Source organism: Lemur catta, chromosome 8 (genome assembly GCF_020740605.2).
Source record: "Lemur catta isolate mLemCat1 chromosome 8, mLemCat1.pri, whole genome shotgun sequence".
In the NCBI taxonomy this organism is placed as follows: Eukaryota; Metazoa; Chordata; class Mammalia; order Primates; family Lemuridae; genus Lemur; species Lemur catta.
The window spans coordinates 32,709,538-32,781,626 of record NC_059135.1 but is presented as its reverse complement, the minus strand read 5'-3'; positions in this window follow the sequence as shown (position 1 = coordinate 32,781,626).

Genomic DNA, 72,089 nt, shown 5'->3' with positions numbered 1-72,089 from the left:
AATGACTTAAGGATAAATTTGGTGCCTTGGATAGATAAATAAATCTGCCAAAATTATAAATGACTCAGTTAACTGGAGCAGGAAGGGGAAAATAATAGTGAATTAATTTAAAAAAGAAAACACACCCCTCAAGAAAATGCATGAAACCCTAACAAATACAAAAGCCACTTTGAAAAAAAAAAAGTTTAGTATTTTAAGGAAAGGAAATAGTCAATTTTTCCTAATGCTAAAAAACAACGAACCAACCATCTAAAGAGCCAAAGGAAAAAAAAAAAACACTAAAAAAAAAAATACATTAATATCTTCACCTCTAGATATATAATAGTTAACTTTGTATCTTATAAAATAATTCCCATTTTATTTATGTATCTAATATATTTTAGATTATTTATGTAATAATCAAATTTTATAGTAGTATCTTTTCATTAGAAACTTATTATGAATAAATTATCAAACTTATTTGTGCTTCTAAAAAGAATGAGTCATAGAGACTGCAATTTGATCATGAAAAAAACAGTTAACTTTACAGATTCAGACTGACAGAAAATCAGGCATGGCTGCCTAAAAATATGAAAGTTTGTCTGAAGCATGTAGCACATGGTTGGGTGCTCATAGAATAGATGTGTACTCTCAGGATGGTTGTGTCCATTGGCTGAGAGAATAAGTGATGTAGGACATACATTTTCTTGGCCTCCTTTCACACCTCCTACAGTGAGTAAAGGAGAATCTTCTAAAAAAGTAGACAAAAGTCCCTTACTTTTGTTTTACTCATAGTTTTGGCTCAGGCTGATTCATTTTTTGCAACAATTATGAGGCTTGGGGTATTCAGATTCTTCAGCATTTACTGCATGCCAGACATAGTAACCACAATAGTTTGTTCCAATTCTGCATTCTGGTTAACGAGGAGTTAGTATATATAGCATTCATGTATTATCCATTTGTAAAGAATATCTCAATAATATTTAAAGAAAGAGCATTTTCTTAATGACTCAAAAGACATTTAAGTACTTTAGAGCACAGGATAATTTTAATAGATTTTAAAACTTGTACAATATATATATATGTATGTATGTATATGTGGGAATGTATATAAAATGGAGTCAGTTAATTAGAATTTTGGGTTAACTCTAAACATTTAGATATACATAAACAAGATCTAAATTAATATGATTTTCTGACCTTTAAAGTAAGAATACTAATACTTATCCCATGAGGACTTTTGGAGATAAATTAACATAGATAAGGAGCCTAGAACAATGCCTAGTATATGGTAGGTGTTCAGAAACTATTGGTTCTTTCTCTCTCTCCCTCTTTTCTCTTTCAGGGGAGGAAGCATGTTGTAGTAGAAAGAGCATGAATTTTGTAGGGAGGGATGTAGAGGGGGGACTTAATCATGACTTGTTTGAATTGAATCTTTAACACCTGCAAGCTCTTAAACTTAGGCAAGTTCTTAACTTCCTAAAGGTTTAGTTTCCTCATCTGTAAAATAAAACAGTATTTACCTCATAGGATGTATGTGAGGATTATACAAGATAGCAGTGCCTAACACTATGCCTGAGACATAGTTGGTGATCATTTCTCTCCTCTCATAGCTTAGTCTTGAAACAAGAGTTATGAGATCAATTAAAATTAGTATTACATGCACACACAGTTGTCTGAAGCTATTCTTAACAGTCACTTAGCTATCCCATTTTCTGTTCTCAAAAATCTCTAATAAACATTACTGGACTGGTTTTGGATTTCCTGTACAGGGCTCCAGGACAACAGAATACTATGTAGTGTCAAGTTCAAACCATGATATGGCCATTCAGTGTCTTTCAGTCTTGAAGTTTTATATTATATTTCAAGTCTTTTATAGGTTACTCTTGAGGGTTTAACATGCATGCTAAAGATAAAATCTCAATTGAAAATATCAATGTACCAAATGACCCAGTGCCACACTGTAGTTGACCCTAAGGCCCTCCTTCAAAGAGGTGGGTGAAATCAGATTTAGAGCATTAAAAATTCACCACTAGTGTGGTCATTAACCTTCTAAACTGGCACCCAGTAATCGGCACCTTCTGGTATTTCTGCCCCTGTATAATCCCTTCTCTTGAATGTGTTGGCTGCAACTAGTGACTCACTTCCAATAATATAATATGGCAAAAGTGATCGATGTCACTTCTGAGTTAGGTTACAAATGTCAGTGACTTCCCTGTTGATAGCACTTTCTCTTCCTCGTTCTCCTCATTTGTTCTTCTGATGAAATAAACTGCCACATTGTAAGCCCATGCCTTGATGTAGCCTTGAGAACCATAAGGCCTAGACAAGTGTGTCTGGATTACTGTCCCAGACACACTATGAGATAATAAATGGGCTTGTTTTAAGCCATTAAATTTGTGAATATTTTGTTATGCAGCAATAGATAACTAAGATAACTAATACAGATGAGTAGAGCAGATGACTAAAATTATGGTGGAATTATATAGGTTAAAATTCAGGAGGAGAACTAATTATGTTTTGTTTTCAAATATAAATCAAGTAGACATCATTTTCCCTTCCACATAATTATTTAGCATATTATTTTAGTGTCTTTGTGCAATGTTTTTGAGCCTTCACTTTCACAACTGTTTGTTCCCAAAGGTTGTAAGTAATTTGATTAATTCCTAAACATCTCTCTAAATGGAAAATAAGAAGCCAACAAAGCCAAGTAACACACTGAAGATCGTTCAAGCTCCATGCAGTTCCTGTACCATCAGCAATAACTGCTGTACAATTGAATCCAACAGCATAAGTAGCCATCAAGACAGGCAGATATACTTTAATTAGGTAAAAGTTCATCCTTTTAATATACTTCAAAGATCTCATAAAAGACAAATAAAAGTAAAATCTAATAAAATTATTGTCAAAAACCATTTTAACTTGTCAAACAACTAAAAATTTTCAAAAACTCTTTCAAGAAATTGGTCATAATCCACTTTCCTCAGAATGAAGAGTTTTACTAATTCACACTGCAAAAAATTAAAACCAATCAGATTGCTCAATCCTGTGTATTAAAACAAAATTGCCAAGCCCTTCTCTTTGTCTGGATTAGCACTGGCAGTACTCTCTGCTCCCAATGATCCATGCAACTAGCGCCAAAAAGCTTCCTGCCTTGCAAACCACAAAGTCTGAGTAGAAGCCATCTTGCCTAGGAGAGCATCAGTCAACATCTCAGAGAGGAGATTCATCCTCTACAGGGCTCCTATCCCTGTCTTGGCCAGGCCCTAGCTCAGCCAGAGTAGCCCTCACTTAGATCAGCAGGCTTTGGAAGTGAATTTTTAAAACTTGTTTGGGCTGACACTATATTTTGTGGCATTCAAAATATATTTTAGCTATATATCTATATAAATATATTTATATAGATATCTAGATATCTATATGTACTTATATAGGTATATAGATGAGAGGGAGAGAAAAAAATTCTGAAAATTTTTCACTGTGCTATCTTTTGAGAACTATATGCTACCTAATGTTCTAGCAAGAGCAAGAATATTCCATAGCCAGAATCAAGTTGTGGGGATTCATGCTTCTCCAGCAAATATATCAACAGAGAAACTTCAAAGAAATGTATCTACTAAGACTTAGAGCTCTACTCTATATTATGCCAAAGCTTGTGTCTGAAAAATGTAAAATTACTCATTGACTTTTTTAGGTATTCTGTTGGCCAGAATACTCCACTAATTGACAGCTAAGTACTGGATTTAATATGTCCGGGATCTCATACATTCTCTGTGTTCTGTGGCCATGGGATGAATCTTTAACTTTAGCCAGATGTTTTATGAATGAGCAAGACCACAAATCTATCACTAATACTAGAAAAGCAATCCAAGCATCTGATATGCCCATAATAGTTCATAAGTATCATCGTCAAATGCAGAAAGAAAAATCTCTTCCCAGACTATTGACTGGCTTGATTTTATTTTTCATGGCACTGATTGGCTTACAGATTTAAACCATTACTTATTTGACCTTGTGTTGACAAACTTCTCACCAAAAGCCTAGTAATTCTAGCTTACATAGAAAAAAAATAATACTGTAGCTTTGTATTAATTATATAGTTATGCATTCACCATCATACAGCAAAATACAATTTCAGACTGGTAAAAATCAAATTAATTTTCACTTACCTCTATTATATTTTACAGCTATTTCTATTGTTTCATTTATTACAGTGAGAATATTAAAAACTGATATTAACTACATTCCCAGTTAGCCTATGTCAGACCTTTGTATTATACTCAGAATGTGTTGTGGAAGCAAATAAACATCTTTGGGGAATTAACATAAGGATGTTTGAAAATTATCTTCTTTTAGCGAAGAATAAAGTATCATTTTTTTAACTTTAACTCATTGAACAGAATTTTGATTACTGAAATGGAAGAATAAAAGAAACGTAATGTAAATTTTAAAACTTTTAAAAAGTAGTTTTATAATTTAACATTTACAATATTGAGAAGTATCTGATACTATCATAATCTATAATACTTACAAAAACTCACAATGATTTATTATGAAGAGAAAGCTGAGAGAAAAAGTCCTCGTTGGTGCTGAATTAAATGTTTTCACCATTTTATTCTTATATCGAGAGCCTTAACAATATGTGCACCATTCCATAAAAATTTGCACTTCTGAGGATTTATACAAAGGAACATAGTCAAAACTGGGAAGTAAGCTCCTTTACCCATATTTGTTCAATTATAAATTTATTAATCATAAAGTAAAATTATATAAATGTTCAGCAATTAATAAATGGTTAAATAAATTAAGGAATAATATGGAATTAATTTTCCCCAGCAATATTTATTTATTCCCCCTTCAGTGCCAGGTATCCTGTTTTTCTCTGGGATACAGCTGTGAACACAGCAGGTAATGTTCCTAACTCCATAAAACTTACTTTATTCAAAATGGCATTTATGAATCATTTGTACCAAAGTAAACAATGTATATAACGATGAGAAAATGTATAAATATGAAAATCATTGATATAATATGATCAAAGCTATGAACAAATTAGGTATAGGAAAAAATCAAAGAATATAAATAAAAACGTCCATTGTAATTTTCTTTGTGTGGTTGGATTTTAGTGTTTTCTTTTCATCACTCTACTTCTCTGTATTTTGCAAATGCTATATAATTAACATATATTGCTTATATATTTGGAAAATAGTATAACCTTATTTCTAAAACAAAAATAATAACTGCATTTGAGGACTAACTATTCTGTTTCTTCTACCCTTATCTCCCTAATGAAATAGCGATGAAAGCCCAAAAAGGTAGAAGAGTTTCAAGGCACAATAAGCTATAAGGGATGATCAGTTATCGGCATTGCACTCCGACCCCATCCTGCCTTCGACAAACTGAAAGGTTTTATGGCAGAACTATGCAGTTTCCACCTAGTTTGAACTACCTCCATCTCCCTTAGAAATGGGTCTCTACAAGACGAGAAGAAACAACCTCCTCCCTATAATATTCTGAGGTTCAAGGAACTTCTCGGCTTCCATTGCTTAGTATTTCTCTTTCATATCCACTTTTGAAGATAAAAGTTGGCATGTGATGGAAGATTTCATCCTGGCAGGGAAATTCAACCTTCTGAAGGGGCAGGCACGGGGGATTGTAGGAGTGGGGCCCTGTGGAACTCCATTTCTATGGTCCATCAGCCCCATGGACAGAGAGCGCTTCAGGGTGCATTAACATGCTGAGAATGAATTGTTGAAAATGAGAATGAACCCACTTTTTATAATATAGTTCACTGACTCTTGAATGTTCCAGTTGGATGTTCCTTTTATCTGTGATAAAAACCTCCAAATTCTTTTTCCTATCTCACTGGATTGCCTAAGATATCAATACAGTGTTAAAAATTAAATAGCTTTAATTTCCTCATTTGTAATATTGTTGTTTAATAACGATAATCATATCTACCATGGAGCGATGTTGAGAGAATAAATTAGATAACATGTGAGAAAATCCTTAGAGCAGTAACATACCTGCATGTGGTTCGCCCTCTGCAACAGAGATTATCACCTTCACTATTATTTTATTTATGTACCTAGAATCCTACTTTTCACCATATTAGTGATATCTTTCTAATAGATATTCTTTATCAGGGTAAGGAGATTTTCTTCTAGTCTTAGATTAATGTGAGGAATAATTTGTTCCGAGTCCTTGAATTTAATCTTGTGATCTTTCTTCTATAACCAGTTGAAGTGGCCAACTACATGTTAGATTTTCTAAACTTAAACTATCCCTACTTGGAATCCTACTTCTTTATTATGTACATACTGCTGGATTTAGCTTGTTCAGTTTTATTCTCTTAGAACTTCTCACTCTATTCATAAGTGAGATAGAGATATTTTTTCTATATTCCTTATCTAATTTTAGTGTCATGATAGTTCTGTCTTGTAGAGTGAGTTGAGAAACTTTCCATCTGTATTCAAGAGCTACAGAGTTTACATGATAGGAAAAGCTTTGGTAAGTCTTTTTTGTAGAAGTATCTATGTCTGGTACTTATTCAAGGGCAGAACTCTGGGCAGCTTTCTAATTTATTTTATGATTATTAATTTAATCTAGGTTCTTGTGTCTTTTGGAGTCTCTTGGCAATTTACATTTTCTTGGGAAATGAATTTTCTTTAAAAATCTATTTTCTATCAGTAGTTCTGCTCTATTTCTTTATTTTAATGTTGTTTTCAAAGTCTACTTTTCTTAATCAAACTTCCCAAAGATTGGTCTTTTTTACTCCTTTCAAAGAACCAGTTTTTAGTCTTATTGATCAAAGTTCAGTTTTTAAATCTGGTAGTTGGTGTTTTATTAATTTCAGCTTTTATTTTTATTAACTCCTTCCTCATATTTTCATTTTAGTTTACTTTTTTATTCCTTTTGTAAATCCTTGAGTTGAATATTTGACTCACTCAGTTTTCATCTTTCTTATTTCCTAATAAAATAATTTAAGGTCATAATTTTCTTCTCTCAGCCATCATTTTGCCCAAATCACAGAGATTTTATTTGCAATGCTCTCATCATGCTTCATTTCAAAATACTTTATTTGAATTTTTATTTTCTCTTTAACCCAAGAATTATTTATGGGTGTTTAAAAATATTTAAGTTGATTGATATTTTTATTTCTGTTTGTTCCTAATTCCTAATTTTATTACACTGTGGTCAGAAATCATGCTTGGCATGATTTCTGCTTTGGAGAATTTACATAACATTTCTTTGTAGCCTAGCAGGCTTGTGCTTAGAATGGCACCTGGCACGTAATCAATGCCATGTACTCAAGGATGATTTTTCTGTATTTGCATACACATTGAATACTTGAGAACTATCCTGAAGTCTCTTACTCTTTGAAATCCTAAAATTTTCCTTGCATTTCTCACATTTTTCTTTCTGTATTGTGAATGATGCTTTATTTGCTACATAAGAATGTATTTCACCTCATATAGCCTTCGTAGATTGTATCATTTATGGTCCATTATTTACACAGCTGTATCTACTTTCTTTTCATTAGCATTCTCTGTTTATTTTCCCACTTTCTATAGCATTGTAAATTAATTTAAATTTTTAATTAAACTTTATATTAAAATATAATAGCATTTTATTTTTTGTAATTCCCTTCCAAATTGTATACATAGATGTGTATGTGTGTGTGTGTGTATTCTCCTTTTACTCAAACTAAATACATATTAAAATTTGAATTTGATCCATTTACAATTACTGTGTTCATTGATATGTTAAGTTTATTCTTGACATCATATTACTCTTTAAACTTTTCATGCCTTCTTGATATTTCACTTTTATTGCTTTAATACCAGATTTTAAAAATCTAATTCAAGAAAATGTATTGGGTCCTGATTTATTCCTTTGGTAGTTTGAATATTTTACACACTGTCAATATTCATATGCCCCTCTTCCCATCCTTTCTAAAAGAATCTTGCTTTCATTTAAGTATTTATTCTCTCCTGCATACCCCTGTGCTTCAGGGCAGGCAGAGCCCACAGTGATTTATTGTTGGTCCAAGTCGATTATGGAAGTCTCACTCCTTTTAACCATCATCAGTTTAATCGTGGTCATGTGATGTCATTTGTGTCTACTGAGACTAAGTCTACTTGGGTAGTAATTGGGAAACATTTTCTTCACTGATAAAAATAAAAATCATAGATAAGGAGACACAGACTCCCTTTTCCCACTGTGTGTTGTCCTGACTAACCATGGTAACCCAGAAAAGTTGATGCCATCTGCCTACTCTCTTCTTACTGAATATAAGGCCGGCTCTGGGGATGGCAGAATGACAAACAGAAAGAATCTCAGTCCTCTATATGTTATGTTTAAATCACCAAATGAACCAAGCCATTTGATGTGAGAACATCCCTAAATAATTCTTTCAGATTGGTGTGGTATTCTATCTTGGTCAGGCATGAAACTTTAGTTTTATAAACATCTTACCTCATGGTTTTGAAGATATTCTCTCTCTATTGCCCTTTAACATCTTATTCAATCAAAGAAAAATGCGTTAATAGCTTTTCTCTAATTTCTTTTGTCTTTCTCCCTCCAGATTGACTTCTTCTCCTCTGGAAAAAAAAAATTGTGCATGCTTTTCTCTTCATCCTTAAAAAATTTGCTTAGAATATTCTTGATGTGGGTTTTCTTATTTTGCTTTGTTTGCTTTTTAGCTTTTGTTGTTTTTGTTTTTATTTAATCCTGCTGTAAACTTCTGTTACAAAAATGTCTTTATTCCGCTCAGAAAAGGTTTCTTCTATTATTTACATGATCATTCCTTTTGTTCCCATTCTCTTGGGTTTTTCCTGTTAGAAAGCTGTTGGAACCACTGACTCTATTCCTACTTTCTCCCATTTGCACATACTTGTCATTTTGCACTCTGTCCTAAGATGATATTTCAGCTCAATCTTACAGTTCTGTCTTCAGCCATCTCCATTTTGACATTCACCCCACAGGCAGAATTTTCTAGCAAACATATTTCAAATTTCTAAGAACTCTGTTTCTTTTTCACGGCAGTCTTCTTTTTTATAATGCATGCAATAGCTTGTTAAATCCCTAGTTAACATTAATTACAATTACTTCAAAGTTGATTTTATTCCCTCTATTAACTCTGATCACCAGGGGTATTTATTTTTCTATTTGTTGAGTTAGGTGTGTTTCTCATGTTACTTTTATTCAATCATTAAGTGTGCCGTGTTGTCTGTTCATATTTGTAGATGTGAATTCATATCAACAGTTTTGATAGATATAGTTTACTATTCAGTCCAAATGGGACTTCCTGTTTGCCTAAAAATAAATGCAGGATCTGATTACCATTGTCCACATCAAGGCATAGTACAAGGGAGGGGGCAAGTGTCAGAGGTGAATTTTTAAAAGAATTCATCCCAATCAGACATCACCCCACTTCTCAGGATCAACTTTAGGGTATCTCTTCTCAGAAATTCCATTTCGAAGATGGTATCTAAAGACATTGAAGCTTTAGAAAACTAGAAGACATTCAACCCACATTTCAGAAAGTAAGAACTTTATAGACAATAAAAAGCATATGGGAAGAGTTTGGTAAACAAAACAGCTATTTATCTTGAGGTGATTCTTGGGTTCTTTTGAGAACTAAATTACTTCTGTTAGATTTTAGAGTGGTAGCTTCTGCAGCTCTGTGGACACCTTTATGGCTTTTCAATGCTGCAAGGATTGTTATTTTTATTTTGTTTATGTGATTTATGGAGGAAGAAGCAGCATGCCATCCTATTGAGTTGCCTATTTCTTTTTTTTTTTTTTTTTTTTGAGACAGAGTCTCACTCTGTCACTCCAGGAGGAATGCAGTGGTGTCATGATAGCTCACTGCAATCTCAAACTTCTGGGCTCAAGAGATCCTCCTGCCTCGGCCTCCTGAGTAGCTGGAACTACAAGCACGCACTAACATCCATTTTTTTTTTTTTTTTAAGTAGAGACAGGGTCTCATGCTTACTCAGGCTGGTCTCGAACTCCTGAGAGCAAGAAATCCTCTTGCCTCGGCCTCCTAGAGTGGTAGGATTACAGGCATGAGCCACCAAGTCCAGCTGAGTTATCTGTTTTGAATAGGACCAGGCTAAATCAGCATTAACGTGAAGAGTGAAAAAATTCAATAAATAGTAGGCAATGTTAACAACAACAAAAATGGTATGTCTTGCTATGTTTTTAACATTTCGAGCATAAAGTAAAAAGTCTTCCAGACAGAATAAACAAGTACAAAGTGACCAAAATCAGATTATTCTCAGACTTCTCTATCACCACAAGTTCCAAGGAAAGAAAAAATAAACAGTTAAAAAAACAGCATCATGCCTACAGGCCTTATGGTATAATTTTGTGACACATGCCTAAATTTAATAGAGAAACATTATTGTATGTGCAAGTACATATGTGCAAATAAACTATGCCATATCATTTCTGAATAAGCTATTTGAAAAAGTGTATTTTGAAAGTGATATAATAAAATGTGTAACACATAAATGATGAAAATATGTTATAAAAGGATTATCAATGATCATTAAAACCCATTATATAGATAGTTTAAGAGGAAAGTGACAAAAATTATTGGTTAATGATAAAATTAATAATACTAATTTGATCTAAAATTTATAGATTATCAAAATAAAACTCAGGAAAGGGTTGGGTGGATGGGGTGGGATATCATATTAGGACAGAAGTTGTTAGATACTGTTTGATATTTTACACTGACATTCAGAAATTTCCATGTTCAAGGGGATGTGTGTGTGTGTGTGTGTGTGTGTGTGTGTGTCTGCATATGTGTGTGTGTTAAAGAAAAAACTAAGAGAATTAAAAATGGATATTCCAAATGACAAAAAGGTAAACTTTTTCTAATAGAGAGGTTACAGATTTGAGTAATTATCAAAAATTGTGTATTGGGACACAGATTAGGTGTCTACTGATTATATCTGAGCCACTACTATTGGGCTGAGACCCTCTAAAACCCACTTATCTTCATGCAATCTGGTACATCAGACACAAGAACTCCTCCTCTCTTTAATTTTACTCTAACATTCATTATAACTTATTTCAGGTTTAAGTGCCTAATTAGAATGGATAGGATTCAGTACCAGTACCCACGTATAGACTTCAACTAAACCTATTTTGTCTGGTTTTCATTATCCCCAATTGGGTATGTAGTTCACATAGTTTTTAATAAATAAAATAGTCTCTCTATGCATAAATCACATTATATGCATCACTTGCATAACATTGGATTCATGGGTTTTCACAAACTTTTAAGGCTCAAATTATCCTGTCTTGGCTGGAGGAAAACAGGTTAAATTGATTCCTTTGACTTTCCAAACATTTTTAAAAGTCATTTTTGTTTTTTGGTAATGTTAAGATAATGTAAACCTCTTCTAACACAAAACAGAGTCAGCTATTCTCTCCAGAGCCTTGGTTCTTTTAACTAAAAAATAGTACTAGAAATCAAAATGTGGACACTAGATGTATATGTTAGATTTTATATATGAGACCCAGTAGTGGATGATACCACTACTTGAACATCTAAGTAACAGTGCTAGGAAGAGTAAGAGCCTAAAGCGTATGACTTCACATTGGTGTCCCAATATAATTCCAAACTTACGTCTTTTAAAATTTGTGTTCTCATACAAAAGCTGTCAGTTTATTGACTCTCAGCTCCAAATGCACCCTTCATTGTCTGCTCTGAAAAAACAGGACTGGGACCTTTGACTGTTTTTTCTTTGCCATCTGGCATGGTGCTAAACTTTGTCAGCATAGGGCACTGGAGAAACATGGTAGGAGGAAGGAGTTTTCTTTCCTTGTTCAAGTATACTTGCTCAGTTCAGCTTTTACAGCCTGGGCAATTTCTTCAGCATCTAATTCTTGTAGTGCACAGTTGTCAGAAATCAGTGGCCATCCACTTCCCCTTGTGTCCTAACTGGGTGGTTTTGTAGTGATGTGCCTCCAGTGAGACACCATCCCCTGAACATCTTTCCCCAGCAGCTTAGAGGACTGATTTACAGCAAGTTCCACAAGTGTAGCACCACAGTTACCTCTCTACCATTCAGTGAGCTGTGACTATGCCCTCCTCAACAAGGTCTGGATCTCAGTCCTGAATGGGGCAAGGGACCATGTGTGTGTGACTCTTCATTGGGTGCTGTATCATTTAGCTAGTGATTGCTCCTTAAAGCTGATATTTCTTATTCTTTAGAATTCTCTTTAAATCTTCTTAACCAATCTTGTTACTCTAATCCCATGTGACAATTAATAATTCTTTTTTTCGATCCATTTCATTTTATTCCTTTGCATTTTATTCCGCTCCATTCTAAAAATTCAGTTATGCAATAATACATTTGAAAACATACCATGCCATAATATTCCATTCTGTTTCATTCCATTAGAATCCATTATGTGCCATTCCATTATGTTCCTTCCCATTGCATTCCCTTCTAGTTTGTGATATTTTGTTTCACGACATTCCATTTCAAAAATTCCATTCCATTTCATTTCATTATTTAACATCCCATTATTTAACATTCCATTCCATTCCATTCTATTCCATATCATTCCATTTTGACACTTTAATTCCATAGCCTTCCATTCTGGAACATTCCATTCTCTAACGTTCTATTCCATAACATTCCATTCTGCAGCATTCCTTTCACCACATTTCATTCTTAAACATTCCATTTCATCACATTCTATTACATAACCTTCCATTTTGTAATATTCGATTCCATTACATTCCATTATGTAACATTCCATTCCATTTTATTTTGTGATATTCCATGTTGTCACATTTCCTTCCATAACTGTCCATTTCATAATATTCCATTGCATAGCATACCACTCTGTAACAATGCATTCTATAATTTTTCTTTCTATAACATTTCATTCCATTCAATTTCATTCTCTAATATTCCATTCTATAACATTCCATTCTATAATACTTCACTCTTTTTTTAATTTAGAATTTTATGAGGGTACACACATTTTGGTTACATAAGTTGCCTTTGTACAGGTTGAGTCAAAGTTATAAGTTGTGCCCTTCACCCAGTTAGTTTGCATTGTACCCATTAGGTGTGAATTTACCAATCCCCTCTCCCCCTGCCACCTACTTTTTCTGCTCAATTTTCTGTGTGGTTCCTGTCTCTTGATCAGACCCTGACTAACAAAAAATCGATTCTATATACTTTCCCATCTTTCTTATCTATCAATTTATCTTCTCTCAGTTCTAAACAGTATCATTCCAATGACAAATAAACTATGCTGTTATTATTCCTCACTAAATACATCTTTTTAGGTCTTAGACCCCACGCACCAACTTCAAATTTACTCCCCCTTTCTTTTGTAATCTATTAAATATGTTACATGAACTATTGTCACTTATCAACAATGAAAATTTGTGACTACTTTGCTATATAATCCTTCATTGAATTCTAAATCTAAATAACAGTTAAAGGCTAATTATAAATGTATAGTAAAACAATGAATATCACGTTAAATTTTATGAGGTTAAATTTTCATTTATAAAATACACATTATCTTATATGCTTTTCATTTGTAAGCTCTATAGAGTAAATAAATAAACTTTTGTAATTCACAGTTCAACTTTTTGTTTTTATTAAAAACAAAATAATTCTAAGGGATTCAGGGAAAAAATGATAATAAATTTAATAACACTGGAAACAGAAAAAGTAGAATTGATAAATAAATCTACAAGTTGATTCTTTGAAGAAGACATATACTACTTGTTTCAAACTAGGTAAATAAATAAAAAAAGAAGTAATACAAATACGCAACAAAGGATGGTAGGAAGGAAGAAAGCAAGAGAGGAAAAAAGGATGGAAGGAATTGCAATAATAAACATTGGAAAATCTGAAATAGAAGGATATTTCCTTAACATGATTAAGAATGAAAGTTGAACTTCTATTTGAATATAAAATGATGAAAGAATTACCATAGAGTCACAAAACATGATAAGTTTAAAAAGGGAAAAGTTAAAAGGAGAAAACATAATATGATCTCTTTAATATGGGTCATGTTTTTAAATATAAAACTGGCTGTTTTGATAACATATTTTATTATTAATTTTAAAAATTATAATTCTGTAGAAGATTCTGTGTATTCTTTTGAATGGATTTTTGTCTACAGTTGAAAACCCAAATGCTCCAGCTATAAAACTATTAAGATCTTTCCTTAATCAAAATAGGTTCTTAATCAAATTGAAAGCATAGGAACCAGTAGGAGTTTCATTAGTTTCATTCAGACTACTCTTTCAAACACAAAACCTATAAATAAATAGTGTGGCAGAGATTTCTGGTAGTCCCCCAATCTTCATTCTCTTCTGTGAATTCACAGCTAATTCACACCTACGCAACTCCTTATAGCTAGTGTCATCATGTGACCACATTCTGGTTAATAGGATGCAAGCTGGAGTGGAAACAATTTTCTGGAAGTATCCTCAAGGAGTGGGAATATGCATTCTCCTGCCTTCTTTCACCCTTCCTACTGTCTAGAAAGCAGACGGTCCAGCTGGATAGGGAGCAGTCATCTTGAATCACAATGTGGAAGCTGGATGTTGAATGGCAGAACCACAAGACAGAACTAGCATAAATCCCCAACAAATTTGAAACTACTACATCAGTTCTAGACTGCCTACATTGTCATGAGGGGGGAGCATACTTGTATCTTTTTAAATCCACTGTTTTCTTAGGTCTTCTTTCACTCATGACCAAATCTAATCTTAACTGATAAAAATGGTAAATATCACAGCCTAGCTAATGCCTCCATACTGCCATTACGCAGATATCAGTACTGCTCTTCTCACAGTATTGAGAAGCACCTCTCAGCTTGATCATATCCACAACTGAAGTTAATTATATTCTCTCCAATACCATTCAGATTTCAAATTATCACAGAACTTGGATTTAGAAAACCTGTTGGGTACTTGCAGTATGCCCTTGGGTAAATCATGCAATGTTTTTGCCCTCATTTCTTCATTTATCAATTTCACTTATCAAGGTAGAAGAAGTCCTATACTCCTATCTTGATAATAATAACATGTACTGATGATGTTAGAATGATGCTGTGAGGTAGGAACTGTGATTGGCACTTTGCAGAGAAGCAGACAGAATTTCAGAGAAGTTAAGTAAAATTCCCAAGATTATACAGGTTAGTAACTAGAAGAACAGGAATCCAGATTCAGATAAGTCTATTCAAAATGCTATTATCCTTCAGATCGCTTTATTGTTTTCTACTTCTTGTCTTGTGAACAATAACTGAGGTAACCTGTATAGTTAGATTACCTGTCACATAGTAGATGCACATTATGTGTGAAATATGTCCCCTTCTGCTCTTTCATGCTCGTGAAACAAGAATATCTTGCTTTTATTCTCTTCTACATACAACCTTACATTAGGACAGCTTTGTGAAAGAATCAGTCTGGACGAATTCCATGTTTAAATGAAAATATCATAGAATATAATTTTACCCTTGAAGAATCCCAGGCACAGTAATTTTTCAACAGATTGAATGCATTAAGCTTTTGTATATACATAGACCAATGCTAGAAGATATACAAAGTAAATCAGAGAGTAACAATTTATGTCCTTTAAGAATTTATAACCTAAAATATGCCACAGAGATATGGGCTCAAATATACAAATTCAAACAAACATCAACACATGAATAAAGAAGAACAGTACAACCTTTCAGTCCTGTGTTGAACAGAACTGCTTTTAACATACACACACAAATTAGAATAGTATTTAAACATAAATCAGAACCTTCATGAATAGGAAGGACGGAGAGTTTTTCTAAAGGAAGAAGGCATCCTCCCAATCAACTTCATACACCAGAATTTCTCTAACAGGCACACAGTGCCAAAAAAGCAAGCTCTCAGATGCTGGGTTGCAAAGGTATGCTTGCACAAACTAACTATTCAGCAAAATGGCCCTGTTAAAGTGAAGATATTTCTTTTAAGACAAGAAAACAACTTTGAAATATTTTTTATTAAAAAAATGTTATATAGAAGCAACAAAGCAAGGATTTTCTTACAATATTTGACATTTAGAAACCCCCTACCCATTTGGTACTTACAGACTAGGAAATCCGTTTAGGAAAGGAAATAAACAATAAAGTTCACAACATTGGAAAACCAATTAGCCAAAATTTTAAATAACCATTAGTGTATAATAGTAGTGATGCAGCTAAAGTCAGTGCTTCTTAAGGGTATTTTTCACTTTGAATGAAATACTTTCTTACCTCATTTCTAGAAGGTCCCAGCTACACTTCCCTTAAGCAGTAGACTTCTGCACTGGTTAAATCAAACACCACCTCTCTCCCACTTCTCTATTGCTCAAATTCCCTTTCCCAAAGCCTGAATTTCATTTAGGAAAAAGTTCTCTCAGTAAATTTAAGTTAGGTCAACTCTGCTCCTCTTCAAAACTTAAAAGAAAGAGCAGTTTCAATTGCAGCCCCTGGCCAAATCTACCACCTGTGTATTGAGAGATTAAAAAAAATCAACATTAGAAATAAACAAAGCAAAACTCTATTCTACTCCCACTTATGAACTGTGTCTGGCAGATTAACCTGAAAATTAGAGTGAGTAAGATTCTGCAGCAATTCTAACACCGAATATAAAGACAGCCCCAAGCTGAGGGTTTTCATCTTCGCCTGATTTATTCCTTCCTCTCCTCCATCTATTTGATTCCCAAGGCAGTGACTCAATCTTTCCTTCTACTGAAGTCATTGGAGGAATAAAATATATCTTATCCACGCAAAATAATTTCATTCATCTTATTGTAGTCACATCGATTAGGAGTTTACAGGTAAAATAAAACATCAAGAACCTTCCTTTTGACCCATGAGATCTTTTCTGACCATTCCTGGTATCCTGGGACAGCTCAGTATAAACTTTTCACTGTTTATTTATTTATTTAAAAAATATTTATTGAATGCCCAGTCACTGACCATACACTGTACTAGATAGTTGTTGTTTAACACTTATTTGATATTTGGCTGGTATAGACTCGTATACTGATTGAGCTTCTTATTCATATCTCTTACCATTCAACAAAAATATAAGTCCCTTGATGAGAGTGATGGTTGGAGGAGAGGGAGACCATACCTTGCTCTTCTTTTCATTGCCTAGCAGAGAGCCCAAACAGTATTTTCTCAATAAATATCTTGTATATCAAAAACCAGGTTTAAGCTACATGTTATTATATTTCTAGTTTGAAGCCTTATAAGACTTAAACCATTGTGGCCCTTTCTCAATTAAAATTTTTGAAGTTTCTTTCTGGTCTATGGACTGTAATGGGTACAGCTCACCTCTCTACAAGTTACAAGGAAATTGAATTTCAGTCTTTGGGGATTCACCTATGTTACAGACACTGCCAGATGTGCTGGTTACACATGCCTGCTTTGTGAATACAATGAGCCCAACTTATTTTATTGACTGCATTGAAACAATGGCTAATTTTATTCCAGACTATGCACAGTGCCCCAAAACTGTAGCTACCATAATGATATTATAAGAATTTGAATACTTCAATGCAAGATCTGCCAACGGGAAACACCCCTTTAGTGATGTAGACTGGCTTGAGACTATTATTGGAAAGGTAAACATCTTTCGAGTCCTTTAGTCTTTCATTTGATATAGGTATACAATTTCTCTGTATGCTCCAAAAATATATGACCAAGGAATTTATAACATTTAATTAAAATGCCTATGTTACAAGATGTAAAAATGAGACATTGTTATCACTGTTCCCATTGAGTGCGCAACACTGAGAACAAGTGTTAAGTTGTTAAAAGCCCGTATCTTCTATGCAGTGCCAGAATATTTATGTAGAACTTACTAATATGGTAGACAAAAATTGGTTCTGTCAGCCTTATCCCGCCTTTACCTTTAGACTATGTAAAAGAAAGAGATGTGATAGACGAAGATGGTTCAGTTAATAGAATCTCTAAAGAACAAGTTGTTGGGGTATTTTGTGTTTCCACTCTTCCCCTAAAGAGGGAAAAAACTATTTGCCACCAACCTCAGACCAATTTGGGGAAACAGGAGCCTTGTGAACCTCCTGGAAAGTTTGAGATGAGTCTTACATGATTTGGATACTGGTAATTGATTCCTACATTAAAAATGTTAAAAGAACTGAGGCTGCCTCTGGTGGGATAACAAGAAAAAAGCAGTTGCAGTGTGAGAAAACATCATCTCTGTCAGTGATAGACAAAAGGAGACCCTTGGAAAGGGGCTGGGTCTGAGTCAGATTGAGTTATTAATTCCGAATGACAGAGCTAGGTCACCCCTAAAGAAGAGTGTATGGGGGTTGTACCACCGGAAAATGAGCTAAAGAGAGTTTGTAAGGAATTAGATGAGGAGGTATCTTTTGCTTCGGGGAACAGTAGAAGAAGTCCCCAGTAAGGATGGGTTTCTGAAAAGGCCACAAAATTGTCCCAGAAAAGAAGAAAGCTTTTGACCATCTTCCAAACCCAGAGAACACTAATACTACATTGCTATCTGACCAACTAAGCATCTTCTCACCTCTACCTCCCTTTCTCCCTACCTTAACCTGATCCCAAAGGCCCAGAGGCAGTATAATGAATGCAATATACTTTCTCCTTTGTTCTTTTGGTATACTTGCTTTTGAAACTGATTCACCATTTTGTGAAAAAAAGGTCCAAGCAGCCTGAGGAGAGACCTATGGATAGAGAAACCAAGTTTTGGCTGAATTCTCAACCAACAGCCATCACCTACTTGCCAGCCATATGAAAGAGTTGTCCTGAAAGTGGATCTTCCAGCCCCCAAATGACTCATCCCAGCTGACATACATGGAACAGAGATGAGCTATTCCCATCCAGCCTGCCTAACTTACAGATTGATGACAAAATAAATTTATCATTGTGATTCGAAGTCACTAACTTTTGAAGTGGTTAGTTATGCAGAAATAGTAGTCAGAACAGATTATCCAAACCCAAGGGGTGTGGGAGAAGCCCAAAATTGGAAGATATATTAAAGCTTTAACAATAGATATACTACATTTTATCATACTGGAAACTGTTAACTGAGAAAAAAAGCACTAAAAATACCCTGGAATGACTTGAGATGTTGTCCAGAGATGGGGTGGGAACCCCAGCCGTTCTTCACTAGTTTGAGAGTCAGTGGTGAGAAATACTAAAGCCAAGCTCTTTAAATTTTTTTCTGCTTATACCACATATGTCATTTCTTAAAGTAAACCAGTTACTCATAGAACAAAAGTGATGATGATCAGGCTAGAATGTTTGGAGGCGGTGGAGGGTGAGGTAGAGGGACAATTTAAGACACAAAAGTGGAATTATATATGAATATGATATGATATTTTTATATATTAGAATCATTTTTTTCTGGAAAAACCCAGAAGCTACTAGTTCAAGTTAAATGTGAAAGCCATCAGCAGAAATGTTCAAAGTGAGCATGAGATTATGAATACCTCAAGAGTGCCCATCTGCATCTCCAGCACTAGCACAATGACCAGCCAGTGTTCAAAAAATGCTCATAAACAAATAGATGAATACATAACTTCTTTGTCAGAAAATTGACCTGTATTCATGGTGAAAATAACAATACCAAACTAGAGAACTATTTCCATTCTTGATTTTGTCTTGGCTTTCAACTCCTTGGCTCACAATACAATGGGTTACCCTCCCCAGATAGGCTTTTCCTGATTTTACCACTGGTTAGGTTCATAGAAAATCCTCAAAGAAGTCAAAAGAAATAGCATATTTTATCAGAGTCTCTCAACAGCAGAATTGATCATGCAGAAGAAAGAGTGAGTGAGCTTGAAGAAAGGCTATTTCAAAATACACAGTCAGAAGAGACAAAATAATGAAAAAGAATTAAGCATGCTTACAAGATTGAGAAAATAGCCTCAAAAAGGGAAAATCTAAGATCATTGGCTTTAAAAAGGAGGTAGAGAGAAAGATTGGGGCATAATGTTTATTCAAAGAAATTATAAAAGAAAACTTTCCAAACCTAGAGAAAGATATCAGTATTCAGGTACAAGAAGGCTATAGAACATCAAGAAGATTTAACTCAAATAAGGCTACCTCAAAGCATTTAATAATAAACCTCCCAGTGGTCACAGATAAAGAAAATGTCCTAAACAAAGGAAGAAAAAAAGAAAAAAATAATAACAAATGAAGACACTGTAATACATCTGGCTGCAGACTTCTCAGGCCAGGAGAGAGTTCTGAAGGAAAAAAATCTTAACCCTAGAATTTTATATGCTTCAAAAATATCCTTCAAACATGAAGAAGAAATAAAGACTTTCCCAGACAAACAGAAGTTAAGGCATATCTATAAGAAATTCCTATAAGAAATGCTAAAGGAGTTCTTGAATGTGAAAGAGAAGGATGTTAATGAACAATAAGAAATCATCTGAAGGTATACAACTCACTGGTAACAGTAAATAAAGAATACAGAATATTCTATTGTTATAATTGTGTAATTGTGGCATATAAATCACTTATACCTTGAGCAGGAAGACTAAAAGACAAACCTATCAGAAATAATAACTACAAAAACTTTTTGAGAGATGTACAGTATAAAAAGATATAAATAGAAACAACAAAACATTAAAAAGCAGGGGGTATGGAGTTAAATGTAGAATTTCTTTTATATTTATCTTTGCTTATTTATTTGTTGGCAAACAGAAATAAGTTGTAATATGTTTAAAATAATTGGTGATAAAATGTTTTTTTGCAAACCTCATGGGAACCTCAAATCAAAAAACCTACAACACATACACAAAAAAATAAAAAGCAAGAAATTATTAATAAAACAGTCTACCAGAGAAAATCATTTTCAACAACAAGAAGACAAAAAAGAAGGAAGAAAGAAACACAAGACCACAAAACAACCAGAAATCAAATAACAACATGGCAGTAGTAAGTTCTTACATGTCAATAATAGCATTGAATGTGAACAGACTAAACTCTCCAATCAAAAGACATAGAGTGGGTGAATGTATAAAAAAGCAGTAGTCAACTACATGTTGTCTGCAAGAAACACACTTCACCTATAAAGACACACATAGACTGAAAATAAAAGAGTGGAAAAAGACATTCCATGCAAATAGAAACCAAAAAAGAGCAGCAGTAGCTATTCTTATATCAGATAAAATAGATTTCAAGACAAAAACTGTAAAAAGAGACCAAAAGGTCACTATACAAAGATAAAGGGGTCAATTCAGCAAGAGGTTATAACAACTATAAGTATAAATGCACCCAACACTGGAGTACCCAGATATATAAAGCAAATATTATCAGAGCTAAAGAGAGAGATAGACACTGATAAAATAATTTTTGGAGATTCAACACTCCACTTTCAGGATTGGACAGATCACCCAGACAGAAAATCAACAAAAAAATTGGATTTAATCCACACTGTAGACCAAATGGACCCAATGTATATTTACAGAGCATTTCATCCAACAGTTACAGAATACACATTGTTCTCCTCAGGTCATTGATCATTCTCAAGGATAGACCATACCTTAGGCCACAAAACTAGTCTTAAAAATTCAAAAAAATTGGAATGATATCAAGTATTTTCTCTAACCACAATAGAATAAAACTAGAAATTAATAACAAGAGGAACATTGGAAACTATACAAACACATGGAAATTAAACTATATGCTCCTGAATGATCAGTGGGGAGATTAAGAAGGAAATAAAAAAATTTCTCAAACCAAGTGAAAGTGAAAACATCACATATCAAAACTTATGGGATACAGTAAAAGTAGAACTAAGAGGAAAGTTGATAGCCATAAGTGCCTTCATCAAAAAAGTAGAAAAGCTTCAAATAAACAACCTAATGATGCATAGTAAAAAACTAGAAAAACAATAGCAAACCAAACACAAAATTAGTAGAACAAAATAAATAATAAATATCAGAGAAGAAATAAATAAAATGAAACAAAATAAATATGAAGGATCAATGAAATGAAAAGTTAGTTTTTCAAAAAGTTAAAATTAATACACCTTTAGCCAGACTAAGAATAAAGAGAGAATACCCATGTAAATAAAATCAGAGATGAAAAAGGAGACATTGCAACTGACACTGCAGAAATTAGAATGATCATTAGAGACTACCATGAGCAACTACATGCCAAGAAACTGGAAAACCTAGAAGAAATGGATAAATTCCTAGACACATACAACCTACCAAGATTGAACCAGGAAGAAATCCAAAACCTAAATAAACTAATAACCAGTAACATGATAGAAGCAGTAATAAAAAGTCCACCATCAAAAAAAAAAATACCAATACCTGATGGCTTCACTGATGAGTTCTACCAAACATTCAAAGAAGAACTAAAACAAATCCTACTTAAACTATTCCAAAAAACCAAGGAGGGTGGAATACTCTCAATCTCATTTTATGAGTCCTGTATCACCCTGATACCAAACCAAAGACACAACAAAAAAGAAAAAAAAAGGCCAACATCTCTGATGAACATAGATGCAAAAATCCTTGACAAAATTCTAGAAAACAAAATTCAACAACACATTAAAAATATCATTCATCATGTTCAAGTGACATTCATCCCAGGTATACAAGAATGTTTCAACATATACAAATCAACCAATGTGATACATCATATCAACAGAATGAAGAACGAAAACCATAAGATCATTTCAACTGATGCTGAAAAACCACTTGATAAAATTCAATATCCCTTTATGATAAAAATTCTCAAAAAACTGGGTATAGAAGGAACATACCTCAACATGATAAAAGCCATATATGACAGACACACAGCTAGTATAATACTGAATAGGGAAAAACCGAAAGCCTTTCCTCTATGATCTGTAATAAGACGAGGATGCCCTCTTTAATCACTGTTATTCAACATGGTACTAGAAGTTCTAGCTAGAGAGCAATCAGACAAGAGAAAGAAATAAAGGGCATCCAAATTTGAAAGGAAGAAGTCAAATTATCTTTGTTTACAGATGATATGATCTTATATCTAGAGAAACCTAAGGACTCCACAAAAAAATCCATTAGAATTGATAAACAAATTCAGTAAAGTTGCAGGATACAAAATCAACGTACAAAAGTCAATAGCATTTCCATATGTCAAAAGTAAATAGTTCAAAAAAAGAAACCAAGAGAGTAAACCCATTTATAATAGCTACAAATAAAATAAAATACCAAGAATAAACTTAACCAAAGAAGTGAAAGATCTCTATAATGAAAACTATAAAACATTGGTGAAAGAAATTGAAAATGACACAAAGAAATGGATAGATATTCCATGCTCATGGATTGGAAGAATCAATATTGTTAAAATGTCCATACTGCTCAAAGCAATCTATAGATTTAATGCAATCCTCATCAAAATACCAATGACATTCTTCACAGAAATAGAAAAAATAAACCTAAAACTTATATGGAACCACAAAAGATGCAAAATAGCCAAAACTATCCTGAGCAAAAAGAACAAAACTGGAGGAATCACATTACCTAACTTCATATTATACTATAAAGCTGCAGTAACAAAAACACCATGATACTGACATAAAACCAGAGACACAGATTAATGGAACAGAATAGGGAACCCAGAAATAAATCCATACATCTGTAGTGAACTTATATTCAACAAAGTTACCAAGAACATACAATGGGAAAAGGACACTCTCTTCAGTAAATGGTGCTGGGAAAACTGGATATCCATATGCAGAGGAATGAAACTAGACCCTTATCTCTTGCCATATACAAAAATCAAATCAAAATGGATTGAAGACTTAAATCTAAGACCTGAAAGTATGAAACTACTAAAAGAAAATGGGAAAACACTTCAGGACATTGGTCTGGGCATGGACTTCTCAAATAATACCCTCCAAGAACAGTCAATCAAAGCAAAATTGGACAAATGGGATCACATCATGCTAAAAAGCTTCTGCACAGCAACGGAAACAGTAAACAAAGTGAAGAGAGAGTCCAAAGAATGCGAGAAAATATTTGCAAACTACCCATCTGACAAGGAATTAATAACTAGAATATATAACGAGCTCCAACAACTTACTAGGAAAAAATAAAATAATCCAATTAAAAATGGGTAAAGAATCTGAATAGACATTTCTCAGAAGAAGTCATATGAATGACCAACAGGCATATGAAAAAATGCTCAACATCATTAGTTATCAGAGAAATGCATATTAAAACTACAATGAGAGATCATCTCACCCCAGTTAAAATGGCTATCAAAAAGACAGGTAATAACAAATGCTGGCAAGGATGTCGAGAAAGCCAAGCACAGAGAGACATATCTCACATGTTCTCACTTATATGGGAGAGCTAAATAATAAAACAATTGAGCTCACGAAGACAGAGTAGAATGATGGTTACAAGAGGCTGGGAAGGGTAGCGGGGAAGAGGGGATAAAGTGGGGATGGTTAATAGGTACAAAAATATAGTTAGATAGTTAGATAGCAATATTTGATAGCACAACAAAGTGATGATAATCAACAATGTTAGGTCATACTTTAAAATAACTAAAAGAGTGAAATTGGGATGTTCCTAACACAAAGAAATGATAAATTCCTAAGGTCAGGGATACCCCAATTACACTGATTTGATTAATATACATTCTGTGCCTGTATCAAAATGTCACATGTACCTAATAAATATACACAAATATTTTGCACCCATCATAATTAAAAATAAAAAAATAAGAAAAGAAACAGCCTTTTGCTATCTACACACCAGACAGGAAAGAATTAGACTGAGGCAGCTAGCTAGTAAGCTTTGTAATATTATACCAATACTACAAATTCTTTAAAAATAGAGTAGTACTTATTGGAGATGTCATTATTGAAAGTTTCTTACTGTTAAAAAATAAAATGTTCAAATGCATGTGTTGGCTGTTTAATAACATTATTTGATAAAGTTGTTTTTAAATTTATTTACATTATCTAATCATTTCTGTCATTTTAAGAGTTCAGTATATTAAAATTAATGTCACTACACATAGAACCATAAAGTTCATGAGCCAGAAGCGATCTCAAAGATCATCTAATCTAATCCACTAATTTTATGATTGAGGAAACTGAATCCTAGAAATAAGAAGTCACTTATCCAAGATCATACTTCTTAAAAGGGCAGAAAAAGACAAAACCATATATTTCTTCAGTCCTAGTCTAGGACCCTTTATACCACCCTGTCTAATATTTATAAAACATAGAACTTCAATAAATATAAAATTTTCTAGACATATTACATAAACTAATAAATATTTATAAATAATGTTAAATATATAAACATGTTTAAATGAGATAGCATTGTCAGATAATAGAGCACAATTTGAAATTTCTCTATAGTCCATATGTTTTCAATGAAGAACAATTTTAAATCATCTGAGAATATTAACTTAGAGTTATAATAGCATAGTTTTTTATATCTAAATAGCACATTTCATAAATGTTCATTCATTCCATAAACAACAATTGGATATCTGACATATGCCAAATACACAGGGAAAGACATAGATCCCTGAATAAGTGGTAAGGTCTGGAATTTAGAATCTAGAAGAAAATAGAGATGCTATAAAATATAATCACAAGTATGATGAGTGTTACAGGGGAACTCACCTTGCATAAATTGGATAATCTATCCAAACCTCCATTTATCATCTGCAAAATGAGGATAATCATAATAATTTTCTCTCATAGTTTCTGTGTGGATTAAATGAGGTAAATACACTGGAATATTATGATTCTTCAATAAATGTTAGCTCTGACCATTCTTAGTATGATTATAGGGTGACAAGGGACTGTGTAGCAGGGGCATTCATATTGGTTTTAAGGGTATGGGAAGACCTCTCTAAGGATGTGATACTATGGAAAAGTAAGGATTAGCTTGACAAAATAGAAAGAGGTCTTTTAGACAGAGAGAATAATACATTCACAAGTTTGAAGGGCTGGAAATGAGAAATTTGAGGATCTAAAGTCATACTGTCCAATACAATAACCTCTAGCTACGTGTGACTAAGTTTAAATGTAAAGGAACTGTAATCAAATAAGCCTAAAAATTCAATTCTTTAGTCATTCCAGGCACATCTCAAATCCTCAATAGTAACATACGGCTAGTGGTTACCACATTGGAGAGCATAGACACAGAACATTTCTGTCATTTCGGTAAGTTCTGTTGGACAGCACTGAACTACAATTTAGAATGGCTTGAATTGAGAGAACCCAGGAGACAATGGGGTCTCCTGAGGCAGGAAAAGCCAACAGGGTCAGAGATTATAGTGGACATTGTGATGTAAATGATTTGGGATTTTATTTTGGAGGCAATGGAAATCCTTTCTTAATAAATCATCTATTTTATAAAGTAAATTAAAATTAGACTACTTTTACCCTAAACACCTTACATAAATTGTGTAATGCCTGTCTTTACTGTACACCTTCACAATGTCGGTCCTCACCGTGGAGAATTTGAAGCAGTGAGAATTACATATACATTTTTTGCACTGCAATTCTATGACTTGCCCTAAACCGAGGAGCAGTTAATCAAAGTTTAAACTAGAATCCATTCTCCTACCTTTTGCCCAAAGGGGTCTGTGACTAATACAACCAGATTATATATTTTTCTTATTTGCAGAGAAATGTGTATAAAATATATTGATATTGTTGTAATAAATTTAATTTAAAAAATAAATACTGATGCCATAAGAATGTTGAAAACATACTTTTGGAAGAAAAGAATTTTTTGTAAGTATACTGTCCACAAACAGCCTATAATTTTGCCTCTGTATTATCCTATCCAAGGCAAGTTAGAGATATGTCTACATGGTAAATCCTGTAACCCTGAGAAGAGTAAATTGTTGGCACAGTTGTTAAGAGTGGCACTGAGAGCAGTGTGGAAGACATGAAAAATCCAACTAACACTCAGATTGTCCTTGTATGTTGGGCACCACCACAGCTGTTAAAATTATGATGCAGTCCTTTATTAATGAATTTTGCAATATTAAAATTGCTGCTATTCTGTTAGCAATGTTCATTCCTTGCATTATTAATCTCTCTAACCCCTTCATGCCCTATCTAGCTATAAAAACACTTGAACAAATAATAGTGCCCAATAAAATCATTCATTGCAGAATCTAAGAAGAATGCTACCTGAGGTCCAAGACAAGAATAAAAACATTTCTTATATTCTGAGGAAAACAACATTCAGATTAAAGCCAATTTATAGTGGGGTGGTTTTATAAGGCTTTGTTTTACTTCAACTTGGCCTTCTCAAGAGCTTGTGAAGGTTATAATGTTTATTCACAAGAGACTCTTATTATAAATGGAGAAATATGTCAGGACCAACAAAGCAGTTTGCAAATTATTAGGCATTATATTCAGCCACGTAGTTATAATGTACAGCCCTCAGAAATGTTGAGGATGGATGGTGTATTCAAATGAATTGATTAAATAAATCACTTACTAGCTGAACTCTGGTTTTACAGTATATTTATTTCTTCAACTTAAAGTTTCTCAACTCTATGAAAACCTCCAAAATGTAGAGCCTGGCCGTAAACAATGACCACATTCATTCAATTAAAATCAAATATATTTAAATGTATTTATTAAACTTTTACAAGGTCTATTATTTCTCATCTAGTGTATTTATTGTTCTAGACTGTGGTTACCGATATCTATTCCAACTTTCTAAATAAGGCTGGTCAATTTTAAAACGAAGGCTAAAAAACAGATGAGTCAAAACACTCACTTTGCACTATTCAGCAGATAAATTCCACATCATAATCAATTCTCCACAAAATGAGTCCTTCTTATAATCATGCATCCATGGAAATAGCCTAAAACATTGGCAACCAGAAAGAACTTTCCAGCAGCTGCCAATGAGTGAACCCAGAAGTCACCAATATCACTCCAAAACTGAATATTTGCACTTGAAATTTGTTTGCCTGAAGCCATCAGTTAAAATAGGGAATAGTTTTAAAACTTCACATTAAAAAGTTTCATCGGAGCTAATTACATTGTCTGATACATAAAATCAGGGAATTCAGAGATCACAAACTGAGGTATTACAAAGCAATTAGATCTATTTTGTCAAGAGAGTGTTGAGGGTTAAGTAGAATTGCCTCTCCATGAGCATCATAGCACAAATCTAACCTCCATATATTTTCAAGTCAATTTACCATAAATGTGCAAATCCAAGGTTGTTTCTGAAAGTCATGAAATATTCCATGGAGTTGAGTCCAGAAAAAAGGTTTTTATTCATTCATTTAAAAATATTATTCACTTGGTGTCTACCATGTCACGTATTGTCTGGGCTACAAGGAGGTTGAGAGAACCAGACAGACAAGTTTTCTGCTCTCATAAGCCTAGAGTTCGTAAGGAAATGAAGTATGGCTTACAAATGACTTTGTATTTGATTTTCCACCCCACGGAGTAGGCAGAATAGTTATCTCTAATACTTGTTTACTGATTAGGAAACCAAAGCCCTGGGAATAAGAACCAGGAGTTGTCCTCCAACTCCATTACTATGTGGAACTACTTGTACCTGAGCAAAATTCATCCACCTCTGAGTTCAAAACTATTGTATATGTCTCCATAGCTTACCAAACTTAAAACTAGATGGTTTGTAATTGTGCTTACTGATCAAAGCATCCACGGAATTTTTATTGTACATATTTGTGGGGTGGATTGTGATATTTTGATATATGTATACATAGTGGAATGATTCAATCAATCTAATTAATATATCCATCATCTCACCTACTCATCTCTTTTTTCGTAGTGAGAACACTTGAAATCTACTCTTTCAGCAATTCAAGCAATGTTTTAAATGTACTCTTTTAGCTAAACTCTTTAAGAGAAAATATCTTAGCAATTAGAAATATACAATACATTATTATTAACTATAGTCACCATACTAAGCAATAGATCAGTAATACTTTTTCCTCCTGTCTAACTGAAACTTTGTATCTTTTGACCACCATCTCCCTTTTCTCCATCCCTGCTAAGTGAATGGGATGAGGTTGCCTGAAATAGAGTATAAACACAGAGCTTGAGGCATAATATTAAAACTGGGCCAACAACACCAGAAGCTGCAGTATTATTTCTTTCATTGTGTTTTAATTATGCAATCTCAGAAAGAACCTAGAATTTAAGAGCTAAAAAGGAATTTACTTACAGAATATTTCTGTTAGTTTATACATGAGGAAACTGAGGACCAAGAATCTAATCAAATCACATAGCTATTTGGAAACAAATTAGGATGTAAAGCAAGGATTCCAAAATACATTAGTTATCTTTCCAGAATACTACATTGTACCCCAAGATGTACAAAGTTTCATGTTTCCATAGCATAACCACAATGTTATCTAGGACCTCAAGATATCATCAATATCCTCTCTAGAGAAGAGTATTGCTTTTCATAAAATAGCCTGAAATCTCCTTTGAAAAGCAGGTGAAAATAAAATTAAACCTACATTAAAAAGAAGTAATGTGTTTCCTTAGCTAAAAAAATAACAATGGAAAAAATCATTTCACATGCATTGAGAGAAATAAAATATTACTCAAGTTGCAATTATCTGTGAAGAACAGTCATTCCCTAGCCAGCACCTTTGGGGAAATTGATTGTTTCTTTATGCCTTTTGCTTACACATTTTTCTTAGACTTAATGGCTGACAAGTGACCATTTCATTATCATAAGATGCCTCTCTCTTTTCCAGAGTTGATTCTTCTTTTTCTTGTGCTTACTAGTAGCAATAGTGTTCATAATTAGATGCACCTTCATTTTCAATGTCAAAGTGACTTTGTGGATGGTTTCATGACAGCATCCCAGTTTTGCAAACACTTTACTGATGTAAGAGACCATGTACCTTTGCTGAAATACACATCACATATTTTTGTCCTGTTATCTCCCAGAGGTAAATGAAACATGTGTCTGTTTTCCCAAGCCAAAAAGAAGAGAGGAGAGTCAAGGGTATGTATACCTCAAATTTATGATCCAAGGAATTTTCACTTACATGGTATTTAGTATTTTGGTTTGGTGAAGGCCCTTGTTCATATCTCCTCCTTCTGCCTGGACCTATGCCAATTTGTGTAGATATTAATCCACCTAATGCACAGAATAGAAGAAACTCAGGAACTTTTTAAATGTCAATATTGTTAAGAATATGGGTGCGGAAACAGACAACCTGAGTCTGAATCCTACCCTATGTAACCTTGGGTGAAGTATTTTATTTTGTGTATTTCAGTTAACATCATCTTTAAAAATCTAAATATTCTTAACTAATACCTTTTGTAACAACCTGGATGGAACGGGAGACCATTCTTAAGTGAAGTATCACAAGAATGGAAAAACAAATACATGTATTCACTATTAAATTAGAACTAATTGATCAACACTCATGTGCACATATGGAAGTAAAACTCAATGGAAATCAAGAGATGGGGGGTGGGTAAATTCACACCTAACAGGTACAATGTACAGTATCTGGGTGGAGGGCACACTTATAACTTTGACTCAAACTGTGAAAAGGCAATTCATGTAACCAAAACATTTGTACCTCCTTAATATTCTGAAATTTAAAAAAAATTTTTAATATAGATATTAATTGTTCCTACATCATTGGCTTCTTGTACTTAAATGAAACTGTTTAAATAAATTAAAGATATTTTTATGCTTAGAACAGTGTATATCACATAGTAAGAACACAAAGCCAGTTGGCTATTAGCATTGGTTGTTATCTTTTCATCTGAAATGTATTGACATTCATGGGCTTTCTTTTACTGCTGTCTTTTCACTGTGTTCTTAGATCGTGAAAAAGAATGAAAGAGATGTCTTGGGTCTCCTTACACAGGGGAACTAATCAGCTCCCAAAGGACCCATCTCCTAATGCCATCATGTTGGAGGTTAGGATTTCATGATACAAGTTGAACATCTCAAGTCTGAAAATATGAAATCCAAAATGCTCCAAAATTTAAGACTTTTTTATTTTTATTTTTTATTTCGGCATATTATGAGGGTACAAAAGTTTAGGTTACGTATGTTGCCCTTGCCCCCACCCCCCGAGTCAGAGCTTCAAGTGTGTCCATCCCCTAGATGGTGCGCATCGCACTCATTATGTATGTATACACCCAACCCCTCCCCCACCCATATCTGCCTGACACCCGATCAATGTTATTCCTAAATGTGCTCTTAGGTGATGATCAGTGAAATCAATTTGATGGTGAGTACATGTGGTGCTTGTTTTTCCATTCTTGGGATACTTCACTTAGTAGAATGGGTTCAAGCTCTATCCAGGAAAATAAAAGAGGTGCTATATCACCATTGTTTCTTATAGCTGAGTAGTACTCCATGGCCTTTATCAAAAAGTCCCAAAACAATAAATGTTGGGGTGGATGCAGAGAGATACAAATACTCATACACTTCTGGTGGGACTGCAAACTAGTGTAACCTCTGTGGAAAGACTTTTTTAATTTCAAAATATTAAAGGGGTACAAATGCTTTTGTTAGATGGATACCTTTTATAATGCTTAAGTCAAGGCTTTTAGTGTGTTCATCACTTGGAAGTGTTCATTGTACCTGACAGGTAGGTTTTTACTCCTCCCCTTCTCCCCACTTCTTGACTTCCTAGGACCTTTACATCTCTTTGTGCCCGTGTGTGCTCATTGATTAGCCCCCAATTATTAGAGAGTACATGTGGTGTTTGTTTTTACATTCCTGAGATACTTCACTTAGGATAATGGTCTCCAATTCCATCTAAGTTGCTGCCAAAAGATATTATTTCATTCCTTTATATGGTTTAATAGTACTCCATGGTGTATGTATATGTATGTGTGTGTGTGTGTGTGCGTATCACATTTTCTTAATCCACTCATGAATTGATGGGCACTTAATTTGAATCCACATTTTTGCCACTGTGAATTGTGATGCAACAAACATTCAAGTACAGGTGTCTTTTTGATAAAATTATTTCTTTTACTTTGGGTATATACCTAGTAGTGAGATTGCTGGGTCAAATGGTAAGTCTACATTTATTTTTCTGAGGAATATCCTCACTGTTTTCCATACAGATTGCACTAATTTGCAGTCCCATCAACGGTGTATAAGCATTCCTTTCTCTCTGCATCCACACTAGCATCTATCATTTTTTGACTTTTTCATAATGGCCAGGGGTAAGGCAATATCTCATTATGGTTTTAATTTACATTTCCCTGATGATTAGTCATGTTAAACATTTCTTCATATGTTTGTGGGCCACTTGTCTATCATCTTTTGAAAAACTTCTGTTCATTTCTTTTGCCTACTTTTTAATGGGCTTGTTTGTTTTTTTCTTGCTGATTTTTTGAGCTCTTTGTAGATTCTAGATATTAGCCCTGTATCGGATGTATAGTGTGTGAATGTTTTCTTCCAATCTGTAGGTTGTCTATTTACTCTGTTGATTATTTTCTTTGCTGTGCAGAAGCTTTTAATTTAATCAAGTTCCATTTATTTATTTTTGTTATTGCTGTGTTTGCCTTTGGGTTCTTAGTCATAAATTCTTTGCCTAGGCAGATGTCTAGAAGAGTTTTTCCTATATTTTCTTCTAGAATTTGTATGGTTTCATGCCTTACATAGATGGCTAGCTAGATTAGCTAGAAATAGAAGAGAAAGGATGCAAATAAGTTCAATCAGAAATGAAAAAGGAGCTATTACAACTTGTACCTCAAAAATACAAAATATCATCCATAGATTATTATGAAAATCTCAATGCACATAAATTAGAAAATGTAGAGGAAACGTATAAATTTTTGGAAACACACAATCTCCTAAGACTCAGTCAGGAAGAAATAGAAATCCTGAACAGACCAATAATGAGCAGCAAGATTGAAGCAGTAATAAAAAAAATCTATCAACAAAATATAGCCCTAGACCAGACAGATTCACAGCCCAATTCCATCATACCTACAAAGAACTGATACCTATCCTATAGAAATTATTCCACAGCATGCAGAAGGAGGGATCTACCCTAATTCATTCTATAAAGCCAGTATCACCTTGAAATCAAAGCCATAACAAAAAAAGAAACTATAGACCAATATTCCTTATGAATATAAATGCAAAAATCCTCAACAAAATACTAGCAAAAGAAATTCAATGACAAGCCAAAAAGAAAAAAAAAGAAAGAAAAACATTCACCATGATCAAGTGGTTTTTCATCCTAGGGATGCAAGGATGGTTCAACATAAGCAAATCAATAAATGTGATTCACTGTATAAACAGAAGCAAAAACAAAGACCATATGATCATCTCAATAGATACAGAGGAAACATTTCATAAAATTTAGTACCCTTTTATGATAAAACCTTCAACAAACTAGGCATAAAAGGAATATACCTCAAAATTATAAAAGCCATATATGACAAACCCACAGCCAACATCATAATGAATGGGGAAAAGTTGAAAGCATTCTCACTCAGATCTGGAACAAGACAGAGTGCCCACTGTCACCACTTCTATTCAACATACTACTGGAGGTCCTAGCCAGTGCAATCAGGCAAGAGAAAGAAATCAAGTCTATACAAATGAGAAAAGAGTAGGTCAAACTATCACTTTTTGCTGACAATATGATCTTGTATCTAGACAACCCCAAGGCCTCCATCAAAAGACTCCTAGAATTGATAAATAAATTTACCAAAGTCTCAGGTTACAAAATCAATGTACACAAATCAGTAGTATTTCTGTATAGTAACAACAGGCAAGTTAATCCAAGACTCAATATCATTCATAATAGCTACAAATAAAACAAAATACTTAGGAATATACTTAACCAAGGAGATGAAAAATCTGTACAAGTGTGAAACATTGATGTAAGAAATTGTAGATGATACAAACACATGGAAAAACATCTCATGCTCATGGATTGGTAGAATCAACATTGTTAAAATGTTCATACTGCCCAAAGTTATTTACAGATTCAATGCAACTGCCATCAAAATACCGATGTCATATTTCACAGATCTACAAAAAAAGTCACTTTAAGCTTCATTTGGAACCAAAAAAGATCCCAAATAGCTAAAGCAATCCTAAGCAAAAATAACAGATCTGTGGGCATCACATTACCAGTCTTCAAATTATGCTACAAGGTGGGAAAATGGTGGTACCCAGACAGCAATGCACCACAGTGTTTTTAGGCTACAGACCCCTTAAAATGGTGGCTGCCCACCCACAGAGAGCCAGCACTGGAGGCAACTGCTCAGGGGCAGCAGATGCTGGGTTTGGCAGGCTGTCTCAATGAGCTGCTGGCTGTCTCCACTACTTATCTGACACATTGACTCACATCTGTTCAGTAGGAGGGATCTGTACTCTGTCCCACCCTGGCCAGCAGAATCTTCGGCAATTTCCAAGGGCAGAGCCTCCCTTTCCACATTCACCTCCCTTGTTCCAGTCCTGGCAGCCACCAGAGGCAAGATGCCTGTCTCCAAACTCCCTCCTGTGGAACCAGGAATTGTTTACTTGGACCAGTCTTTTGACTTCAGTAAAGTCTTAGGGACACAAAATCAATACACACAAATCAGAGGCATTCATGTATGCCAATAACAGTCAAGCCGAAATTCAAACAAAAAGTACAATACCTTTCACAATAGCCTCAAAGAAAATTAAATAGGAATATATTTAACAAAAGAGGTGAGAGACATATACAGGGAGAACTATGAAAAACTAAGAAAAGAAATTGTAGAAGATGTAAACAGATGAGGCTGGGCGCGGTGGCTCATGCCTGTAATCCTAGCACTCTGGGAGGCTGAGGCGGGTGGATTGCTCAAGGTCAGGTGTTCGAGACCAGCCTGAGCAAGAGTGAGACCCCGTCTCTACTAAAAAAATAGAAAGAAATTATTTGGCCAACTAAAATGTATATAGCAAAAATTAGCCGGGCATGGTGGCACATGCCTGTAGTCCCAGCTACCCGGGAGGCTGAGGCAGTAGGATTGCTAAAGCCCAGGAGTTTGAGGTTGCTGTGAGCTAGGCTGATGCCACGGCACTCACTCTAGCCCGAGCAACAAAGCGAGACTCTGTCTCAAAAAAAAAAAAAAAAAAAAGAAGATGTAAACAGATGGAAAAATCTACCTTGCTCATGGATTGGCAGAGTCAACATTGTCAAAATGTTCATACTACCTAAAGTGATATAAAGAATTAATGGAATCCCTATCAAACTACCATCATCATTCTTTACAGATCTAGAAAAAATAATTCTACACTTGTATGGAACCAGAGAAGACCTCATATAGCAAAGCAAACTTAAGCAAAAAGAACAAACTGGGAGGTATCAGTCTACCAGACTTCAAGCTGGACTACAAGGCTATACTAACTAAAACAGTGTAGTACTGGCACAAGAACAGAAATATAGACCTTTGCAACAGGACTGAGAATCCAGAGATGAAACCATCCGCCTATGGTAATCTAATCTTCGACAAAGCAGACAAAAATATACACTGGGGAAACGAATCTCTTTTCAATAAATGGTGCTGGGAAAACTGGATAACTACATGCAGAAGATTGAAACTGGATCCCCACTTCTCACCTCTTACAAAAGTCAATTCACGATGGATAACAGACTTAAACCTAAGGCATGAAACCTTAAGAATCCTAGAAGAACGTGTAGGGAAGACCCTTTCAGACATGGGCTTAGGCAAATAATTTTTTAAGAAGACCCCCAAAGCAATCACAGAAGCAACAAAAATAAATAAATGGGACCTGATCAAATTAAAAAGCTTTTGCACACCCGAGGAAATTATCATCAGAGCAAATAGACAGCCTACAGCATGGGAGAAAATATTTGCTCTCTACACATCTGATAAAGGCCTGATAACAAGAATCTATCTGGAACTGAAAAAAATCAATAAGAAAAAATAACCCCATCAATAAATGGGCAAAGGACATGAACAGAAACTTTGCAAAAAAAGACAGAATAATGACCAGCAAACATATTAAAAAAAATGCTCAACATCTCTAATCAGTAGAGAAATGCAAATCAAAACCACAATGCGATATCAACTAACCCCAGTGAGACTGGCCTCTATCAAAAAATCCCAAAACAACAAATGCTGACAAGAATGTGGAGAGATAGGAACACTCTTACACTACTGGTGGGACTGCAAATTAGTGCAACCTCTGTGGAAAAGAATTTGGAGATACCTCAAAGATCTAAAAATAGAAATACCATTTGATCTAATAATACCACTATTAGACATCTACCCAAAAGAACAAAAGACATTCTATAATAAAGACATCTGCACCCAAATGTTTATGGCAGCACAATTCACTATTGCAAGTATGTGGAAACAACCCAAGTGCCCGTCAATTCATGAGTGGATTAATAAAATTTGGTATATGTATACAATGGAATATTACTCAATTATAAGAAAAGATGGTGATCTAGCACCTCTTATATTTTCCTGGATAGAGCTTGAGCCCATCCTCTGAAGTGAGATATCAAGAATGGAAGAATAGGCTCCATATATACTCGCCAGCAAATTGGCACTAACTGATCAACACTATGGTGCTCACACGGTAGTAATATTCTTCAGGGATTGGGGGTTACGGGTGTGTAAACTCACAACTAATGGATGCAGTGAGCATTGTAGGGGGGAAAAGGCACTCCTCAAATCATGGTTTGGGCGTAGCAAAGTCATAATATATAACCAAAATGTTTGTACCACCATAATATCCTGCAATAAATAAATATATATATATATGTACATATATATATATATATGTATATGTATATATATGGTACAAGGCTACATTAACCAAAACAGCATGGTATAGAAACAGAGACATAGATCAATGGAACAGAATAGAGAACCCACATATAAAACCATCTACCTATAACCAACTGATGTTTTACAAAGAAGACAACAACGTACACTGGGGAAAGAAAGCCCTATTCAATAAATGGTGCTGGGGAAACTGGATAGCCTCATGCAGAAGAATGAAATAGGGCCCATATCTCTTGTCATATGCAAAAATTAATTCCAGATGGACAAAATTCAAGACTTTTTGAATACCAACATGAGACTCAAAGGAAATACTCATTGGAGCATTTTGGATTTTGGATTTTTTATATTTGGGATACTTAACAGGTGTTTTGAGGGACACAAACATTCAATCTATTGCTGCTCTTATAACACACCTACATTATCTAACAACATGTTTGTGTGAGTCCAGATTTTCTACCTACACTTCAAACAAAACAACATTTCAACAAAGTGAATACAGAAGCAGATATAAGAATCCAGCTGTCTTCTCTTAAGCCAGACATTAAAGAGATTTTCAAAAATGTCAAATAATGTCACTATTATTAAACTTAAACTTTTTTTGCTTGGAAAACATTTGGTTTTCATTTAAAAATGTTACTTATGTTAATATATAATAGCATAATTATTATTTTATTTTTTTCCTTTTTTAATTTCAGTATATTATGTTGAGGTTACATATATTGCCTTTGCCCCACCCGAGTCAGAGCTTCAAGCATGTTCATAGCCCAATATTTCAATTTTTAATCTATTATAATAAATATTGATAGGTATAATTCACATAAATAAAATCTCTTAAAGTCTTCTATAATTTTTAAGAGTTTTAAGGGGCACTAACACATAAAAGTTTGAGAACTTCTTGTCTAGACAATTTGCTTCCCACTTTCACTATGAGGGAGTGAGGAAGGAACAAAATGTATAATTCTTAGAGAAATTATTGAATCCTTTCCATTAAAAGTCTGCTTAAACCCTGTGGCAGATTGCATTTTCCAAAAATGGTCACATCAGTAATCTTGGTCCCACAAAATTCTTCCAGAATGTTGACACTCCTGTGTGAATGTGACATCTAGTCCCCTCTCCTAATTCGGCCCAGGCTTAGTGGTTCACTTTCAATTAATGGTATGCTGCAGGGTTTCTGAGGATGAGTCAGAAAAGCAATACAACTTATACCTGGTGCTTTCTCTGTCTGTGAGTATATATGCTTTGGGATACTAGAGCCCACAGAGAAGTCCAGGTCCCTCAAAGCTGCCATGCTGGATAGACTATTTGGAGGGACCACATAAAGGTGAAAAGAGTTCCTTAGAATCATTACCTGTTGCATATTCCAACTATTGCATTTCTCTCAGCATCAACCTCTAGACATAGGAGTAACTAGCCTTCAGATGATCCCAGCCTTCATCCTTCAAGCCACCCCAACTGACCCAAGATTGAGCAGAGAGGAGCTATCCTCACCAAGTCTTAGCCAAATTCTAGATTCATGAGCAGAATAAATGTTGCCATTGTTTTAAGACACTAAAGTTTGGAGTTATTTGTTATACAGCCATAGTATCTGGAACAAACACTCTTTTGGGTGCAATAGAATTTGTATCAGGGAAGATGGGATGTATAATACCCACAACAGGTAATGAATGGGTGTTCACTTCTCCCATGATCATCCTCATTAAACAGGAAGGAATTTAAGCCCAGAGACAACACACAAGGGTAGAAAGAATGAGATCTAGTTCCCACCTGACACATCTCGAGAAGATCACTGGAAGCATATCATATGAAATAAATAAAGGAAGGAACATATCAAGTTTAGTTACAGAACCAATTAAGATTATTTGATGGAAGAAAAGGAGAAAGGTAACAATTAGGGAGAATAATCATTTTATGGGCTTACTCTAATAAACATTATACCAGTTATGTATATTACTTTATATATTATATTATTTATATTAAATTTTATATATTTTGTGTATGTTAATAGCCAACCATATTAGGAAGATATTATTATTCCTCTTTTAGAGATAAGAGAGTGTATGATGCTCAGAGCTGTTTAGCCATTCGTCTAAAGTCACACAGCTACAGATCAAACTCAGGTCGATCAGAGTCCAAGCGTAATAGGAAGCTGTTTTCCTCCATTTGGAATTCTGGATTTTGCTGCTACATTAAAATAAATACATTTCTCTCTCCCCAGTATAATAGAGCTGCTGTAACTTTTCATGTTCTAACCTAAGATACAGGGAGAGAAAATACAGCAAACTTTAAAGATAATATTTCTGCTTTTCTCTCGGGAGAGAACTGTCTTTGCAGTACCATGTGAAGCCCTGGCTAATGGCAGGTGGCATTAGGGGCAGGATGGAATAGGGAGAACATTAACAATTTACTATAAATGATTTTTCAATTGAAGAAAAACAGGAAACGTGCCAGAAGGCTGTGGATCAGAGGTCAACACCTGCTCCTCCCTGTGCGTGTCCACAGACTCTGACATCTTATCTGCTGGGAAATCAGATGCACTGAGATGCCAGCCAAGCTAGGGAGCACCAGGGCCTTTCTGCCAATGACTGCCAGGTCTTAGCTTCCCGAATGCCACTCAGTGGCATTGTGCTCCTTGAAAGGCTCACACAACCCCCTTACACTGTGGCAAAATGAAGGCCAAATGTGACTTTTCTTGGGGAGCAGATGCCTTGATGTCTCACTGGTAAGTGTCATAAGTGACATATGTATTGGTCCTTTGCAAATGTGCGTTCATAGGAGTGTTTAGGAATGGAGGAGAGGAGTGTCCCTTGTAAAATGATTAAATATTCAGCAAATTTTGAGTACTTGCTATGTCTAGGATCTGTTATTTGTTGAGGGAAATTGGCTTAGGGTTCTAGTTTCTAGTAGGTGATTTTTTTTATCCAAAGTCCTGGATGAACAACAATCTTTCTGACTGCCTCCATAAGCCTACAGTGGAAAGTTTTCTAGTCCCACATTCATTGATAGAAAATTCTTCCTAATTCCAGCCTTATATTGGTAGCTCAAGGGTTTATGTCCTATATGACTCTTCCTAAACAGAAATTAAAACCTAAGACCACAAATTTAAGACCTATATCTGTTCTTTATACTCCTGTAAATTGTTCAACCCTCTTACTTTGAGGTAAGTATTTCTTGCTACAGTGGATTGCCCCATCATAATTTTGAGCTTAATCAATTTATTTTTAATTTTTAATCATTTAATATTTTACTATTTAATAATGATTTAGATATTTTTGTAAGCATTTGAAAATAGACTTTCTACATTAGCTCAGTTTGCCTCAAGAAGGAGGGTATATGGAAATACTTTGTACTATTTTTTTGCAACTTTTCTATAAATATAAAATTATTTCAAAACTAAAAGTTAAAAGCATTTAAATTGCCTTCCTTCTAGATTTCATAAGTTATAAAGAAAAATCATAGGCTTTGGGAATCTAGCAGTCTCAAGCCTGGTTCCATCCCTTACTAGTCATAGGACTTTGAGCAAGTCACTTAACCTAATGAAGGCCCAATTTTCTCTATTGAATAGACAACCTGCTTCATGGGTCCATCACAAGTTTAAAGTAGGCAAGATATAATAGAGTTCATTTATTACTTCTTTCACCTCTGTCCCTTATTCAAGAAAGTTGATAAATTAAAAATTGCTGCTTTCATGTATTCTTAACTGGCATATTCTCTTATAATCAATAGTTGTTTATTGAGCTCAGAAAAATACATTATCAGACTATGCAATCTAAAGCAATCAAGCAATATTTACGAAAATGCTGTTCAGTTGGTTATCAGACAATTCTGAAGCCAGGTATTGCACATGATCTTTAACTTGGAGCTATCTGATCCTTTGCCATATAATTCATTGTCAAGCCAATTTCACCAACTTAACATATATATATATATGCTTATTCACAAAGCAAACCAAGTGTAAGAAAGTAGTGATTATCAACATTAATGGGAAAACATCAGTACTAAACCAAGGGCACACAGTGCATTTTTAATAATCCTGTTTTAGATTTAAACCCTCCAATGATCAGAACTTATTGGGACTGTTTCACATACGGCATATCTTTTAAGTTCATTGTTCATTTGTCCAGTGGCAACCAGGAAGATATGGGGCCACGAAGGCTTGAAACTGAAGGTAAAAAGAATCAGTTCAGGAAAAAAGTTAATGGCTTGAATTTTACTTTATTATCTAAGATAGTGGTTCTCAAACTTGAACATGTATCACAATCACCTAGAGGGCTTGTTAAAACACATTGTTGGGCCCTATCCCCAGAGCTTACGATTCAGTAGGCAGAGTGGCTTAAAACATGCATCTAACAACTTTTCAGACGATGCTGATGCTGCTGGTCTGAGGACCACACTTTGGGAAGCACTAATCTAAGAGATTAGGTCATGGAACAGTCAAAATTATTACTGAGGAGTCATAAGTTAAAGTGAAATACTGAGCCAAAGCTCAAAAAGGAAGCAAGAAGTCAGAACAATAAGTGAGAGGCTGGACAGGAAGGATTGTCACCAGGGCCATCATACTAACTCTGAACATGCTGATTCCTCATAGGAAACATCTCAGAGGTGCTACAGAGCACTGGGCTCTGATTACATAGAGGTCACCCTATTGAGCCATTTAAATGCATAGGATAGCACATTAAATGCATTTTATTTACTGTTTGTGAAAGCAGTCCATGATTTCTTTTGTACTTATTTACAGCATTGCATAAAGAAAATTTTGAAATATATTATATTCATTTCTATTACTGCTATGACAGATAATCATAACTTAATGACTTAAAACAACACAAATGTATTATTTTATAGTTCTATAGCCCAGATATATGAGAAAAGTCTCACTGGGCTAAAACCAAGGTTTCAGCAGGGCTGTACTTCTACCTGGACGCTCTAAGAAAGAATCTATTTGTTCGCCTTTTCCAGCTTCTAGAGGCCACCCACATTCCTCAGCTTGTGACCCCCTCTCTCCAGCTTCAAAACCATGAATATCATATCTCTCTCACTCTTCTTTTGTCATCACATCTCTCTCTATCCCAGCCAAGGAAGTTCTCTGCTTTTATGGTCTCATGTGATTAGAGAGGGCCCACGTAGATAATCCACGATAATGTCCCAGTAAGGTCCACACCCTTATTCATATCTGCAGAATCCCTTGTGCCATATTAGGTGACATATTCACCGGTTCTGGGGATTAGAACATGGATATCTTAGAGGGTCATTATTCTGTCTACCAAACATAGTGACCAACATAATTTGCTTTTATTATGGAGAAGCTTAAAATTTTTGTACCTCTACAAAATATTCTATTAAAAAACAAACAACAACAAAAACCCCAATAGTGCAGAGTTCCACTTCTGGCATGACAGCATGAGCAGCTCCATGAAAAGCTCTATGGACCCACACTCCAGCAAAAGTGGTAGAAATTATAAAGGCACAAACAACTCAAAGTCTCTGGAAATGGTATTGGGTCATGTAGCAAATTAAGAAACATTTACTCAAGAAAATCTACTAGAGCTCTTTAAGAAAGGTAAGAGTCTGTTGTCTTTGAACCAGGACCTACTCCCTCCCTCCAACCTCCCAGCTTAACCACACAGAAGATTCATTCCAGTCAGGTGCAGCCAAGAGCACAGGCTCTCTGTACCAGCCACTCCCAGTGTGAGGGCTATCCTCCCGAGTGAGGCAGGACATCAGCGTTTCTTATCCTGCCCCCAGCTAGCTACTGCTAAAGCTAAGTTCCAAGCAAGTGGGGTCAAGAGTTTGGGCTCTTCCTCTGCCCAGCCTCCAATTGGCAAGGAAGAGTATACCTTGGGCACTGTGCCACTGAGAATACTGGGGCCCCAATTACCATTGTTTTGGCCTATAAGGATGGCAGTTCTACAGCAGGAGAGGCAAGTTAAAGACTTGAGGCATTGCCCCACCCTCCACTGAGTGCTCAGCTCCTACAGAGGGGATATCACTTAAAAAGGATATCCTCATTCCCACCCCCAGCTTCTGGCTGGGAGATTCTAGCCTGGGGATAGAAACAATCCTTAAAGGTAGATAGCTCCTAATTTCTTCCCAGAGAAACTGTCTTCATTTGAAATGGAATGTGTAGAAGTTCAAGCATTAGTGTGCTCTCAAAAACTGTGGCGGGTCTCAGCTCAGTGAGATGGAAACTCCACTCCATATTGGTGCAGTCAAGAATACTCCCCTCCCCTCAGCTACCAGTCAGAGACCTATCTTCCTGGGAGGAGCTGGATTTCAGTATTTCTCACCCTGCTCTCAGCTATGTATTGGTGAGGCTAAGTGCCAGCAAGCAAGACTGAGAGATGGGAGTGCCCTTGCTTTTTCTTTTTTTTTTAATTCATTTTTATTTCAGGATATCATGAGAGTACAAACATTTTGGTTACATTTTATATCTTTGCCTCACCCAAGCAAGGATTAGAAGCATGCACTTCCCCTCTACAGTGCTCACCATGTCCATTAGTTGTGAGTTTACCCCCAACCCCCTAATTCCTGAAGAATATTACTACCATGTGAGCACCATAGTTTTGATCAGTTAGTGCCAATTTGATGGCTAGTACATGTGGAACCTATTCCTTCGATCTTGTAATACCTCACTTTGGATAATGGGCTTAAGCTCACTGCCCTTCCTTTTTCTACCCAGCCCCCACTGGTGAGATAGAAGCTCTATCTTGGACATGGTGCCACTGACAATACTGGGGGCCTGGGTCATAAGACAGTGATTCTACATGAGAAGAGGCAAGCCAAGAAGACTCAAAGCTACTGCCTACACTCTCACTGAGCATCAGCTACTAAAGTGGGGGTGTCACTTAAATAGAAGCACACCCTGTCTCCAACTCCACCTCCAGAGCTGTGGCTCAGAGATTTTTCTGTGGAATAGGGGATGAAATAGAGAGCTTGACAAAGAGAAAGCTAGAAGGAATTCACCTGGGATTTTTGTGTGGAATAGGGGATGAAATAGAGAGCTTGACAAAGAGAAAGCTAGAAGGAATTCACCTGGGGTTAGACATAAATAAATTTCAAACACTGGCCTCTGGAACTACTCCTTTTAGGCAGCCCAAATTTGATTGGATTAGTATGTAGAGGAACTTGAGCCCCTGAATATTCTTGGAAAAAATACATCAGTTAGCTGGCAATTAATAGAGCTTAACAGCTGCGTATAGTCAGGAAAAGAAACAAACAGAATAGTGCTAAAGGGCCATGATCTAGGGTATCTGTGGTACATCCAGGACTGTACCCTGCTGAGGAGCAACATCAGATGCTTAAAACTACTGGAGAAATAAACTTCACTAAAATAATCCAGCCAGTCATGAAACAAATAAACAAGCAAATAACAAGCCTTACATGGGAGAGGGGACCAGTACTCAGAGTTGCTACAGTATATTATCTAAATGTCTAATTTTAACAAAAAACTATGGGACATGAAAAAAAAAAACAGGAAAAAATGATCCATACACAGGAAAAAAATCAGGCAAAATAAATTGCCTGTTAAAGCAACCATATGGCAGACTTAACAAAGATTTCAAAATAGCCAATATAAATATGTTCAAAGAACTAAAGCAAACATAATTAAAGAAGTAAAAATATATATTGTAACAATGTCAGGCCAAATAAAGAATATCAATAAAGAAACAGAAATTATAAAAAATAGTAAATAGAAAGTCTGGAGTTGAAAAATGCAAAAACTGAAATGAAAAATTCATTAGAAGTTTCCAATAGTAGAGTTGAACTGGCAGAAGAAAGAATTAATGAACCTAAAGATGGATCAATAGAGAGTGTGCAAGCTGAAAAACAGAGAGGCAAAACAATAAAGAAAATTAAACAGAGTCTCAGAGAAATGAGGGATACCAATAAGGGCACCAGCGTACACACAGTGGGAATCCCAGAAGGAGAGAACAAGGGAAAAGGAGCAGAAAAAATATTCCAAGAAAATATGCAAAACTTCCCAAATTTACTGAAAAACAATATTCTGTACTTCCAGGAAGCTTACTGAATTTCAAGTAAGATAAATGCAAAGATATCCACAAACAAACAGAGGGACAAAAGGACAAAAGTAAAATCCTAAACCCCATAACTGGCTGAATGGACCCATTCTTGGCAAAGGAGACCCCAGAGAAGACTTAAAAACTCAGTTCCCAGCCATGACAGAACAGGAGGTCAGATATGCCTTGTTATACCCATTCCCTCAGTAACCACCATTAGGCTTTCTTTCCTAAGAGTTAAACAGAAACCCAGCCTTTTGGAAGACTTTTTCTACTGCTTATACAACTGAACAGCATTTCTTCCTCAGAAGAGCCCACTGACCATGGACTGGTTCTGGCTGGTTTACAGAGGTTGCACACAGGATGCCTCTGTGTCCTGTTTCACCTTATGATGTATAGAGCCTAATTCTAATGCATTTATGTGTTAAGTCTCCACCCAAAGTGAACATGAGACTATGTAACATGGATGTTTGCTTACTATATATGCACATACCACACTTTGTGAATATTCATAGCTCCTCCTATAAGCTATTGAATGTATGTACTTAGGCAACCCATTCAGCATAAATTCCTTTTCACCCTTCCTTCCCTTAAAGTTCTTGCTTTCAGTTTCTGCCAGAAGCTACACTGCCCAGCCTGTAAGATGGCCAGCCTCCAGGCTGCAAACCTTTATAAGAAATAAAGCTCTCCTCTTCAAATTTATGAACATTGTGAGTCTTCAGCTGCCAGTAAAAAAGCTTAAAGCCAAAGACAAGAAGAAAATCTTGAAAGCAACAAGAAAAACAATACTCGTCAATTATAAGGGAACCCCAATAAAATTAACAGCTGACATCTCAGCTGAAACAATGGATACTAGAACATAGTATGATAACATACTCAAAGTGTTCAGAGAAAAAAACTATCAGGTAGAATCCCATATACAGCAAAGCTATCTTTCAAGAATGAAGGTGAAATGAAGACATTCCCAGATGCACAAAAACGAGAGAAATTGTTTCTAGATGGCCTATCTTACAAGAAATCATAAAGGAAGTTCTTTGGGCTGAAAATCAATGACCCCAGACAATAATTCAAACACACACACACACACACACACACACATACACACACACACACACACACACACACAAAACACTGGTGAGGATAATTATGTAATTACAAAAGACAGTACACATGCATAATTTTCTCCTTCCTACTCTTAAATTATTTAAAAATAACTGCATAAAACAATATGTTTTTAAACAATCCCACTTTTAAATGGGATTGTTTGATTTGTTTTTTCTGATTTCCTTGATTTCTCTGTAGATTATGGTTATTAGCCCTTTATCAGACATATAGCATGTGAACATTTCCCCCATTCTGTAGGTTGTCTATTTGCTTTGTTGATTGTTTCCTTGGCTGTGCAGAAGCTTTTTAATTTAATCAAGTCCGATTTATTTATTTTTGTTGTTGCCATGATTGCCTTTGGGGTCTTCTTCATAAATTCTTTGCCTAGGCCAGTATCTAGAAGAGTTTTTCCAACATTTTCTTCTAGAATTCTTATAGTTTCATGCCTTAAGTTCAAGACTTTTATCCATAATAAATCAGTTTTTATGAGTGGTGAGAGGTGCAGATCCTGTTTTAGTCTTCAACATGTGGCTATCTAATTTTCCCAGCACCATTTATTGGTGCCAGGGAAAGACATGAACAGAAGCTTCTCATAAGAAGATAGACTAATGGCCAATAAACATTTGAAAAAATTTGCAACATCACTAATAATCAGGGAAATGCAAATCAAAACCACAATGAGATATTACCTAACTCCAGTGAGAATGGCTTTTATCAAAAAGTCCCAAAGCAATAGATTCTGGTGTGAATGTGGAGAGAAAGGAACACTTATACACTTTTGGTGGGACTGCAAACTAGTACAATCTCTAAGGAAATCAGTATGGTGATGCCTCAAAGAACTAAAAGTTGACCTTCCATTTGATCCAGCAATTCCACTATTGGGCATTTACCCAAGGGGAAAAAGTCATTTTATCAAAAGGATATTTGCACTTGAATGTTTATTGTAGCATGATTGCAAAGATGTGGGATCAACCCAAGTGCCCATCAATTCGTGAGTGGATTAATAAAATGTGGTATATGTATATCATGGAGTACTACTTAGCCATGAAAAGTGAATTATTACCTTTTGCAACAATCTGAATTGAACTGGAGACCATTCTCCTAAGTGAAATATTTAAAGCATGGAAAAACGAGCACCACATATAGTCACTATTAAACTGAAACTAACTGATTAGAACTCATGTGCACGGATGGAAGTAAAACTCAATGGAAATCGTGTGGGTGGGAGGAAGGAGGAGGAGATGGGTGAAATCACACCTAACAGGTACTATGTACACTATCTGGGTGATGGGCACACTTATAACTTTGACTCAAGCAGTACAAAAGTAATCTATGTAACCAAAACATTTGTACCCCTGTAATATTCTGAAATACAAAAAATTAAAATTATTATGGGTATATAATGGTTATATTTTTATAGGGTACATGTGATGTTTTGATTACAGGCATACACTGTGAATTAATCAAATCAGGGTAATTGGGGTATCCAGCACCGCAACCATTTATCATTTCTTTGTGTTAAAAAAAAAAAACTTTGGTGCATCAAAAATCATCTGAACCATCTTTTCAGAAAGGCTGATTCTCAAAAAAAAGTAAAGGTTAACATACACACATACACTCTCATTCACACTCCCTAAGGTGATTTAAGTGAAGCTCTGAGAAATGTCAGTAGAGCAACAGTGAATATGCATGCAGAGAGAAGCTCCAGAGTGAACCATGCACATGCTGCATGGTTGACCCTGGGCCAGTACATCATGGCCAGCTGAGTTTAACAACTGAGGCTCTTGGTGAAATTAGAAAGCCATATTTTCCCTGAGAGTCAGTTTCACTCCCCAGCACCCAGCCTTTTGGGAACTTTTCCTTTTAACTGATTGCCAGGAAATCCCTACAAAAGTGTTAACTGACAATTTAGGCATGAGTCTTTGTAGGAGGTTTGGCAGAAGGAGTTGTTCTTTGAATTTTTTACAAGAATCTTCTGGGAAAATTATTGGTTAGCAAGAAAGAGGTGGAATTTTGAGAAGGGGGCTACTCCAATCAGCAGGGGGAAGTGTTCCAGAGGCCTTGGTGCCTGAGTGCTCAAGCAGCTGCTGCTCCCACAGGGAGTCCCCACAAGTCACTCTTTGTCCCACAGGCTCTGCTGAGCCATCACCCTTGCATATAGCCATGCAGTAGAACAGACATCCTTCTCCTTCCCCACCCCAACATGCACACAGAAAGGTATCTGCCATATTCACCCAAATGAGAGAGAATGAAAAATGAAATCTTAGCACATTGTTTCTGAAAGGTGGTTAATGTTCACCTAACATTATAACAAAATACTAAGGAAACATTCATAGGCAAAGCATTTCTAAAGTTGGAATGTTATCTAAGTAATGGAGAAAACATTTAGGATAATTTGATCCTCTTATAGAAGATTATATAAAGAGCACACAAAGTTAAATTGCAGTATGTTCATAAGTGTGGACAAATACACAAATTTATATAACGCTATCAAGGACATCATCAATCTGTTATATTAAAACATTATCTATGTTGACAGACTACAGACACTCTGACAACATTCAGATGCCATGAAATGTACTGAATGTTGTCCCATTCTCATCCTAAAGAAGGACTCTACCTTTATTACATCCCACTAAAAGTAACTGCAGTGCCACAAGGCCTTAGAACATGTTAAGATTTGGTAAGGAATTAAAGAGAAATCTGTATCTCATATCATTTAGCAGAACTTCATAACAAAATACATGCAATATAAAAGTCCCTAAGAGATCTGCCTGTCCCCAAACCCCTCAAGATGCCCTTTAGCTGTTGCCCACCTCCCCTCTCCCCACCCTCCCACCACATGGGCTCCAGCCTCTCCATTCCCGAAGGTCTTACCTAGGTGCTGCTTTCTCACATAGAACCGTTTGGCTGTCTCTGAAAACTTCTCCCAACCTGTGTCCTCACAGCCATGATTCAGCTCAGAAAAATGAACATGCAAACACCATCACCACCACCAAAACAAACAAAGAAATCATGGACTCTTATCTAGCCTTCTTAGAAGGGGTTTGGGGGGAAAAGGGGTAAGATTTTAAATTATTGTATAATACACAGGTTTTTTCTTTCACAAATTATATCACCTTCCCTGTCACATGACACATTCCTACATTTCACAGACATATATTGAATGCCCCTTTGGAGGCAGGCCCCATGCTAGGACTCTTCCAGCCTTTAGGGCTTTCTTACCCCAGTCTACAGTCCACTATCCATCATTTTAGCCACCCTCTTACCAGTATTCTCAGCTGCCTTGCACATGTGAGTTCATCTGAGAAAACTTCAAATCTAGAAGAATTAAATTTTTCCCCACTCTCTGCACCCACACCTAGGCTGCTAATCCCAAAAGAGAAAAAGGAATCACTCAACCCTTGCAGTTTGTAGCCAGCACAAATTCATTCAGTCACCCATTTATTTATCCCACAAATATAATTTATAAGGCCTATTATGTTCCAGAGACTAGGGATAGAACAGTGAATAATGATAGCTAACACTATGCAGCCAAGTTTGTTTTATATACATGAATTTAATTAATTCTCACAATAATCCTGCATAAGAGGTGCTCATGTTGTTTACATTTTCCAGATGAAGAGAGTTAAGCAGAGAAATATTATATAACTTATCCAAGTCTTAGTGCTGGGAAAACCCCAAAAGGGATTTGAACCTAGGAGGGATGAGTCTTAAGCCTTAACCTCTCTGCTATTCTTCCTCTGATTTCTACACACAGGGAGCATAAAACCTATCAAGGAAGAAAGATATTATGCAAATAATATATGAGAAAACTATTACTACAAAGAAAGTATTGAGTGTTTGGAAACATATACGCAGTAGTGATTAACTTAATTGAGGGTATTCACTGAAACTATACCCTGCCTGAAGATCCTAACAGATTTTTGTTATCTCTCTCTCCTGACCTCCACAATGGCTATTTCAAACATTTGCTCACCTGAGTCAAAGCACTGTTCTCTTCTCCTACACACTAGGTTTATGACTTCTCACTTGAAAGATCCCTCAACTTACTAACCTTCAACCTACATACTTTCTATGTCTAAAACTGATGTTCAGCCAGTAGATTCTTGGTTCAGACATCCAATTATTAGAATACAGGAATACTTCTACTCCAAGTAATATCTACTCCTTGCCTGGAATCCACCCATGTGACCTCCAGCCCTGGTCCACATTCCCACCACCAGGGGTCCCCAGAACTACTCATCTTGCAGCTACTAAAACATCTCCTTCCTTCATATTGTGATGAATGAGATGTTTTCTCCCTCGGAGAAGCCTTTGTGGGCTTTTCTTTTTTGTTTCTTAAATGTTGACATACCTCATAATTCTAACTATTGATCTCCTCAATTTATACTCTACACTCTCTCCCTGAATGATATTACCTACATTCACAGCTGTAATTGCAATCTTCAAACTAATGATGACCAAATCAATGTCTCTAACTCAGACCATCCCTCCAAGTGTCAGACCTTTATGTCCAACTGGCAACGGAGTGTCTCAGCTTTGGTGCTTCATGGGAACTCCAACTTTTCATATGATCCTCACCCACACTGGTCTCCCAAAATTCCTGCCCCTTTCATGTTCTCTATGTCAATGAGTGGTCTTAACCACACTCAGTTGTCCAAGCCAAGGATCCTTCTTGAACATTTTCTCTTATGTATTCTCAATTTCAGTAAATTTTCCTTTTTAAATCTCTCTTAACTCTGATGCTCTTTCCATCATACCAAAATCACCATGGTCCAAGCCATTGCTATCAAAATTTTCCCTTGACTGCTTCAAAAATCTCATAACAAAAAACCTGTCATCTTGCTCTGCAACAATCTGTTATTGTCCGTAAAGCAAGAGTAACTGATCTTGTTTCTTTTGGCTTAAAATCCTTCATTGACAACCTATTGCTTGTAGGATATTTTCCTCAGTCTACAAGGTCCTTCATAATCTAGCTCCATTTTATGTTCTAGCCACTTTGAACTTCTTTTTATTCTTCACCAAAATATAAAGCGAAACTTGGACTTTTCTTTATAAATCTATTCCTTTGCCTGGAATACTCTTAACCTTTCTATATCTCTTTGCCAAACTAACTCAATTTCACTATTCAGAACTCAAGTGTCACTTACTCCAGTCAGCCTTTCATGAATACCCCATATACTGAAATAGGTATCCCCAACATGTTCTTGTAAAATCTTATAGCTCTCTGTGATTTTACTAATCCACATAATTGTAATTTCTGTTTTCATTGTCAGTCTTTTCTCCTCAATTTTAAGCATTAGGAGAAAAGACATTATATCTATTTTGTTCACTGTATCCCCAGTGACTAGCACAGCGTTTGGCACATAGTAAGTGTTCAATAAATAGTTCTTGAAACAATAAATGAATGATGAATTAAGAAAAAATCACAGTCCCTAGGTACCTCATATTACAGTGTAGAGAAAAATACTTAAATCAACAAACTCAATACCACGTAATATATTTTATTATGGAGGTATTAATCAACCAGTCTGAAAATATGGGGATTGAGAAATAAATTCCCCTAGAATAAATACTTCTGCTGTTTTAGTTCTTTGAGATCACAGAATCTTATACATTTTGGTAGGACTCATAACCTGCTATGCATGATATTACAGGTAGGAGGTATGATATGAGATGGAGTATTCGGAGTAAATGATTATTTACTCCAAATAATCATTCAAGGACCCACACTGAAGGGGACTCTACCATCTTTCACATGTTAACTCCAAGTTTACACCACTCTAGCTCATGGATTAGCATTCATAGATTACTTCAATTTATATTCCATTGAAGAAACAGTCACAAGGCTATATCTAACTTCAAGAAGACTAAGAAAAGTACTATATCAGAGAAATCATAGCCCAGTAGTACTTCTGTTATCACAGAAGGGGAGAATATATTAGATATACTAGATATATAGCGGATTTATACACACTTGGATTAACAACTAGGTCCTACCAAAAATTATCTATGTGACAGTATATAAGATTGTGTGGCTCTTATGACAATTAAACTTTCACATATGAGTGTTTATTATTATTGATGTTCTACCTGCAGCTGACATGGATGACTTTATAGAAAAGTACCTCCTTACCTAAATGTATGTTGATATGTGGCTGCATATTTATTTAGTTTTTTGAATTTTTGTCCCATTTATTAAGAGGTTCCCAGTCCTTCTATCCCTTATTTTTCAGAGTTGTAGAGGAGGAGATCCTCACAGCCTCTGTCAACTGCAGAGTCCTTTCTACACTGAAAGCTACATGACAGTGTCATGTTACACCAAGTGGACACTCTGGAGCTGGACTCATCCTTGCGATGGGGCTCCCAGCTGTACTAGTGCCAGTGCTGAACACTGTCTGCCGTCTCCTGTGACTGTGTCCTAAACTAATTCTATACCAACCCTGACTTTTGATATAGTTGAGAATGTTTGCCCACTTTTTGGTAACACTCAATTACACTGTCCTGAAAAAATCCTAAAGTAGCAGAAAGTTGTGGGGAAAAGTTCAGTAGAGGAGAGAGCTATGTAAAATGGAGCTCCCAAAATCTACATAAGGGTAGCTTTGAGTGTCTGAAGAATGTTAATACATGCATACATGGGGTAAAACTCCATGAGACCAGGAAAAGTATAATTGGGGAACTAATAACTGATAATTTCCAAAGCTCACACACAATGGGGAGATGTTCAATTAACTATGAGCCACAGTAGAGTCTCCATAAAACTAGCCAGGGCATTTAGTAAAGATTCCATTAGGGTCATGCTTTATTAATAGGGCTAAACTGTCTTTTGAGTAAATGCTGTTTTAGAGCAACCCTACTTAATCTTCAAAATAAGCCTTGAAAGAATCAAGCTAAACTACAAGTAATATAACAGGCCATCAGAACAAGATGCAACATTCTTTAAAGGAATAAAACTAAATACATGTCAAATAATAATGTTTAGATGCTAGATATTAGGATTATTAAGTTAATGAATATGGTAAGGAATAGGAAAATGCAATCTTAACAAGGAGAAGAAATTATCAATAGAAAATGGCCAGGAAATAATGGAGAAGGTGAAATCACAGACAGAGACTTTAGGACCACTACTATAAACATGCCCATTATACTCAAGGAATTAAGGAATCAGGAGAGAAATTATGGGTCCAAAAAAGAATCAAATTGTTAGAGACAACATATAAAACTTTTGAAATAAAAAAAACCCCACTGGTTAGTATGAATAGCAGATTAGATACTGTCAGTGGACATGACATAGCAATAGAATCTATCCAAACTAAGGCACAGAGACAGAGAACCAATGACAAAGAAATGAACAAAGCCTAATGAGACAATTATCAAGCACTCAACTGGAGTTCCAGAAAGATGGCATAGGAGGACTTAGAGGGGATAAAGAGAAGGGTAAAACTATTTAAAAACATATAGCTGAAAATGTTCCAAATTTCAAGATTATACTAAATAGACCCAAGAAGCTAAACAAATCCCAAGCAGGATAAACACAAAAATTAACTACATCAAGTGATAAAAAGAAACATTTAAAAGTAGGCAAAGAATATTATTATAGGCCAAATAAAATTTGGGGGTTATATTGATAATACTTATGAGCAAGACTGTTCAATTACCTTTAATCTTCCTTTAAGTACCATTTACAGAATTAATTTGTTAATTATAAATAATTTCTTCTGTTTTCTAATAAAGCTTTTTCTAACTGTTCATCTGAGTAATTACGTGTTACTGAATGTCAAAAAACAAAGGTGCTTTCTGATATCACTACAAAATGTAGGCAGAGAAAACAAGAAACATTACAGGTAGAAGAACTGATATAAGAATAATCCAGACTTCTTATAAAAACTATGCATTTGGGGTTTTCTTCATAAATTCTTTCCCTAGGTCAATATCTATAAGAGGTTTTTGAGCATTTTCTTCTAGAATTCTTATAGTTTCATGCCTTAGGTTTAAGTCTGTTGTCCACCGTGAGCTGATTTTTGTAAAGGTATGAATGCAACGGCATGTGTGAAACTCAAAATCACTACGTTGAGTAAAAGAAACCAGACGCAATAAACTACATGCTATGATTCCATTTATACGAAATTCTTGAAAAAGTGAAGCCATAGTGATAGAAAGCAGATCAGTAGACTACATCTGACGTATTAAAATGATGAGCTCTTTCCACTGTATAGCATACTCTCCATGTGAAGGCAACTATCACAAATAGAAGTAAATGGGGTAGTATCCTCTAGTCACATGATCTATAAATGTCTATTGGTATTATATATATCCTAATGCCAATATCAAAGAAATGCAGATGCTGAATTTTCTTAATTTTAATTTTGCAAATAGAGGCACAGAGATAATAAATATGCTACAGATACCTTTCATTCATACACCATTAATATTTAAATTATCAAGTGACTGACAACAGATGAGTAAAGTATAATATGAACAAATCAGCGTTACTAGGAGAGCTTTAAGGTTTTACTTTCATTCTTCTTCATTTAATTTTCAATCAAAACGTTACTTCAACATAGGTTTCTGTAACTAATGTGCTAAAACATATATTTGGAGGTAAAACGCATGTCAACCTTGATTTTTCTCACTCCATGACACGGTCTGAATCTTAAGACCTCACAAAGTGCAGCTAGATACACTTCTGTAAAACTTCCACCCATGATGCCAATGGCACCATTTCCATGGTAACTTTAATGCTTGCAAAGGAAAAAAACCAGAAGGAGTCTTAAGAAAATTGCACGAAGTGAACAAAATAAATTATTAGATTGAACATATGTGGCATAAACAAAATATGGGTACAGTTATTAAAAATGAATTGCCTTTTTAAAAACTGAGAACAAGCATAACTCAAGCATGGAACTTAAACTTCTGGGAAATGTGGTCATCCTAAACCCATAACAGTAAAATTATCCCAGTGTGTCTGATGCCATAAAATTGGGACCTCAGTGTATTCAATCATACTTCTATTGTGGAGGCTCAAACTTCCATGTGGTTTTTACATTATTAATGAATTACAAAAACCAAAATAGATGTGTGGTCACTAGATTTATACCAATACTAAAAAATATCTACCACATATTTGTGCTGTACTAGCACAAAATATATTTTAATATTATTACATAAATTGTTTTCTGCCCTCCAAATAGAAACATAATGTCAATTTTATACCAAGAGTTACATTTTAAAAAATATTTTCATTCCTGTGTCTCATTTTCATTAAGTATCTCATTGAAGTTTCTAGATAAGTCACTGACACTGGACAGATCACAGTGAATTAAACAAACTAGTAACAACTATTAAACTAAGAACACAATACATTTTATAGTTAAGTGAAATATTTTATTCTTATATGTTTGAATCATCTAAACCAAAATCAAGGCATGTTTACTTTTCAAAGACATTTATTTGCTCATAGAAGAGCATCTTAGATTTCATTAAATCTTATTAACTCTATTTCATTAAATCCTTAAAACCCAGTTCTGGCTTTTTCAATGTCTATCTTCCTGTTTCTATCAATTCTGAACATGTAGGTGAATGAATGACATACTCCACACATCTTTGGAAAGAGCAGCCATGTAGAATCACTGAAGACTCACTTAGCCTTCATCATTTTGCCTTACATTGGCTCTAATAATATCAATGCCCTAAACTGAAAACTAAAATTTGATTTTCAATTGTTCAAGGCCTCTAATCAAATAGAACCATGTGATGTCTTCAGAATTATGAACTAAAATTTGATTTCCAATTGTTATATTACTCAACTGATGAATGTATTGAATGCCTACTATGTGAGAGGTGCTGTCCTTGGCATTAGAGACACAAATACAAGTCCAGCATGGCATAATTCACAGGAGCTGAAATTTTAATGAAAGTGAGAGAAAAAATACTAATAATGGCTTACAGTATGATAAAAGTGAAAGAGGATTCCCCAGGGTGCTAGCATCACTAATATATATATATATATTATATTATATATATCACTTATATATATATATACATATATATATAAGAACTAAAAGAACTATTAAAAATCATCTACTGCTACTCCTTTCTTTTATATCTAAAGAAACTGATTATCACAAAATATGTGTGCCTGTGTATGTTTTTCCAGGGTTGTATAAAAATATAAAGGGGAATTATGCAAAGCAGGATCTCACTGAATTACCTATACATACACATATAACCATATATAGTATGGGATGGTATACGGGAAGGTGCACTTGACCTGAAATCTGAAGGAGGTCTGTATTTGCACATTGCTAATTTTTAGGTATATGGCATGGGCAAGCTGTTCAGCAGTTTTTTCACTGATATTATAAGTTCAGTTAAATCTCCATTGCTTAATTCTTCAGGTTGTTGTGAGGACTGAATGCAGTAATGGATATAAAAGTGCTTTGTAAAATTTAAAGCATAATAAAATGTAACATTTGATAGTCACATAATAAATCTGGTTATATAAAGAAGATGATTAATTTCATTGTGGAAAATTAACTGGATTAACAGAATAAAATACATAGTTATTTGTGAATTAAAAGAGAAAATGAAGATTATTTAATTCTTATCCATTCATCATTTGTTGTCATCCTTGAGATATACAAATACTCAAATCAACAGAGAGGAAAAAGCAATTAGCAAATATAAGAAGTGCATATCTATGTCTCTTTTCATTCCTGAGATAGCGTATGGGGCTTCCATTCTGATTAGAACCATTGGTATATGAAAGTTCACATGCTGACAGACCAGCGCTAATACCTGCTGCACTCACAGATCCTTCCAAGGAAAGATACCCTACCGGTTGGAATTAATGAGGAGAAAGCTGTAAATAGGCAGGTTTGATCCCACATCTCCTCTTCCCCTGGCTACCCCGGCTTACTGGAAAATGGTAAGTGCCAGAGCCAAATGCAGCCAGCCATTGGCTATCAAGGCAGGTAAGACATGGCCTGGAATAAAGTCTCTGAAAAATTTTAGCATTGAGATATTGGTAGAATGAGGCATTTAACAGTGCAGCCTGAAGGTGCATGATGTGTAAAGATAAACCATGACAAAGAGTCAGGGCTGTAAGAGCTAGTGGCAAGTTGAAGTCATAAGGAAGCAAAGTCCACAGGCGAGCAAAAATCTATAGGAGGATAGGTGTGCATGGCGAGGGGTGTGGAAAGAACAATCAGAGACAGAGAGCAGGCAGTCTCTAAAATTGCTTTTGTTCATAAGGGATATATCTATTTTTATATATCAAATTCCTCAGTGTGGACTGAGTTCCTAAAACAGCCTGAATACCTAAGAAGGAAAATTTAGGATTTATTAAATGTGGCAGTCCAGTGGTGGTGGTTAGAGGTGATGACAACAACAACAGTATCTATTGCTGGTGTTACGTGGAATAGGTCATACAGTAAGCTGACATCTGGGGATTTCACTGATTTTATTACCTACATCCTCAGCAGGAGGAAGCTAGCCTTGTGGAATAGTCAAATGGCCTATTGGAGACCCAGTTACAGCATTTTTGGGAGACAGCACTTTATGAAATTAGGATGCTTACCTTGAAAGACATGAGCAATGCGTCACATTGGACATTTCTTATGCAACATTTCAGAGCCATCCTCTCAGTTATGCCATTTATTCCAGCCATGGCTGCAAATACCACTTTCATCCAGAGTCAGGCAGCTGCAGCCAGACAACACCTCATCTTGGAGCAATATTGATAATCTGCTTACTGTTTCAGTAATTCCCTGTCATCCTGGCATGGAATGTCCACTGGAATCTACAGAGTCCAGCACATGCCCAAAAGCCATGCCTGACTAACAGAAAATGGGAGCCAAAGGGGTTCCCATACTTCCCTGAGATAGACAGTTTTCAAGTTTTTGTCATAAAACTCAGAAGCTTTCACAAGATCAAACACCAATAGACTGTGGCAACAGGCAATCCAATAATTCATCCTGGTGTGGGCTTTCCCTTCTTCCATGTTTCATATCCCTAGACTATACTTCTGTTTGCTGGGATAACATTGAGAAATAAATTACTTCCATGTAACCTGTTATTTAGGCTTTGCTTTCAGAGATAGATACTCAGGCTAAGATCATTTATGCAAAAAGCAAATCCTCAGAATGTGAATTTGAAACTGAACCACTACTGAATGGCCAGAAGGCAGTAAAGACCCCACTGATGGTGATTAATGGAATTCTGATAGGTCACGATAAAATAAGACTCTCTTGTCAGTCGAATGAGGTACAGACTGAAGGTGAAACACAGGGTTATGCCGTCATTGTGGCACTGCTCAAGTATGGAGGAAAGGATAATAATATGGATTGTGAATCCAACTGACTTGTGTTAACTGCTCTGGAAGCCTTGAGAAAAGAAAATGTGAGGATCAGAGTGCTTCCCTTATCTCCTGAAGTTTCAGGGAAAAATGTGATGAAAATCAGGGCCAGCAGTGCAAGGATGCCGGAGGGGCAAATATAAATGTATAACATTGACAGGTCCTTTATGCCAAAGTAATGCCCTGATAGGGAAAGGATGGGGTCATTTGAGGGACATCTGAGTATAGAAGCATGGTATCTTGAACCCCTAAATTTCATTGAATTTTCCATGCTCTTATTTTATTTGAGGAGTCCATTCTCCTAACTGAGGTATCGCAAGGATGGAAAAACAAACACCCCATGTACTCACTGTTAAATTGGACCTAACCTATGAGCACACAAGTGCACAGAGGGAAGTAAAACTCAGTGGAAAGGAACTGGAGGGAGGGAACTATGAATACTATTTGGGTGATGGGCACACCTATAGCCAGGACTCGAGCATTACAAAAATGATCCATGTAACTTAAAACATTTGTGCACCCTTAATATTTTGAAATAAAATTTTTAAAATGGCAAAAAACACCATCATAACATTACATTTACCATTTTAACCATTTTCAAGTATATAGTTTAGTGGCATTAAGTACATTCACATTGTTGTGCAATTCTATCACCATCCTCCAGCAAAAGAACTCTTTTCATCTTGCAAGATTGAAACTTCATACCCATTAAACAATACCTCTCAATAACCCATAACCCCCCCAGCCCCTAATAATCACCATTATACTTTGGCATCTATGAATTTTACTACTCTAGGTAGCTCATATAAGTGGGATGATGCAGTATTTGTCCTTTTGTAGCTGGTTTATTTCACTCAGCATAATGTCCTCAAGATTAATCCATGCTGTAGCAGGCATCAGAATTGCCTCCATTTGTAAAGCTAAATATTATTCCACTGTACATATATAGCACATTTTTTGATGCATTCATACATTGATGTTTGCTTTGACCTTTTGGCTCTGGTGAGCAATGCTGTTATGAACATGGGTGTACAAATATCTCTTTGAGTCCCTGGTTTCAACACTTCTGGGTTACACACATACACTTTCATGGCATCTTGTATTCTATAAAAGAGCAAAGTCCACCATTATTGCAGGAACTGGTGTGTGTCATTCTATATAAATTCCAAAAAGAGTAAACACCCACTGGAGTTACAAACTAATTTCCAATTTCATAATTACTACTATCTTGATTGGAGGGGCAAATTGGACTCTTCACAGTATAATATATTACATAATATTTCATATGAGCTAAACTCTCAGGCTTATGCTCTACATGAGCTGTTGATCATTAGCTGCTATGTGTTTACACACACACACACACACACACACACACACACACACACTCTCACTGACTGCATTCCTGCCACATTCTACCAATTTCACATTTGGCAAAAAAAATCCCTTTAAATTCAAGGATATGAGTTGTGATGAAAACCAACTCGTCACCTCTGCTCTTATTCCTGGTCCTGCTTGTTCCTCTAAAGCCTTGCTCTGCCAATTATGCCCCTTCAGCTTGCTGTCTGCCTTCAGCCTCCCCCTCTTTGAGGCACCTCTATTTCAGGTGATGAGCAATCTAAGTCTCTTCTGTTTTCACAGTAAAACCATTCTCATGATTGTATACCCTTCCCTTACTATTTTCTCACTTTCCTTCACTTATCATAAACATTTCTCATAATAGGAATCTATCTTCCCCTTTTTTATACTCTCTTCAATCTGACTTCAAATTGGAATATTTTCTCTGAGGCATCACTGTTCTCTTAATTACCAAACCCGTTGGATATTTTTAAGGTCTTCTATTATTTATGTTCCTGTGGTATTTGATACAGTTGACTATGTTCCCCTACTTGAAACTGTTCCAGAATGTGGTTTCTATGATGTCATAACCTCCTGGTTCTCCCTCTATTTATTTATCATTTTCTCAGTTCTCTTCAGATAATTTTTTTTCAGAATTTTCCAGACATCCATCCTTGATTATCTTTTCTTCTCAGTTTAAGTGCCACCCCTAACTGGTATGATCTACTCCCATGCTTTTACCACTGACACATTTATAATTCTAAAGTCTATGCCTTAAGTACCTTGTGCAATGAAGTACCTTTTGAGTTTTCTCAAGAACTACACACTCAATATACTCAAAATGAAAACCTTACTGTGATGACTAATTTTATGTGTCAACTCGACTAAGCCACAGAATGCTCAGATATCTGGTAAAATCTTATTTCTGAGTATGTCTATGAGGATGTTTCTGGAAGGGATTAGCAGGTGAGTTATTGGAGCTACCTGAGCTTGTGAAGATATCCTGACTCTTATCAGGAAACATGAAGAAGAGCATTTTAAGGAAAGGTAACTATATTAGGGTCCTCCAGAGAAACAGAATCATAAGATATGTTCTGTATTTCTTATAACAAATCTTGACAATGGCTACATTATGTAAAATTTGTTACAAGGCATTGGCTCACACATTTATGGAAGTTGAGAAGGAAGTTCCGTGATCTGTCTGCAAGCTGGAGACCCAGGAAAGCTGGTGTACATTCCAGTCCAATTCTGAAGGCCTGAGAACCAAGAGTGCTGATGGTGGAAGTCCTAGCTCAAGGGCAAGAGAAGACTGATGTCTTAGCTCAAGCAGTCGAGGAGCGAAAGCCAATTCAAATTTCCTCTACCTTTTTGTTCTCCTCAGAGCCCCAATGGATTAGATGGTACCCACATGCACTGGGGAGGGAGATCTCTACTCAGTCCACCAACTCCCGGAGCCAGTTTTGATATCTTCATTTACCTCATCTGCTATATTTAATTAATTAACAAATCTTACTAATTTTATCTCCAAAGTTCTCTTCATCTCAATATACATCTTTTAGTCTAAGTCCTTATATCCTCTTGTAAGAATCACTACAATAGATGCCTAACTGATCTCCCAGCTTCCAATCTTACCTCAAATCTGTGTACCATACTATTACCAAAAGTTTCCACCTAATGAAAACCAGGCCATGTCTTCCTCCTGATTAAAACCTGTAGATGATTTTCAGCATGAATTTCCAGCACATTGGCATGGACTGTAATGTCCTCCATGATCTGGTTCCTGTTTCTTTTTCCAGGTTTCCCACCTACTGCCAACCCATAGTTTCAACTTCAGGCTCCTGCAGCACTGAATTACTTGTAAAGTTCTGGATACTCCACTTGAAGCCTTTGCTGGTGGTCCCACCTCTTCATTCCCTGATCGTCTCCCACCATCTGATAAATCCCATTCATCTTTTGCCACCTTTCCAAGCATCAGCTTCTGCCTGGTGCCCCCCAATAAGGCCCCTGACAGTTAGTTAATCACTTCCTAATCTATGGTGTCTCTATCTTGTATATACTTTTACCATTGCATTATTGCTTTCTACTATAATTATTTCTCTGTAGATTTGATCTCCCTCCAATGAAGTTTAAGTATCTCAATAGCTGGAACCACGTGATATTCATCCTTTTATCTCCAGCATCTAGCAAAATTATCTCTACTGCCTTGGCATTCAGAAAATGTTTGTAGACTTGAAATGAAGGAAATTCATGGTTCTCGGAGTGTACTTTATTTTCTTTATAAAAATAATAAATTTAAAATTATGTCATAGGGCTTCTAGTTTGAGCTCATATGTTTATTTCTCCTCCTTTTTGAAACTCAAAAGGCATGACAATGTAAAGTGGGGATGAATTAAGGACTAAATAAAGACTAGAAGGAAGAATTCTGAGAAATCTAGATATTTTGACTAATTTTTTTTAGCTACTGAAAATAGAAGAGATCTATTGGAAAATAAACCAGAAAAGGAGCTGCATATGGAACACAAGTAAGGACTTTTTTTTCCTACTGAAGGTAGCATCATACACAGTCAACACAGAGCAGTTTAGGATATAAGGCAAAAATCCAGGGATTATTTATTAGATTCCTACAAAACAGTTTATTAACTACCTCCAATATGCCAAGGCAAAAAACCACCACAAAATTTATGAAATGGGAGTGTGTGCCTGGGAAGGAATATGGTGTATTTTAGAGTTAGTGGCACTCCAAAAGGAAGACCTCCTTATTTGGGCTGTGGCTAGTTGAAGTGCATTCAACTTAGCTGCCTGCCTGATTCCTACCAACTCTTCACCCACTCATGTTAAAGAAGTTTGCCTGTCAACACACATTGCAACAACCAAAAGCTCACAATCAGCCTTTTAATACAGGGGGAAAGAATTGCTAAGAAACAGAAATTTATTAAGTGTCTTCATCCATTTTGTATTGCTACAGAAGAATACCACAGACTGAGTAATTTATAAACAATAGAAGTTTATTTAGCTCAGGGTTCTGGAGGCTGGGAAGTCCAAGATATGGGGGCCAAATCTGGTGAGGGACTTCTTGCTGTGTTATAACATGACAAAAGGCATCATGTGAAGAGAGAACATGCAAGAGCAAGAGCAAAAGAGGGCTGAATTCACTTTTATCAGGAATCTACTCCCTTAACAATGGCATTAATCCATTCATAAAGGTGGACCCCTCATGGCCTAATCCCTTCTCAACAATTGTACCTCTTAATATTATCACAATAGCAATTAAATTTCATCAAGAGTTTTGGAGGGGACATTCAAATCATAGCAACAAGACAGAAAAAACCTAAGCTAGCTTCCTATATTTAGCACCTTATTTCTTTATTCATATTGATTAACACATAACTAAAAATCACCATATATTTAAGAAAAAGTCATAACAGAAGAAAAAGTACCAAGAGAAAAAAATAAAACTAATCAAATTTTAAAAATAAAATTTGAAAGAATGTTACAGAACAAACTTGGAGATATTTGATGATTCTTATTCACAAAGCAAAAGCATACTGTATACCTAGTAATTCCCACAGAATAAGAAAGCTAAAAGTTTAAAATAATGCAAGTTAAACATTAAATAACTGAAAAAAATAATAGAAAGATTAGAAGACAAATGCAGTTGTCCCAGAAAGTAGATCATATCCACAAATAGATAAAAATAAAATAAGAAATAGTAAATGAGGAGGTTCAACATTTAACTAAGAATATCTGAAGAGAAAAAGAAAATACATCTTGAGGAAATACAAGGCAATCTCTCTAAGCTAAAAAGAGATAAAAATCATATAATTTAAGAGCATCCAAAGTACTAAATTGGATAAGTGAAAAATATTAACATCTACAGACATCTTGTAAAATTTCAAAATATGAAATTGAAGAGAAGTTTCATGAAACTTCTAGAGAAAAAGAATTTAGAAGAAGGAGATTAGTAGTAGATGCTAGAAGGAAAAAGAGCAATATCTTCAAAATTCTGAAGGAAAATGATGTTGAACTTGCAATTCTATAACAAAGTAACCAATTAACAACTTACATAATAGAAAGTCAAGAAATACAGCCTAAAGTTGATAAGTCAAGCTATAGAAGTTTAGATATAGGTACAGGACAAGTTAAATTGAATTTATCATATTTTAGTACAAATTATTAATAAATAAACTTTAAATTTGATGGGTGAAGATAGAGATGCATACAAGCTAAAAACAAACAGAGAGGTTTACTCTGGGAACTGAAACTAAAAGCGAGGAATAGAAGGAAAGAAGGGCTTAATTCTCTCTCTCAGTCTCTCTCTCTTTTTCTCTCACCTGCAAAAATGTTTGAATTTTATTAACGTGTGCTTGTATCCTGAGTATCATTGTATTAGCATTTCTGAAAATATGGCCACCATTAAGTTCTTCCCTCCCTGTATATGCAGGTCATTCCTCCATCAAGAGGTGGAATGTATTCATTCACCCACCCCACCCCCTTGGATCTGAGCTAACTCTGTCTGCTTTGATCAATAGAACATGGTAGGAAAGATGCTGTGACAGTTCCGGGCCTTGCCTTTAAGAAAACTGGCAGTTTCCACTTCTCGTTTCCTGCAGCTCAGAGCTGCATATAAGTCTATTCTGTTGTAGAAAGAAGCCACATGTAGCACTGTGAGGTGCCAGACATACAAATGAAGAAGCCACCTTGGATGCCTAGCCCAGTGAGCTTTCAGATTATTCTGCCGCAACTGTGTGTGACTCAAAAAACAACCAACCAACCAACAACAACAACAACAAAAACCAGTTGCATGCAGTTGACTCACAGAATCATAAGAAGTAAAAGTTAATATTTGTTTTAAGTTACTAAGTTTTGGGGTGGTTTGTTATGCAGCAATGGATAACAAAGATTGATATGATAGTGGATATCTGTCACAGTTTTTATTATCGAGGTACCAAGATGACACACTAAACCCATGCATATGATGTCAACTCTTTCTCAGTTTTTTGTTGAAATAGCCCCCAAATATGACACAGAATGTCAGTGACATTTTGGATAATAGGAACGAGTCCTACTTTTTGTTTCTGAAGTATTAACGGGCTTTAACAAGAAACAGTGCCTGTGAAAATTATGCTAATGGAAGGAACTTCATTGTATCCACTACACTCAATGGGAAACCTAAGAGAGTGCAGTGCCGGGCTGGGGGCTAACTGAGGACCATGCTGAGTCTCTGACTGTTTGCTCAGAATTGACATTTCACTAAGATAAACAAATTCTTCACACATAAGCCAGAAATCTAGAGCAGACGATCCTCCTGACAGAGCCCATATTGGCTACAAAGATTGAACTATTTCAACACTGCAGATGAAAAGAAAGAAAAAAAAATCACTAGACATAGTAAAGGAAAGAGACAAGTGTGGGAATGCAGAACAAAGAGCTCCTAGTTTTTAAAAAAATGATAGAAAAGAGATGAAGTATTTTTTAAGGAAAAAAACAAATATCAAATTTGAATTCTCAGTGAGAATTGAGATGGCACAGTGTAGAGCAGGCTGTCATGAAACAATAAAAACAATAAGGAAAAGAAAGTAGTCTTTAAGTTTCAAAACATGTTAATTAAGAATAAAAAATAAATTTGAAAAAGGCAAAAAAAAAAAAAAAAAAACCCACCCATGATTGCCTAATAACACAGTGAACAACAGGGTAAATTCTTTAGGAAGTTCAATTACTGAACGGAACACAGATGGCTCCTGACTTACAATGGTTTGACTTATGATTTTTTAAAAAATTTTTATTTTTAATTATCATAGGTACATAATAGGTGTATATCTTTATAGGGTTCATGAGATGTTTTGATACAGGTAAACAATGTGAATTAATCACTTATGATTTTTTTACTTTAACATGATGCGAAAGCTATAAGCATTCAGTACACTCTTCGACTTAGAATGGAGTTGTATCCATAAGTTGAAAAGTTGGACATAACCCCCTCATAAGTCAGGGGGCATCTGTACTAGCATGAGGAGCTTCTTCAGGATCCTAAAGAAAATAAAACTAAAACAAAAAAATGGGGCAAAAGATCAGTGATGTGGCTCGTATGTCCCATCAATTGTTTCTGTATATAGAGTTCTATATTGAAAAACTAGGAAGAACAAAAGGGAAACCACAATCAATGAAATAATTGAAGGAAATTTTCATAGCAAAATGTTCTTTGAAGGTTCAGAAAAATAGCCTATAATTAGATACATCCTAAGGAATTTTTGAACTGGGAGTGTTTTTTTCTAAATGTGTAAGCATATTCTTAGTGGTGTATGTGTGGGATAATTTACCTACTAGAAAAGGAAACATTGTATATACAAAACAAACTAATAGATTTCAGAGTGAAAATTTCACTCCTATACCCAGCCAAATTATCTTTTATGTATAAGGGAAAAATAAAAATATTATCAAACAAACTAGGATTTAGAAGTATGCCATCACATTATCTTTCAGAAAAGAAAAGTCTTGAGACAATATTCTAGCCATATTAAAAACGAATCATAATGAAAATTTTGGAAAGAAAAAGAAACAATATTGATTGTGTACAATGTGCACTGTCTGGGTGATGGGTATACTAAAAGCCCAGACTTTGCCAGTTCATCCATGTAACCAAAAACCACTTGCACCCCTAAATCTATTGAAATAAAAAACAAATGAAAACACCTTTTCTACTTATTGTCCATTTGGATATTATACTCTTTTCTAAAAAGCCTATTCAAGGCTTTTATCTATTTTTTAATTGGATTATATGTCTTTTCAGTTATTTATAGGATACACACACATATACTTAAATACTCATCATTTGTGTGCTTTTGCAACTTGTTGCTTGCCTTTTCAGTATTTTCATTATTTTAATGGTGTTTTTAATAAACAGAAGTTCTTAATTTTAATAAAGTCCAATTTTTCACATTTTGCTTTTTAAAAAAAGGCAATGATAACAGCGAAATTAGTAAAATATTCAGTTATATCTAAATGAATGTTGTTAAAGTGGTTTCTTCAAATATATGGTTTATTAAGTTAAAATATCAAAAAATTATGTAGAAATAAGATTCCAGATTACTTCAATAACATCTATGTGGTGAGGGAGGGCAATAGTTAAAATATGTAAAAATTCTCATTTTGTTTGAGAAAAAATTATAAAGTTTCATTCTTAATATTCACAGAGAAAAAAGTTTTAAATTTTAAATCATAAAAATAGAACCAGGATCTACAACTCTTAAGACATTGGAAGGAATAAAAAGAATAAAGAATAGCCAATAAATACCGCAAAATATAGGAAACAGAAATAAAGAACCATAAGCATAAAAATAAAATAATTTGATTAAAAATAAAGCCAAATATAGTAATGTACATTCCAAATATTCATGAATTAATTTCCCTGTTACAAGAGAGAAGGAATAGTATGCAACAATTGTAATGAATTTTATAAAACTATATTTAATAATATGGCAAGGTTAGCTAGATCTGTTTTTGAGTGAAAAAAATGAAGGTTACAAATAACATATAAAATGTAGTCTCACTTGATTATAATTAAGTATCTGTTTGTATACATATACACAAGAGAATGATTTGTCAGGAAAGCTATTATTTTTATTTCTAGGGATGAAATTGTGAAAAAATTTTGCTTTCTTCTTGTATTGTTGATTTACTATTGAACAATGAGTATGTATTATTTTTATAATAAATTAAATAAAATTAATTTCATTTTTAAAGCAAATATACTTTTTAGAAGGCCACTAGATTCAAATAAAATATTCAGTGATGTACTAGTTATGAGACAATATAATAAAACAACCAAAATTATTGAAAATAAAGGGATGGGCCAAACTGTTTCAGGCAAATTTAATTATTAATAAAATGCTTAAAGCATTAAGAGTGGCCAGAAAGTAAACAAAAAGGAAAAGAAAGTTGAAGAAAGAAATTAATATGAGAAAGGGTTTTAAGCAGGCAAAGTGATAAATGAAACCCAAACATTTGGCAATTCTGGAGGGAGGGAGAGACAGAGAAAGAGGGAGAGACAAAGAGAGAGAGAAAAAAAAAAAATGCCCTCCAGCCCTGAGAGAGCTGGAGCCCTGCCTGCCTTGGTGACAGTTGTGTCCTGAAGTCTAGAACAATGCCTGGCATGCAGACAGGACCCATTTTTATCCGAGGAACGGGAATAAAGCCTGATTTGGGGGTGATTTAAGAAGCAATAAAAAACATACAAAGCAAGCAAATAACTTTGAAAGACTGAATGAAATGAACATAAAAATTATCAAACTCCACTTAATAAAAGAATAAAAATAAAAAAATAAATAAAGATAGAAAGATTTTTAAAGTTGTTAAATAACTCTCAGAAAACATGTCAGTCCCTGTTGATTTTTTGGGCAAGTTCCATTAAAACATCAAGAGAAAAATTGTCTGTTTAAGCTATTTCAGAACTTAAGAAAGTTTCCTGTTTCATTTTATAAGCCTAACATAATGCTCACAAAAACATTGCACACCACTACAAAATAGAAAATGATACTCATGAATATGGATGCATAAATTCTAAATACAATATTAGCAAATTGAACAAAGCAGTATATTAAAAGAATATACCATGACTGAGTGTATTCATTCCAGAATGCAAGAAAGATTTAACAGTAGACATTCTATTAATATGTATTAAAGAAGAACCATGTATTATATTAATAAATGCCAAAAAACTTTTTGATAAAATTCAACCTGAAATCCTATAAAAAGTAAAAGAACAGAAGGATACTGCTTTAAGTATATAAAAAAAGAACTAGAAATCAACCATAAAATTCACACTGAATCATGGAAAATTAGAGGTACCTCCTTAGAAAGAGGAAGAAATAAAAAAGATGGGTTCAACCTCGTTCCCTGGTTAAGACAATAAAGGAAAATGAGGTTTTTGTGTAACAGTACAGAAAAGCAAACTTAAATGGGTTTAGATAATAAAGACTTTATGGTCTTCGATAACAGAGAAGTCCAACGAAGGTGGATGGTGAAATTTGAGAAATCTTAGCATCAGAATCGAGGAATGTTGTGTTACCGGCCTGTGTTAGATGGAGGAGGTTCTGGTGTGAGACAGTACCACTGCCTGCTTCCACCAGGGGAGGGAGGGAGACATGGCAAGTGGGCATATTAGGTTAAAAGGACTGCAAGCTCCATTCTTTGCACTCACCTGAACGCTAATCTCACCTCCAACTGCTATCACCCAAATAAACTCTGCCTTCTGTTGACCTCTGTGTCCAGCTTACTACTCCTTGAAGGTGGCATAGCCCAGATTTTGTAGCAGAAGGCCTGAGTTCAAATCATGACTCTGTTACTTACTAGTTGTGTGATCTTGGGCAAATTACCAGAACTAAAGCTTCAGCGTCTGCAGGTGTTAAGATCAACTGTACATAACTCTCATGGACTGTTATAAAACATCAGTGAACTATCCTTGTGCTTGGCATTTAGTAAAAACAACTAGCATAGAAAATATTGTTCACCGGGATTCTAGGGTCTGGGATGCTAACTCTTTACAGGAAAAAATATGTGAGGGAAAGGTAAACTAACATGACCAGGTATCAGGTGCAGCAACTGGGGATATTCCATGCAGGAACTTGGCACACAATCAGTACAGAAGCCCAGCAAAAGAGAAAGTCAATGGTGTAGGGGCCATTTGAATGTGAAATGCTTTTGGAAGCAGTAATCAATTAAAAATTCTGGTTTAAGAGAGATACTTAATGCCTCCTATGATTCATGATATGCTAAACCCCAGAATTCTCAGTTCAGGGAAATCTACAGTAAAGGTACATGCTCCTCATCAAAGCTTCTGGAGTTAGACTGCAAATTTCTTTAAAATCAGACACAATTTGCAGGTTGAATCATATGGGACCCTGGGATTTTGGGGGAGGTAGGGTTAAAGTAAGCTTTCATAGTTTAAAACTATTAGAATTGTTATTTTTATACTAATTGTCATGAATACACACAAAGATATGTATGAATGTATTCAAGATGTGTGTGTGCGTATAAAATATACATATAGACATAGGTATGTGTACTTATAGATTCACCAAACCCTATTAGGAAGTTCCCTCTTCCATGTTTGTATCTTCAGCTTTTCCTGACTGCCCTCCCCAAACCCCAGCCTGCTCCAATACTGTCTGTTTGCATCTGAAGTTAACCTCCCTTGTAAGCAAAGCTGCACAGGGCCATGTAGTCACAACATCTAGAACTCAGATGGAATGACTCTGGGTAATCTGACCTTACAGCTGCAAACCTCTAACAGGAATAAGAGAAGAAAGCAGAAACACGTCCACATCAAAGTTGTAAAATGCCGATGGTATTGGAAATTATTGGAACAGTAGGAGATAAAGTATTCTTTGGTGGCCAGGAAATAAGAGGCAAGAACTACAGGGGAGATGATGGGAGAGGCAAAGTGACATCTACATATTAAAGAAAATAAGCAAGAAGTAAATGAGGCTATGATTCCACCCTGGGGGTTCTGGTGACAAACCACTCAGATTCTGACTTCATGGTACATGTCACCGCCAGCACCCCTCAGTGGAATTATAGCCTTGCATTACAGGGTTGCTCATCTGTTATTATGCTCAAAAGAGTTTAGAAAATAGGCCCAGTGTTGTTGAAATGAGAAGTGGAGGCAGCCAGGCATAGCTTGCAATCAAGTTCTTCCTGAAAATGTTCCAGGAGAGCTTTGAAGGGCTGAAGTGGCTGCCACATGGCCTTGTTGGTAGCTATTTTCAAAGAAGTTCATCCTCCATCAGGTTTCTTCTATTCCTCACTGGGCCCTGCAATTGTAATAGCCCCTAGCTCCCTGCTACTAAGCCATGGGGCATTAATGACCCACCCCATGGTAGTGACAGCAATCCTAGAAGCAAACTAAGTTATTAGGCTTGAATCCAAAGAGCTTACAGAATGCCCATTAGAAAAGTGCCACATACTTTGAGAATTATGCCTTTTTGAATAGAGCAAAGGTGAGTGATGGGAGCATTGTGGGGAAGCAAGGAGATTAAGGCTAAAACACATATGGATCAAATTTATGGGTCTTTTAGGAAGATTATCTAAGGGCCCTTGGCATGGAAATTTCTACCATCCTGAATGTTCTCTTGTCTAGACTCACCTAAGAATGAAAAGAGATTAACTACAATCATAGGTCTCTTTTTTACTTAATTTCAGTGAGCATTCATTTAGAGCAGTAAATGATGGTAACCCTCTACATATTATCCAGTAGAATGTGTCACCAAATAAATTTTGACTGTCTACAAGTGAAGAGTATAAGACCATGGACAATTCTCATCAAATTAAAACCCAAATTGGTATATTATTCATCATTATTCCTCTCCCCCTCCCAAACTCTTAGCCCAGTATTCTAAATGTAGTAGTTACTGCAGAAATTAAAGGACATTTGAATGAATTCTTTATCTGTATGCATGTATAGGTGGATGGATGAATGAACGGATACACAGATGTTTCCAGTTTATAACCAGAATCATCAAGGAGGATAGGACAGTGGTGGCCCACCTCATAATCAAGGTTTTAATGCCTGTCCAGCCCCATATCCTCGCCCGTGGCAGATATTTTATAGCTGACAGCGTTCTTTGACTGAGTGGCTTGGAATCTTCTGAATAAAGCCCTCTAATCATAGAAGGGCACTTGAGATAAATTCTAGAATTACTAACCTCGTTAAGCAACATTTTGTCCCCTATACAAGTCGTGCTGCAGTAGTTCAGTTTAGAAATGACAGGGTGCTGAGATTCTCAGCTTTCAGGATGAGGATAGAGTTTCCTTTCTCCACAGAGAAGCCTGGATGTTTTTTTCCCAACTAAGACTGCCTGTGAAGAAAGGGCTCATGTCGTGAGTGGCAACACATAGGGCAACTCAACTGCTCTTCGTGCAGAATCGACATCAGGTCTGGGAGTACCTGAGAAGTGATTCACGCAGAGCTGGCATGATGCAAACCACCCTAACATCCTACCAAAAACCCCACTGTACCTTTCAAGAAGCCTCTGAACCCAGTACCAAAATAATTTCCTTTTTTTAATCCATTACTTGTGCCAATTTGCTTTAACACAGTGATGGATATCAAAGAATAAATAGGTAAGTAGGGAGTGGCATTAGGCAAAGAGGAAGCAAATAATTTGGTATCATTTGCAAAACAGAAAACAAAGCAATTCAGAGAAACTCAAACACCTCTTCTTAAAGATCCTTTTATGTATTACGGAACCATTCCAGAATAATTGTAAACACTATAAAAGTCCACAATTAGTATTTTAAAATATATTTTCAAAGACGGTTTTCTGTGACACCAGGTTCCAATCATTAAAACAGAGCTCTTTAATTACTTTAGTACTCATGGTAGAACAAAAAAGACCAGCAGAGCTTTGGGTCCTTGGGCCTCTCTTCAGCCTCTGAAGAGTCAAGAGCATCACCTCTAGAGCCAGACACAAGTCTGAAGCCCAGCTACACATCCTTCATTTGTGATTCTTAT